The sequence below is a fragment of the Tyto alba genome, unplaced genomic scaffold, assembly GCF_018691265.1.
Source record: "Tyto alba isolate M040663 unplaced genomic scaffold, T.alba_DEE_v4.0 Super-Scaffold_42, whole genome shotgun sequence".
NCBI classification, from domain to species: domain Eukaryota; kingdom Metazoa; phylum Chordata; class Aves; order Strigiformes; family Tytonidae; genus Tyto; species Tyto alba.
Window position 1 is genome coordinate 23,394,315 of NW_024881318.1, and position 72,089 is coordinate 23,466,403.

Sequence of the window (72,089 nt, forward strand, 5' to 3'; positions counted from 1 at the left end):
TTATTTCTCAGTTGCTTGCAAATCCCAAGAACTTTAGAGCACAAGAATTAAGTTAACTCCCTTCTAAACCTTATGTTGCCTAGGATATTACTTTTATCAGATACAGGATAATGCATATCTCATTACAACACAATTATCTGAACTCTGGCTCAGAACAAGAAACCACTAGTTTTCTTACAGCCTCAAAAAATAAATGTATTTTCCTCTGAATGAAAAATTAAATATGTACATATTGCTCACCCTCAGCTGCATCCCCAGGCACAAGTCTACCATATGTCTTCTATATTTTTATTACTACTATTTTTGTATTTTGGGAAATGCCCAAAACAAGCACTTCCATCCCTGCCTTGGTAAGGTCTTGAAGTAATGAAAGCTGACTCAACTGACTTCTGTGTACAGGGCAAATTAACAGGACCACACCATAGAAACTTTTGATCTACCATAAATTTAAGCGTACCCACTGTACTATATTAATAACTGTTATTTGATACGAAGGTAAATACAAGCTTTCTGACTCTGGGAACCCCTCCAGAAATCAGTTTCTGTGAGAGCTGAGTATACTGAACCAAATGAATACTCAGTTTCTTAACACTGCACTACTACTGCTCTGCTGTCCTTTTCAGAACAAACAGGGTTCAAGGGAAATATATCTACAAAAAATTGTCCATGGAACAAGGAACATTGTTCTGTGGTACATGTAGATCACACAGAAGCACCTGAATTTATTGCTTGTCCCGGATGATTTCATAAGCTAGTCTTACAAACATGCCTTTCCTTGAAGCAGGTGGCTCAGGCACATCCTCCCCCCTCCAGGTGTGGGGTTTGCAAGCACCACAGGTGAACTGAAAGCTGGGCAGAAGTGGGTGACATCTGCAGTAGCTTGTGTTGAATATCGCCCTTGAGGTGCAAGTTCAACAAAGCAATCGTACACCTCTGGGGGAAATACAGGTGTTCTGCTGTGATGAGTCACTAAGGGTCACAAATGCCATGACAGCATGTCATTGTCCATACACGCCCATCATTGCAATGTTGTACCTCATAATAATCATAATGAAATAGTTTTTCACTAGTAAGTGTCAGGAATGCAGCAGCATTATGTGCATCCACGCATAGAGAGATAAAGAGACTGGACTGCGTCTGGCAGGGGCAGGAAGAGAGTCTGGAGAGCCCACATTTCTGGTAACCCTTGCTTTCATGCTGGTCACTCAACTATGTCACTTCTTTCACCTGGGAGTTAGCCACTGCTGGAATAAGACTGCAGAGTTCATGTATGCATTTACAGTTATCACCTACATGCTTCCTTTCTCATTCAGACTTCCAGAATATGCCTGGAAATGAACAGATGTCAGTACTTTACTTCCAAGGTGTTTGTCTATGACTTTACAACTCCTGGTTAATAGCTTCCTACCTTAGCTTATTATGTGGAATGATGATTATAGCAACTTTTTACTGAAACCCCAGCTACTGCCTCCCACGCATAACTAAGTGCACCTTGAAGTTGAGGCTGCAACATGCCTAAGACAACCTGCACCATAGTTCTCATTTTGAGGAGTCAGTGGCAGGTTTCTAGGTCCTCACCACATCACCCTTCCTCTGTTGATACATGGGAGCTCGGCCCAGGTGGTTGGGATAAGATACTTTAGATGATTCAGCACTGGACTGCAGGATAGAAAATGTAAAGCCTCCCTGGCCCCATTAAGCAGCTGCTGAGGGAAATGCAAAATGGGGGCAAGTGGAGGGGCTCCGATGTCAGCCTGGCATAAAAAACATTTCCCTGATGTGCCCTTTTGATGTACAGGAATCTGGCTCCAAGCACCCGCTGCATGCCTGCCTTTTCAGACTGTGCTTCCTCTGCTTTGCTGATGCTTTCCCCAGCCTCCTCTTCCCCTCTGTCTTGCATTTCTTTTACCAAGGCAGATGCAACTGGCTCTTCTCCATGTGAGGACAAACTGCACATCTGAGGAAACAGTTGTTCCCTACAGATTTACTCGCAGAGCTAGGAAAACAGTCCTTTGCAGAAGGGATTTTTCAATGCTCTGTGTGCCTATGCCAAAATGCCTCAGCAGATTCTGTCGTCTTCACTTCTCTGCTGAACTAATTACATTGCTAGAGTCTGTTACTGTTGTTTTCAGGGAAGCCATGGAATAAACTAGATAATTGAAGCCATAGAAGTGGCAAATGTACTGTGTCCTATTCACCTGCTCTTCCTGCCCTAGGAAGGATGTGGGTTGATCTTGGGAGGAAAAACATCAGATCAGTTCTGTTTCTTTCTTTTTCCAAAATCAGCTGCTAAGTGAAATAACAAAGTGTGCACAGGAATACTAACAGAGCTTTGTTTTTCCTCCTCGTTAAAAGCCAGCAGCTGCTTAGTGTTTCACAGAGCAAGATAAGCAATGTGACATTTGTGGCCATTCACATGCATTGGTTTGTTTTAATTTATTGAGTTCTCAGCTGAATTTCTTAGTGCCCTGGGACGGGAAAAAAGCCCAAAGAATATCAAAATGATGAAATTGCTAGGAAGAAAAAAAAAAAATCAAGTAAACAAATTGTGAATTAATAGTTCTTCTATAAAGTGGCTTTGCTGACAAGAGAATTAGAGCAAGATGATCTTGGCAAGCAGGATGTTGTGTTAGCTGCGCAAACCTTTTCAGTGCTCATATGAAATCTCTTAATGGTTGGGTGGGATCTTTTTTCCACATTTCATGGAAAGACTGATTTACAGGTTGAAAAGAAGATTTTTTTTTTTTTAAATTGCACAGCATTTAAACAAAAAACTTTCAGTATTCCAAATCAGGTTTTCTGTTTACTTAGCAACTATCTCCAGCTTTTCTTTATTTTCCAGAGATTTTTTATTTTACCAGATTCACTTCATTCCTTCCTTCTTCAGAACAGATCTATCCTCCCCTTGGGCTCTTTTTTATTATAGATTGTTTGGAAAGACAAATAACTAAAGATGGGGAGGGGGAAGTGAGATGAGTTGATATGTCTTCAGTTATGGTTTGAGTTTTCTATCTTCATAAATTTCTTGCGACCCCTTATACTGTAGTTAACATCTCTTGAACAGAGCCTTGCTCATCATAGATCCACCTCCACAAGTGAGGAAAAGACATATTTCTGTGGATCTCCAACAAAAACCACTTCCAGGATCAAATGGTCAGTGCCCTGAATTGTCGCATAGCAAATGCAGAGTGTCTAAATCATTGCTGCATATATACAGATTTAATGGAAAAGGGAAGCTGAGGGAAACCAAGAGAGATCTCATCCTCCTTCCCTATTTCCCTTTGCCCTATTTCTGTCTTTCGTTCTGGCCATATAAACCAATACAAAAGCGCATCCTCTCTGCTCCCATGCCAGCCTATTCATGTTGTGGCTGTCTTAATTCAGCCCTCACGAAACAAACATGTATGTAGTTTGAGTCCAAGATATATCACACAGAACAGACTTAGCTTCCTTTTATCTTTGGATCATTAAGACCAACATCCCTGTGTTGCATAACCTATTTTTGCCACAGTCTGAGTCATTGGAATTAGAGTAGGCTGGAGACCAAGACCAAAAAGAAAAAAACTGCTGTAATGTTCACAAACTAAAGAAAAGATTAAATTAGTGTAAATTCTGAACAGTACACTGGCAAGGGATTAGACAATCACTGACTTTCATGGAAATGCTTCTGCAGTCCTTATTTCACAAATGTCCCACAGAAAATGAAATTGATTCATAGTGGCCAAAGAGCCATGTGGGAAAGTGGCTCCCAGTTCATTTATGCTTAACACAGAAAGCTGTTTACAGGCATGTAAACTGAAGAAGTTGCCAGTAATGTTTCCCTCTCAGCTATGAAAGAATTGCAGAACCCCAGAACTTACTGGACCTCTCTTGCTGGATCCTAGTTAAGGAACTAGCCTAGCCTCTTTCTAAGATCTCTTTATAAATTCAGTGTTATAAGAGCAGTGATGCACAGTAGACAATATATTTTGAGAGGATTATCATTCTACAAGCAAGACTGTGTAATTGTTTGTAGTCAGCTTTTGGACTCATGTTTTTCAATATAATCTGAAACATGTCAGAATAGGTCAGTACTTCCTATCATTTCATATTATGCCAAGGACGAACCTATTGTATGAAAAAAAGCACTTTGTGAACTATTTTTTACAGGTATATCACATCCACAGGCCTCCACAAGGCCAAGGGAGGGGAGCAGAGGAGTCTATTTGTTTTGACCAAGTCTAAATGGCTTTTTTTCAGAAAGTAATCTATCTCTCCAACAACTTCTGCTGTGACTATAAAGGATGTTTTAGGCATTGTATGTTTGTATAATGATAGTGAATAGAAATCCCCCAGTGTGGGACTTGGGTGTGCATATCACTCATCTCTACTCCAAAGTACTTTCAACTGTTTACAAACAAGATGCAGAAGTGATTTGATCCACTGCTAGGAAAAGACTGATTAAATAAGAAAAAAATATCCCACACGCACATACATAAATTGTTTGAGGAGATGACTTCTGTCCCATTATATTAAAAATGCATTTTGATATAATTCTGGAGATTGTGATTTACCAACAAATATGAGATAGTCCCTTTTCTTGGTAAAAATGTTACCAGAAAATTAATTTACTTTCTGCTTCCTGCTTTCTTGAGAGAAAAGATCACCTCTCCTATAACACATTTCAGACCATGCATAATATTTCTATCCAAATATTCCTATTGATAACCTTCCACATATTTGAGATTGACCATCATTTCCTTCTAAATGATGGTCCTCCATGCAGAACTTCTTGTGTGTTCTGGTGTATTCTGATATCAACATATGGGATAAGCAAGTATGATCTGAAAGCAACACGCAAATATGACTTCTCCACATTTACTTATCAAGGTGTTTGCTCATGTGGCATGTATTTCCATGGTCTGAGATTGTGAGCTTCCCAAATCTGGGACTGTTTCATGTTACCCACTTGACTATGCACGTTACAGCCTTGAGTCCTGCTGGAAGCTCTTAAATCCAGAGAAACAGAGAAGGAGAGTGAAGGTGTAGCTGCCACTGCTGACTGAGTTTTGATGACAATAGAAAGTGTCATACTCCAAATCAGTAGCTTGAACTCAGATGAGAACAACTTTTGAGCAAAAAAATAAAGTGCTGGTGTGCCTCTACATAAGGTCAGGCCTACAGACCAAACAGCAACAAGTTCTCTACCAGGAGGACTTTCTTCACCTGTTCTGGGTGAGGACATACATCCCAGCACTGGAGAAGGTAGATCCTTTGGAAATACAGAGTGTAAAAGCATGGAGTTGATTATATGTTGGGACACAGTTGATTTATCTGGCATTTTGAATTCAGATGTGGCCAAGTCTGAATGCTTTTGACCTCTTTACTCGATGGGAAGAGATACCATGTATCCTAATCTGGTGAAGTTGTGTCCTCACCTGGCAGGGAATCTGTCTACCTCACCAAAATCTTATCTGCTCAGAAGACAGGACAAGATAATTTTCATATGAAGTCTAGAGGATAACTTGGTTTTTCTATTCATTCAGAGTCTTCTGAATGTTCCTTGGCCCTTTCTATCCACTTTACTCTCCATGTACTATTACTGTTAAAGTGTATCTTTTGCTTCACAAGATTTTCTAACATGAGTGGTAAAACTTAGTTTCTGCAACTGAATTTAAGTCCATAAAGGAATGATTAGAATTTGTATATATACAAAACCAAAGCTTGAGTCTATAATGATTCATCTATTCTCACACAAACCTTCAAATTAGAAGTGGAAACATGAAGTACAGGGAGCAATTAGTTGATGACTAATAGAAACTAATATTTTCCTGCTATGAGACAAGAAGAGAGTTTTAATGTTGTCTTAGTTTCAGATAAACTTCACACACCTACAATGTGTCAGATAAAGCTTGCCATGGAATAAATTACTCATTGAATGTTAAGAGGTCTATTGGAGATCCTGAAATGTGTGTTCCTACTAAAGGTGTTTGAGGTGAGCAAAGAACTAACCATTAATAAATCCAGTTCCAAAGAAAGTCTTCAAATGCTAAAGTTAAAGCAACAGAAATTTGTAATTATGAACTTGCAGATAACCAGAAACGGCAATGTGGAAAAGACTGATTTTCCTTTATTTATCTCAAAAGAATGTTTAAAACAAGATCCTAACATCCATTATTTAAATGTCAGTGCCATTTACTAATTTAATTAAAACTTGTATGGAAAGTGATGTCATTGTGAGTATCTGTGCATTATTCTGTGATTGATGTTGGGGCCTGGAATGAGCAGAGGTTTGGGGAATGTAATCTCTTTCCTATCATCTAAAAGTTTAAAAGTTGCAGGGGTAGTTGAGACCTTGAGGGGGAAAGCAAGCCCTAGTGCTTTTAGCAAAGCATGGTGATTACATTTGAACTGCTATATATTCTTCTCCAAAAGGCATGTTAACGTCAGACTTCAAATAGGTGGAGGGAGCTCATGCAGCATACAAAGCTTGGGGTTGCACCATTATTTCCTATAACTTTTCATATGAACAAGATTTACTTCTTAGCATGGTCAGATCAGTGAAGCCACAACATCAGTGTGCAGTACCTGCCTAAGTAGTAAGATAATATTAAGGAGGTACTACCAGTAAGATATATGTTACAGATGTTACAGGATCTCAGGTGCATTGGCAACACCACCTTTTGAATGTTCCTTGCAAAATGTGCAGCAGTGGAAAGACCTCATGGAAACTGCACAAAAATTATCTTCTTGAGAATAAGTGAAGAAACAGGAAGGACTAAAAGGTTTTCCAAGTAATGAGTACTGTAAAAATACATAGGAAATACAGGCCCAGTGACAGAGCAAACTGGTCACCTCACTGATCTCACTTGTTATGTTTCTATTATTTTCACATAGTAACTAAGGTAAAGAAAATCATAACACATTGTATTAGAAGGGAAAATGCTGGTTTAAGGCCAGTGTGAGCCTTCAATCCATGAGGTCTCCATTTTGTGACAAAACAGAATGAAGAAACTTTGAAATCTTTGATGAAATTGGGTTCTTTTCTAGACAGCCTTACTGCCTGTAATCCCTGTGCCAGGAACAGGCAAAATGCTATGAATGCAAGAACAGATTGCATCCAGGTGATCTGAGAGCAAGGAGCACATAATGAATAGCTTGTCTGAGCCAAGCGAAAAACAAAAAGAGAGTTTTAATGAAAAGTCACCTGCAAGTGTTCCTTTCCTCTTCCCTTTGATGTCTGGATGATGTGTTGCCATATTAGAGGTGCAGGCCAAGACAGGCTCTTTTTCACAATCTTCAGCAGAAGGCATCCAGGCCTCACTTCAGCTGTCCCTTTTCTGTAGTAAAAAGCATAACAGCTAAATTAGCCTGGAGCTTCTGGGACTGTACCATGTTGCAGACGATTTTCATGGGATGGACAGTTAGGAGAAACTCTGTGAACAGAGCCAGGAAAAAAGTAGAGCCACTGTCTGAGCGTGTAGGGTTGGAGTTAGGAAAGACAAAACCCACCTGGATTTGAAAGTGGTAAGGGAGGAGACTGGTAACATGAAAGGCTTCTGCAGGTACTTCAGCTGTAAAAGAAAGTCTAGGAAAAATATAAGCCCACTGCTGACTAGGGTAGGAGACCTGGGGAGACTGAACACAGAAAAGGCTGAGGTGCTCAAGACCTTCAACTAGGCTTTTATTAGTAAAACCTGCTTTCAGCAATCCCAGGTCCCTGAGACCAGTGGGAATGTCCAGAGCAAGGAAGATATACCCTTGGTGGAGGACTGTCAGGTTAGGCAACCCTTACACAAACTGAACATATATACAAGTCCATGGTGCCTGATGGGATGCACTCACCACAGCTGAGGGAGCTGGAATCTTGCTTATCTCAGCAAGGTCATGATGACTGGGAGAGGTTTCTATGGGCTGAAAGAAAGCAAATGTCAGTCTGTCTTCAGGAAGGACGGGAAAGAAGATATGGAGAAATACAAGCCAGTCAGCCTCACCTTGATCCCTATGAAAGTAATGGAGCAAATAATCCTGGAAACCGTTTCTAGACATATGAAGGACAATGAGATGATTGTGAGTAGTCAGCATGGACTTATGAAGGGGAAATCTTGCCTGTCTGTTGAGGTTTGACCTCAGAGGGCATCTGAGCACCACACAGCTGCTCACTCCCTTCTTTCCCTGCAGCAATAAGAAGGGGAAGATAAGTCAAGCTTGGGATTTGAGATAGGACCAGGAGGGGCAAGTCATCCATTATGGTCACAGACAAAAGGCAGACTTGTTAGGGGAAGAAAAAACAGAGATTTCCTACAGACACTAACAACAACACTTAACAGAATAAGACAATGAGAAGCATTGCCACATCTTGAGAACACCTTCCCCCCACCCCTCCCATCTTCCCGGGCTCAGCTCTGCTCCCGATATCTCTACCTCCTCCCCCAGTGGCGCAGGGGCAGGGAATGGGGGGTGCAGTCAGTGCTGCCGCTTCTTCCACTTTTGGTGGGGGGAGCTTCTGGAACTTCTTCCCCTTGCTCTATCGTGGTCCCTCTCTCACAGGAGACAGTCCTCCACAAGCTTGCTCCGACCTGAGTCCCCTCCATGGGTTGCAGCCCTTCCCAAGCTGCTCCGGTGTGGGACACCCCCGCATGCTGCAATCCTCCCAGTGCTGAACTACAACAGCAGGGGCTGCTTCTTCCCATAAGACCTTGGCCTCGTTTCAGGAACAGTCACCTTAGTCATTTACACGAGGCCCCTCACAGTTCATGAATCAGTGTCTGTTTCACCGTAGACCTCCATGGGTGGCGGGGTGGGGGCCTCCCTGCCGTCTCACCACAGGATACAGAGGGGTCTCTGCTCCGGCACACCTCCCCCCTCCTTTCTTCCTCCGTTCCTCCACTGACCTTGGTGTTCATGCAGCTGCAGCAACTCCTCCTCACAAGTCCCACTGCTCGTCACCACGTCCCTTCTTAAATACGTTATCGCAGAGGTGCAGCTGATTGTCTCGGCCTTGGTGCAGAGATGCAGAGATGGGTCCAACTTGGATCTAGGGGAACTTCAAGAAGCTTCTCAGAGGGGCCTCCACTGTAGCCCCCTCCCCGGCTACCAAAAAACCCCACCACTCACTCAAACCCAGGATGATGGCCAATCTGACAACCTTCTACAATGTGGTATCTAGCTTGGTGGATGGGTGGAGAACAGTGGATGTTTTTTACCTTGACTTTACACTTCCTTTGACACTAGTGGGGGGCCTCAGAGGTCAATACTTGGTCCATGAACATCTTCATTAATGACCTGGCTGATTGGATAGAGTGCATCCTCAGCAAGTTTGCAGATGGTACAAAACTGGGAGGAGCGGTTGATACACCACATGGTTGTGCTGTCATTCATAGGGCCTCAACAAACTGGAGAAATGAACAGAGGGCAACTTCATGAAATTCAACAAAAGAAATGCCAAGTTCTACACCTGGAGAGAAAAATCTCTGTTCACCAATACAAACTGGGGACCAACTTTCTGGAAAGTAGTTGGCAGAAAAGGACCTGGGAATCCTGGTGAATAACAAGCTGAACATGAGCCAGCAATGAGCCTTTGTGGCAAAGACAGCCAACAACATCCTTGGCTGCATTAGAAATAATGTTGCCAGAAGGTCAAGGGAGGTGATACTTACTGAGCACTGGTGAGACATATCTGAAGTGCTGTGTCCTGTCCAGTCCAGTAAATAGACACATGAACATACTGGAGTGTGTACAGTAAAACACCATGAAGGTGGATGGAATTGTAACATCTGACATACAAGAAGAGAATGAGAGAGCTGGGACTGGTCAGCTGGGTAAAGAAAAACCCGAGGGAAACTTATGAATGTGTATAAATATTTAAAAGGAGGGGGTAAAAACCACAGAGTCAGGCTCTTATAGCTAGTATCCAGTGAAAGGACAAGACGCAATGTACACAAACTGAAATACAAGACATTTCAGTTATATATAAGAAAAAAACTCTTTTTACTCTAAGGGTGATCAAGCATTGAAATAGGTTGCCCAAAGAGTCTGTGGAGTCTTTATCCTTGAAGGTATTAAAACCTGACTGGACACAGTACTGCATTGACTTGTTTGAGCAGAGCGGGTTAGACTAGATAATCTCCAGAGGCACGTTCAGCCATTCTATGGCTCTGTAAAATGCACTGAAAGCTGTACAAGTGACCCTTGACTGTTGATAGATTCTGCTTCCCATTCAAATTACTTAACACCTTTGCATCTTTCACTGTTAAAGAGATGAAAAGATTCTTTCTTGAACTGGATGCAAGTTGCCTTGGTCCCAGAGAGTGTGTGTGTGTGGGTCCATCAGGAACATTAAGGGAGTTATCAATATTCAGTGTCGATGACTGAGAGCAAGTTTTATTCATTGAACCTTTCTGCTGTCTGTTACACTTCTTCAAATTCAGTTCCCTAGACATTTTCAAAGAACGCAATATTTTATTTCGTCTAAAATAGAATAGGTTTTTTAATATTTCAGGTCCTATAATCCAGTGACCTACATAACAGAAGTGCTTTGATTCTATTATTAGGGCAGTATGCACATGAGAGAGCGAAGTAGGGGATTATCTTAATTTTAAAAGGTGTGTCAATGTGGTGCTTTGGAACAGTGGAGCACTCTCAGAGCAGATGGTTAGAACTTTGCACTATAACCCTTTGTTTAGAAGCATAAACCAGTTACAGCTTTGGAAGCATTAGACCTTATGATTTCTTTAAACGCTATCATTTCAAAGGCAGAATGAAGTCTAGATGCATTACCTATGGTCTGTCTGTATTGCCTAAATGTCCTTTTTTTCTCGAAAAAGAAGACTTGCTGCAGGTGGTGAAAGTTATACCAAGGTAATACCAATATAAGAAAATACAGCAGATTTTGCATGTCATTTACTAGTTTCCCAGCTGCCTAGGCTCCACCAAAGGACTTCTACTAAGTCAGCAGATAAATATCAGAATAATTCCAGAGCTTTAAAGAACTGAGAAGACACACCTGGCAACAAAACTCTCTAAATTTAAAAGAGGGTTAAAATTACAAGCTGTTATTTTAAAATCTGCCTACTCCCACTTCAGTAATGCAGTTTTAGTGCCAAAAGAGAAGAATTAAAATGTTAGATGTCTAAAAAATACATGATTTAATAATCATATGTAGAAGGAATAATGCACACATATTCCTTTACCTCACCCAGACTAAGATTCCCAATTTGGGGTTTGCTTTAACAAATAATCAACACATATTTAATGTTGCAATCTATTTCTTCCTCTTTTTCTTAGTTTTGCCTAACTGTATTCAGGGTACAGAATTTTTCCCTCAACAAATCCAGTAATTTCCAATATTTCATCAGGTTGGAGCTGAATGGCTTCCACTGAGGCTAGATGCAGTTTTCTGTTGCTATATTATTTTAGAGAAACAGCAGAACAAGACCAGCTGAAAACAACAATCGGCATGAAAGACAGAAGTTTAAGTTTTTATATTGTTCATTTTCCATGTAGTGAAGTTTCAGAGGTCAGTGGTCTGTGCAGAGGTTTTCAGGATGGTCTAGTAATTAACAGAAACACACCCTTACATAAACCCTTGGTTTTTTGTGAGAGATTAAAGGTGTTCCCTCATAATGTAATCTCTGGAGAAAAATACCTAGAATCCCTCTTCACTTCTCATTTAACAGATCACCAAGACATGACCAGAGAGGTTTCAGAGGTAAAAAAGTTTTGCAAAATATTCTGTTAAAAGCAGGAGAAGAAATGAGGTGAATCACACTCATTGGGAGATGTTTGCAGGAAAGTAAATAATTTAATTCAAAACCAAACTTTCTCTGGTTTGTCAGGACTGACTTGACATTATGGAACCAGCTAGGACACAGCATATTTCCCTGAAGTTTATTTTTGGAGGATCAGGATGCTCTCCCAGGTGAGATTGCCACTCATGAGGCCACCAGACAGTAGGAAAGGATTGATGAGGTGTTTGGTTGGCAATCTCTTAGAAATTAAAATGAAGGTCCCGAGTACATGAGTGTCCCACCCCTCAGACAGCTGGGTGAGGAACTGATAGAAAACTGCCAGGAGGGAGAACTCAGAGAAACTGGATGTAGCCAGAGCTTTACTTTTAAAGACAGAGAAAAAAAAAAAAAAAAAAAAAAAAAAAAAAAGAGTTGGAGGCTGTTTCAGATGTCACAGTTTTTAGACCCATCAGGATCTATGTCACATATTCAAATCCTTACAAAAATGAAAACATAAAATAGGGTAAATCAACACCTTTTCTTCTCACTGTTGTGCTACCAACTTGGTGACATACTTAGTTTCCTCCTCCCAAATTTGTCCCAAAGCTATATGGATTCCAGATTTAGTTCATATCATTCTTGCCTACAAATATTCCCACAACAGCAGATCAGCACATCTGACTCTTAAAAATAATCCACTTGGAAAGGTATTTTTCCCCTCATGCTTCTGAGGTCACCACTACTACACCATTATAATTACAGCATCACAGGGGTGGCTCGGTTTTCTGCTCTGCGTTTTTCTCCTGCTACTGCAGAGCAGGAGGATGTGGCCACCTCTGTGGTTTTGGGATTTTGTGTTTCTTCAATTTATGGCCACCCTGAGGCTACTCAGCATGGCAGAGTCATTCAGACCTTCCAGAGCAGTGGAAGATGCAATGTGTTTTCTAAATTAAGGGTTTGAAATAGCTGGATATGGGTAAAAGCACACTTTAAAGTGCCCCATAGAAGACAGAGGTGCTAGATTGAAGCTTTTATGAAGGAATTAACTCCCTCTTGCCCATAAGAACCTGTCCCACAAGACACTGAATGTTCAGGGACAAATAATTTTGGGTACTTCCTGAGCAGGGGTCCCCAGCTTCCCTGACATTGCACAGGATAGATGCAGCCTGTCATCCTACCTCATCCCCCGGTGGGCAGCACAGCCTGTCGCACCCTGAGCCCTCCAGCCCTGGCAGCATTCTCCACCACTGAAGTCAATAAAATTGCAGGCTTTCATCACCTCCAAGGGAATGGTCACCTACAGGAGTCAATTGAGAATGTGGCACATTTCACACACATCCTTTGTGCTGCTCAGAGCCTGTGTCGACCGTACCTCTGCAAACAGAGACAGCTGCAATTTGCAAATGGTACAAAGAGTCTTATGAGTAGCTGCATTTTAAACATATCTAGCCCGAGTTTACTGGCATCTGTGAACTAAGAAAGATATGGCATGTAAGCACACCCTGGACATTAGACTAGAAAGACTTTAACTTGAATTTTTAAAAAATCTAGCTCTTTCTAAACACTATTAATAATAATAATAAATAATAAAAATCCCTGACCTACTGTATTTACTTGCAGAGACAAAAAAAATTTGCTGCAAAAACATTTTGCAACTACTGAAAACTCCATACTAAATTGTTTGGCAATACATGAGACCATCAGTGCACTCAAAGAAATGGGCTCTGCAAATACTGCTCATTAACCAACACCTAACAGTTGGGAACCAGTTGGAAAGGGTTTATTGTGAATGTAAATGAGGAGGAGGGAATATGTGGGAATGAGATTATGTGGCATATTTGTTTTGTTTTGACTTCTTTCCAGACATATTTCAGTTTACATAAATATTTGAAGATTGGATCAGACAGGATTTACAGCACAATAGTATTAGGAATGCATTTGCAAAAACTGTGATATGTTCTAAATTAGCCTCCAAGGAGGGGGAGGGCAAATGGAACTTTCTCGACATATACATTTGAGCATCACTCAGAGGTTAATTTTTTACAGACCAGAGCGATTGACTTCCCTGTCAGTTTATCCTCTTTTTCTTGGTCTACCCTCCCTCTCTGTGGTTCGATTAGAAAGCATTTTTTTTTTTTAGATGACTGGCACTATCTAAAGTTCCTTGCAGAAAGGAAGATGGTTGCCAAATAACAGAGCTAGGCAGTGCTCATGGGATGTCACATTACAAGTGATCTCATGATGACCTCCCGATTTGGCCACAGAGGGTTAAAGCTGCCTTTTGGTGCTTGGACATACTTGTCTCACCCAGTAAGTGTGCGGGGAAGGGCAGGAGGACTCACCCTGAGCTCAGGATGCTTCCTGCAGGAGCAGGCTGGAGGGTCTCCCAGGCAGTGCCTGGTGAAGGCATAGGCCAGGGAGCCCACCTGGCACTGCCGAGGCTTTTGCTGCACTTACAAGTACCTAATCTTCCAAGTGGGCAAGGAGGCTTTTGAGGAAGGGCACTTGGAGGTAGCAGGAGGTAGAGCAAGATACTTGGAGCAGAGCTCTGAAAGGGTGAGACCTGTGATGAGAGAGTCTTGCAAAAGCAAAATATCCATTTTTATCTTATTTTCTGTTATGTAACTCTGGACCAGCTCTGCAGAAATCAGTAGATATTTTCTGGATTTAAACAGGAGTAAAGGAGATAATAATCTGACCCCAGCACTTAAAAAGCTTTTACTGAGAGTTGCTCAGGTCAGATTTCCTCCAGCTCTATACTGCCAAGATAAAACAGATTTTCAGATACATCCTGTTGAATACGAAACGCATTTTTATTTAAAGCATCTTTTAAATTAGGGCATGTTCATTAAATAATAGAAAGGCAAAATGTAAGAGCCCATTGCTGAGTAAAGCAGGAAAGGGCTTCACAGTGAGATTTGATTGTTTACATTCAATGAAAGGAAAAGTCTGATTTGGAGTGCTCAGATTTAATCTTGGTGCAGATTAGAATGGTGCTATTGTGTTCTGCTGGACTGTTTGGAAAGGTGAAACGAGGCTTTCCTAGGACTGTACCACTGCAGTATATACACGAGATTTACATGCAACCACATCAGACAGTCACACAAAATTGCTAAGTCGAGGTTCTCTGGTATAAGCCACGTTAACATTGTCTTTCAGGCTTTGAGTTTCTACCTGATGTTGTAAATCACCTCTGAACTCTTGGTGGGTTTGTCTGGTCATTTCTTGATGTTTCCTGTTTCTCCCGCCTGGCTGCAAATGTCAGTTGTGCTGTACCACAGATGTGGTTTCGGTTTTGGGGGCAATCTGCAACAGATGATTGCTAGCACTCTTGCCATCTCTCCTCTGCAGTGTAATTAAGCAGTGCTCACAACCTTTAGCAGAAATAGACTTCTTAGTGAGGGCATTGGTGCCTCACCCTTAAGGACGACCATAAACACATGCTGACCTAATGCAACAGATTTCAACTCAAAAAGAAGGACTCGGGCTTTGATTCCTAACAAAACAGAAATGTGCTCAGTTCCTGCTTTTCCATTACAATTTTGTGCATATATATGACATGAGGCAAGGTATTGGAACATGAGAGGGAGAGAGCTGTATCATTCAGCAACCCAATAAACCTAGCAGACACTTGGGGAAGAGGCAGTTATCACCTTTGTGCTGGATAGCAGATTTGTGTTGCTGATGAACTGTCTACATTGTGAAGTTTGTTAGGGGGAGGACACATTAACCTAGGGCAGTACGTTATGGTTCTTTGCACTGATGGAACCTATGTCTGGCTTTCTGAGATCAAAGAAATGAGCTAGAGGTTTCTAAGTTGTGCCCCTGGCTCAGACAACTCTTTGCTACCACTCAGAGCAAGAGTTTTAGGACTCTTATAACTTAGTTTCTCTCTTTGCACCATGAGGGCCTTGGCTCCTAGTACCTTGGAATGATCAAAGTACTACTAAAATGCTTTGAAAATGAAAGCAAATATATTGGCAAAGCAGGTAGCAAATAAAACGATGTAGCAGCACGTCTGTGCTTCATGGGAGATTAGAGGTGAAAGACTGTAAGGCAGTCAGAGGCTGTGGCAAAGGGGACAACACCTGAGAGGACAGAGACAAACAACACCTTAAGAAGTGATCTCTTTGCACACTTGTGACCAGTGCTCCAATGACCAGCAACTGTGCTTCAGCAGATTATGGAAAGACAACTGTATACACCCAAGGCTTGGATTTTCATAGACAAGGCATGTAATTTATCTGTGGCTGCATCCTCCTGGCTGGCTCTGATGCCAGACAGGTGAACCGTGTATGTTCCCACCAGACAAAGTTCAGTTTCTTTTGCAGCAGTAAGGAAAGATCAGAGCAAAACTCTTCTTTGATAATCTTTTAGTTTTTAAGGATTTTTGTTGCCTAGAATCCTTTTCCCTTTTCCCATTTTCCTTTTTTTTTTCTCCTTTTTTCCTTTTTTTTTTTCCTTTTTTCCCTTTTTTTCCCTTTTTTCCCTTTTTTCCCTTTTTTTGCCTTTTTTGCCTTTTTTGCCTTTTTTGCCTTTTTTCCCTTTTTTCCCTTTTCCCTTCCCTTCCCTTCCCTTCCCTTCCCTTCCCTTCCCTTCCCTTCCCTTCCCTTCCCTTCCCTTCAAGTGCAATTCAAAATGAGCAGATTTCATGCTGGTAAAAATACATTTATGCATTCAGCAGTTGAGAAAGCAGTGAGTGGCAGGGTTACAGTGAATGCCCAACCCAAAATAGACCTGAGAGGTAACATCTGAAAAAAACACCTACCTGAACTAATATTTACTGTATGGGGGAAGTCTACACCTGCAAGTAAAGGGGATCTAGTCTGAGCATCTGAAGCTTGTAGTTCAAGTCAGTGTTCATCTAGTACTCTGGCAGCATTTTTTATTTCTTTCATTTTATCTCAGCTGTGATCTTCCCAGGACAGTGCCATGGGTCAGGTCTGCACAGTGCCCATGGCTTCCCTTGCACTTTGTGACCTGTCAGGAGAGCTCACATCAAGTGAGACCTCACAAGGACAACAGAAGCACCAAGTGCCCAGTCTTGATTGCATCCAGCAGAGAGACAGATGCAGGGCCAAGAGGAATTCTCCCGAGTGCCTGCCAGCAGCTTGGGACAACAATAAAATCACTGAAGCGGGGAGGGAGGAGTCTCACAGCTGCTGGGCTGACTCAGTCCATAATGAGCATTCCCTGCACTTTTTATAAGCTTGTCTGATCTTCAGCCCAGCTTCGAGAAGTTCCTCACACACGTTTTATGCCAACTATCAGTTTTCGTCCTGTTTTTGTTCTCTTTTCATGTGTGCTGTGAATATATAAACACATCTCTCAGGCAGTTTCACCAAGTGAAACCTGAGAGAAAATACATATTAAGCTTAATTATTTGTCAAAAGGCTTTTACCCAGACTGCCTTTGACACCCACTACGTGTTGAGTAGGAAGGAGGCTACTTGTCTGCAGCTGAAATTGGCAGCTGATGCTGCATGTGGCCTAAGATGCAGCAGCAGAAGCGTGACCTCCATTAGTCAAGGGAATCTATAAGGGAGGCAGAATCTCTTTTAGTTAGTCCTAGATGGACAAATTTTGAATTCCCTTTGCTAACGAGGACTGATTCCTACAATACCTCCATGGCATCTACGAATCCTCTGTCTGCCTCTGACATTCCCAGCTGTGTTGATGTGGGAAGTTCCTGGGGAAAGTCCCTCCCTGTGCTTGAGCTTTGAACAGTCCCAGGTTGTGGACAACGGGCATGTAAAAATAAAAGCATGGCCAATTTTCACTTTCGTGTAGATTTAAATATTTTTTATACTTTCTCCCTTAGGATCACCCCTCATGTGAGATTTAATGAAGAAAAACTTTCAACATATATTTAATTTCAATCACAGACTTCAGGTTCCTTGACTTCTGTAAGACATAAGCACACACAGAGTTCTATCTGTTGCAGGCAAATATCCAAAGCAGAAAAAACTAGGTGGATTGTGGGTATGATCAGTTATGTCAAATCCTACTGTCTTTTACCGAAATAGAGCCTTAATATTTGGCATTTTTTACCTTGCCTTCTTCTTTTTTTTTTTTTTGTTCTAGAGGGCACAATATAGATCCATTTTACTCACATGCTTTGTTATATCCAAGTATTTGTTCCTGCTAGCCACATTCCTCCCTTCCCATTGAGAGATAACACCCACTTCCATACTCTTCCTACATCTGGAAACCCCCACAGATGTTTGCTCTGCGAAACCACCCTCTGTTCCAGCAGCACAATGCCTGTAGCTACATTGAGAATCGTAAATTAAAATAACCTAGGAGGGCCAACACATGCGAAAAGCACTGCAGAAGCAGGGAAATAATCCTCCACAGAGATGTGAATGCTTTCATTATGATGAAACAGATTTTGAGGCAAATTTATCTAAACACTGTTGTGCTTGTGAGTACTCAAAGAACAATATTTTTCAGTCACAATGACTTAAAAAAAAACAAAACAAACAGCAAACAAAAATGTTCCAGGTTGCTCAAGGATTCACCTAAAGCCTTGGAAAAGTCAGCCAGAGCCATTTTTTCTCAGCATATCCAAAATTCAGGGTCTACCTAAAGGTGTAAAAATACAGATATAGACATCTAACAGTAGGCAATAAAAACTGTACAGCAGTTATTGGGCCAGTGTAGTCATGGTGAATTATTTTTTTTACATAGGTTGAACCAGAAGCCCCTGTCAATCCCTCACCCTTCCTTTTGAACTTTAGAGACTCCATCTCCTTCCCTCCTAGCGCTGCCTTGGGTCAAGACTGGAGTGGCTCTTTCTTCATGAATTGTATTTGGTGTGACCAAGACAGCAGCAGTCTCAGGAGAGCAGGACAACCCCCCATCTTCTCACTTTTTGGAGCTGAACTCTCACAAAGATTCCTCTGAGATTTTGGTGCTGTCAAAACTGAACCTTACCGCTGAAACTATGCTGAGCCCAGAGTCCCAAGCCAGATGTAGGTTTCTAACATCACCTACAGACAAAGGTCAACTGATAATTAAAAATGGCTCAAACAGCTCACTCGCAATATGTGTTACAGTAATGCTGTAAATATGAGCTCTGGTCATTGGACTGCTTAATCAAACACCCTAGAATGGGGCATATCACTTTGAAGATAAGCACAAGATAGCACACGGTTTCTAAAGAGTTCAGGCATAGCTGCATGTAATGAAAAGTGGACATGGAAATCAAAGTTATGTTATCAGCTTTCTTAAAAATTCTGTATTTTTATACTCTGTTGTTCAGTTTTTTACCTAATTTGTAAAATGGAGATAATGTTTATCTCTATGTTATAATTATAATTTTATTAATTAATTCCTTTGAGTTTCTTGGCAAGAATATAGAATAGCATAGAAAAGAGCTTTGTACATCTAAACTCTAATGGGCTGTGCAAGCAAGTGGCAAAACCAAGAGGAACTTGCATTGTTTAGAACCTCTGCTTTCCAGTTGAAGATGGTGAGCACAGGGATATTTGTGCACAACTCCAATGAATATGCAGCTTACAAAATTAACTATAGGAATGCAAAGATCACTTCTTTTGATGAGTCATGTCTGAGTATTTTTACCTGGGGTATGACTGCTGTCACAAAAACCAGTCATAACAAACCTTCAATACTTCCAAGTACTACCTCAATAAGAGTCACTCAAAGCAGGCACACAGAGAAATCAGATATATTTATTCTGAGTATCATTTCATCTGTTTCTCAGTGTTTTATAAAATGAAACATTTATGTTAAAAGAAGAGCAATAAAGCATAATTGTGTGTTACTCCTACAACTTACATTACAGTAAGATCAGTTTACTTTAAAATAAAGTGTGTGAATCTGTACAAAAATATAAAGTCTAATTAACTTTCTTATGCTACAGCCATACCTAGGGTCCCAGAAGTTAAATTCAGAGGTATTGTAATCATTTGTAACATCATGGCACTCAATTGGGCTGTTATACTCTAACAAAAAATATAAAAATACACCATAATTTCACTCATGACAGATCTGCTTTGGAACCAGCCTCTGCTCTGGAGAGCAATTTAAAATTAAGTGGGAGAAGAGAAGGAGTATTTTATCTTCCATTTTACAATTTGGACTTGGCTCCTAATCCAGAGTTTATTGACTCAATGACAACCATTCCAAATGACTTCTTGAAGGTCATCCAAGGAACTTTTCACAGCATTCATCAAAAGCCTATCCTTGCTGCAAGGAAAAGAACTTGAAAGGAAAGGAGGAGAAAGACACACTTGATGTGCTACGTCTTCTGCAAACTCCAGAACATTTCATGCTCGTGAAAGCTGGGAGTAAGTTTTATATTGCAGAGTTTGTAAAAAGCTGTCAGCGTTCAAGTCAAGGCTTGTATGTAAAAACCTTCTTTTCTCTTAATGGTGTAGCCTCTCCCATTATCAGATGAACAAACAGATTATGATGTTTGAGGCAGGATCCACACAAAAGGTTTTTAGATTTAACGGCTTCTCTTCTGGTCATGTCAGATCACGTCTTTCAAGTACATACACTGCAGTACAACTTCTCAGGCAGACACATGCAGAAGATGTAATTGAGCCTTTCTCACGTGGAAGGACCCTGGGCCAAGAAAATGCAGAAAAGTTTGTTGTTTATAGTCTTCTTTTCCTTTCCCTCCAAGAAGAGATCATTTGTTTTCAGGATAACTGAGCCTGCCTTTTAGATCACCAAAATTGTGTTTTAGAAGATTAACAAATCACACAATCTGATTCAACCTGAATAAAATGTTCAAGGAAAGAATTACTCTGAAGTGAGAAAAATGAAAAAAACATAAGCCTTTATCACTGAACAGCTGAGACTTGATGGTCCTCTTATGAAAAATCATTAATCTCAACAGATGTTAGAGATTTCTTTATTGCTTACATACAGTTATTAAATAGTCAAGTGCTAGGTTAGAAAATACTTAAAAATAAACTATTATTAAGACAGTTGGCAATTTTCCATTGCACTCCGAGTGCATGGCCTTCCTTTATTGCGTGATCAGCTTTGCAAGCCCAGTTAATATACAGTGATTTGTTCAAGGAATAGCTATATCTCTTGTTAAGATAATACTGACCAAAATATAGATAAATTTCACAACAACTAGGAGGAATCAGATTAAAACTAGTACTGAGAAATTAGACTTCAGAATGATAAGAAGATTAGTCCAAAAAAAAACTTCGTATCAAGACTTCGGGAATTAAAATCTTTAACCCTTGTCTGGCAGAACTCTTATTTTTCCCATACCTACATCTCCCACACCTGCATCTCGGTTTTAAACATTAAGAGAGTTACTGTAAAAAACAAGTACTGCAGTAAAAACACGTGTAATAAATTAGCAACTCAATAAAAAACAGGTCATCAATACTAGCTAGTATTCATCCAAAAATACTGAAGGACTGTAGGAATAAAGTAATTTGGCTGGTAATCAAAATAAGGTAATTTTCATTATAGTTCATAGATTCAAAGCTTTTAAAACCAGAGACCTCTGTAATGAGCTAGACTCATCCTTAAAAAGCACTAGTTAAAGATTTTTGTGAAATGTTTGCTATGTCACATTTGTTTCATTTAAATGAGACATAGTGCATCTATTCAGAATGCAGTAGTCCGCATTCAAATGTATTTTATATAACATACCAGCAATTAGACAAAAACTACAAATACAAGAATGACATTAAAGAAATTGTTACTATTTTGGTCCTTCTCTCACAATAAAGGAAAAACAGACAAAGTGCCATAATATAGAAAAATGACACTGGAAATAATGAAAAACTTAGTTCAAGTGAAGGGATATAGCTGTAAAACAAAGTACTTGTTTACATAATAGAAGTTGCTTTCACACAATATCCCAAAATTCAAAAGTTTAAATGATTCAAAAGCATTAAAGGCACTCCTCTGGATAGTGAGAATACCCTCAATTCCATGATAGAACATAAAACTTACTGAGTAAATACATTAGCAGTGCAAGCATTTATATTTTGAGTCAAAAAGGATTGAGGAAACACTTGGAATGGAATGATGGGGGGCTGGAGCAGCTCCCCTGTGAGGCCAGGCTGAGAGAGCTGGGGCTGTTCAGCCTGGAGAAGAGAAGGCTCTGGGGAGACCTCATAGCGGCCTCACAGTGCTTAAAGGGGGTACAGGAAAGGTGGGGAGGGACTCTATCAGGGGGTGTAGGGATAGGACGAGAGGTAATGGTTTTAAACTGAAAGAGGATAGATGTAGATTACATATAAGGAAAAAATTCTTCCCTGTGCGGGTGGTGAGGCCCTGGCACAGGGTGCCCAGAGCAGCTGTGGCTGCCCCCTCCCTGGAAGGGGTCAAGGCCAGGCTGGACGGGGCTGGGAGCAACTTGGGCTGGTGGAAGGTGTCCCTGCCCATGGCAGGGGGGGTGGAACTAGATGATCTTTTAAGGTCCCTTCCAAACCAAACCATTCTATGATTCTATACCTGTGGCAGATTGTTAGATAATTTTCTTCTGTTTGGTTTCTTGTACCTTCTGATTTTTCTGCTATCAATCTCTACTAGGTCTGGATCAAAGGCATAGCTGCAGTCCAAAGCAATAATTGTTTTGTTCCTCCCTGAGAAATAGGTCTTGTATAGATTTCAAATTTTAGGATCTAATAGTGAAAGATGATATAGAAAGGTATAAATACAAAATATTTATGAAGCATATGAATAGCTTTGTGAATTTAACCTCTGCAGACAGGAGGCAACAATGATACTTTTGGGGTGTTTGTGTCCTGAGATGAAACCTCACTGAGATTCACATATTCTCAAATGACTTAATTTATTTATCCCCTAACTGGTCATGCTGCCTTTTGTGTCTTGATATAGAGTCATAGAACAATCAGCTATTTACTTTTCAATAAAAGTAGTGGTTTAGTTTGGATCTAGACACTGATTTGTAAATTAGTATTTCTTCATGGCACAAACCCAGAATTGACTATAACAGTCATTTTCAACTGGAAGACTGTCAGTAGTAAGAGGTGTGCTGACTGCCTGAAGGTGTGTGAGAAAAGGGATAGGAAAGGCAAATTCAACTAATTGACCTAAGTGACAGTGATCATCTATGTGACATTTGTAATGGGGTTCAGGCCTGCATCAAAACAAACTTGGAATTCCCCACCTTGAGGAAGGTGATAACCACTGCTCTAGAAACACCAGGGTAGCCAAACTAAACCAAAATAAAACTAATCTCACTGTAGCAGAAAGTCAGGAAGTAAACATGTAGAGGTGGAAATGTGTTTTAATGCAAGTTATGCTTTCTCAGAAACCACTCACTTGAGGTAATTTCACTTTTAATAGTCAGTACCCACTTACTCAGAGTTATTGTGTTGATGTTTATGGACCTTACTCAGCCTCAGAGATTCTGATGGTCTTAATTACACTGGAGAAAAGTGAACTAATAAGAGCTAAACCGTTGTCTTTTACTGTGACAAAGCTGAATGAAAAAGGCTGGTCATTCACAAGTTACTTTAGGGTAGCTCTGTTTTCATCCCCTCTTTGTGCTAGCGAGATGGGGAAGAAAGGATGGATATGAGATTGGCTGCTCATTTGCATCCTACCAAGCCCGTTGACAAGCCCTAGGCTGACCCAAGGCCAGAAGGCCAGTGTCCTGCAGAATCAAGCCATCCCTGTCCTGCTGTCCCTAGTCTGAGTGCAATCCAGACCACTGTCATACCAGTGGAGTTTCACATGTTGTCAAGGCAAGACAGACTGAAATGCTCATGTATCTGGGCTACACCAAACTTCAAAGATAAGAAAGAGCAATTTTTCATCATTAATCAAGAAGATCCACAGGACTACACAAGGCTCACTGTCTGCAGCCAGCATTGTGGTTTAAAACATAACATATTCTCTGTACAATTTCTGTGCCTTAAGGAGGCCATGGAGAAGGTCTCTAGCCACCCACCACTCAAACTTCTGTGGCATGCACTAAACTAGTTAACTTCAGAAATCCCAGCACACTGCACGGCTTTAGCTCAGAGACTCCACACCCAAAAGACTCCCAGGCTCCATAGTCATCATAAATACTTGTAATGAGGATCTTTCACTGTATCTTTTGTTTACACAAACTTACTACATCAGTGTCAGGGCCTGCTCCTGCTTCCATTTAAATCAATGGGAGTTTTCTCTGTAATGAAAGTAGCCCCTAGCACTGCGTTACACTTGATGATGATGGATCACTATTCCTTCCTTGCAAGTACAATAGTTTAGCAACCATGTCAACAAATATGCATGCACTTAGCTGTAAGCACCTGAATAATCTTATTGGTTCCAGTGAAATTACATAAATTCTTGAAGTTAAATGCTCTTTTTGTTTGTTTTAATCTAGCCAGCCGCTGGGATCTTCCTCTGTCAAGTAAACACATCTTCCATTAGAATACATGCAAACTTGGTATAATCTAGATACTATCATCAAGCGTATGACTGATCTGTCTTAATACTGCAAGTCCTGTAACTAATTAGGCAAAAAATAAAAATGCAAATGTATTCAATCAATTTGCAGTACACCTAGGCTTATGTTTTCAGTCTTTTACAGTATAAAAAAAATAAAGCTAGTGGTGTTTAGATGGAATATTATTCTGGATGGAAGTGCAATGTATTGGGTCATCTACCAAATATAGGAAACATATGTTATTCAACATGGTGACTCACACAGTGAGTAATGTAGTCTGAAGTGTATATTCTCCCCTGTGAACAGACATAACTCTCAATAGTGCTAATAACCCCATAAATCCCAAAGAGCCTCATCTAGCTGAAAGTGTCTGCAGCCTTGTGAACTGCACAGACTACACAGGACCACAGATGTCAGCTCCTCATCAGCAGCCCAGCCCTCCCCACCGCTACTTGCCCTAGGAGAGCAGTGATTCAGTGGCAAGCAGTTGCAGGGCTGCCCAAGAGCAGAGCCCATGCTGGAGCTTCCCGCGTATGACTGTACAGGAGGTTTGATGTCACTGGTTGCTGTATTCTGACTACAAAGCCATAGTGAAGATGATCTGTCTGCTTAAGAAGTCTTGTCTGCTTGCTGTAGAGGGCTTCCAGCTCCTTGCCATATTTGAGGAAGGAGGAATGTGTTTTTCATTGTCATTGTGGATGATGCTGGATAACAAGAAGTGACATTCTGGGACTATACTGGCCTCTTCACACTTTACTTTATTGTTGACTGAAACTTCTCTCTGATGAAAGCAGAATGATTTGTATGTACTAGGGAGCACCAAACTTCAGAAAATTACTGATGGACCTACCTGGAACTAGGCTGGGTGACTGGGAGAGGGACAGTGTGTGGTACAGGTCATAAGGTAGGCAATGACTTCTAGAAAGGGGAATATTTTCCCTTTTGAAATACAAAATAACTACAGGTCCAATTCTGGATTGGTAGAAGACTACAAGCCAGTGCACAACCTCAGCTGATAGTTAGGAATCGAAGAAAACCTTCAATATTGAGTTTTGTACTCTCCCTGAGCTATAATATACACTGATGTAATTTTCTTGTGGTCTAGAATGCTCAGAAATTACAGCATTCCTGTAAAAACATGAAGTGGAGTTGGTGTGATCTGATTTTAGCCACATTTCCCAGCAAAAGGAGGCATATGTGTTCATACCACTCCCATATACACACTTCTCTGCAGCTGCCTCTCAGTCCCATCCCAGTAACCTTTCAACCAATCTTGGCAAAACAGTGAACGTATCCAAAAATCCCTTCAAGTTCTGTGAAATTAAGTCTTTGGGTAGAGAGGAGAAAGGTTTATTAGTGCCTCAACTGTGAACTTTCATGAGATTTCTGGAAAGCTACGTAAGAGACACATGCTCACTTCATCCATACTGCTAAAAGAGGTCTATGAAGGGAGATAACCTCTGGATACCTACTCATCCACACAGCTGATTTCTCTGTTCACACTTTAGCTTTGCTTTATATGGCCCTGAGCAGCTTTCTCCAATACAACACCCAGCCTTGATTTGGGAAATAGTTTGGCTAGCGGCTGTTCCCAGGAGGTAGCATGAATGAGCTCTCTTCATTAGACCTGGATCCTCCCAGCCTGTGAGTCCTTCAACACTATCCCAAAAAAATTGAATAATCATTGTCTATATGCTCTACCTTAGGGCATGCAACACATATGCTCAGTTTTATACTATAAAAATCCATTTGCTGCAACAAAGTCTGACCTTTATTTTCAACACTTAAAAAAACAAAAACAAAAACAAAAAACAAACCCACAACACACTAAGAATAACAATTGTTTCTTAGGGACCTCATGCTAAGCTGGCATGACAATGCTGCTCCAGAAGCAGGCAGTGGTGTAGAGACAGTCACTTTGCTTTACTTGTTCTCAGGACCAGGAATTAATTACCATCTCCGTTTATTCAGCCGTATAGACCTGTACACCAAAACTCAGCTCCTATTAGCTCTGTCGCTCATGAAAGTGACTGGTTTGTTTTCGTTTTTCAGAAGACCTTCATGTTGTCCCAAGGAAGTCACTTTACCTGTGGAAAAACCTCTTGCCAACCTTGGACTCTTAGCTTTGTTAGCAGAAGCTGGCCATTTTTGAGGTTTACTGTCTGTTGAAAGAGCTAAAATCTTCATCTTGAAAGCTGAAATTAAGCCAATGCTGAAGAAGCCCCTCTGAACCTAGGAAGATGTGCCAGGACCTGGTGGGTGCCTTTCAGCTGAATCCCTCATTCAGACTTAGTACCAAGTATTCCCAGGAGTCCCTGCCTCACACACAGTACAAATTATTTGATCAAATAAATACAATGTTGGACAATAATTGGACAGGTAATTGAAACTCTTCCCTGCCCGTGGCCTCCCCAACATCTAGAGCCTGTTGAGAGGCTTCTGGAGCCTGAGACACGCTGCTGCTCAGAAGCATCCACTGAACTGGTGAGGCAGCTGCAGTGCTCTGGTGGGGAAAACTGGCCAGTTCTGAGGACAGCTTTCATTCTGTGTGTTTTGGGGAGCAAACATGCCTGGGAAGGTGGGCTCTGGTGTTTGCTTTAACTTCCCAATGAGTTAAAAGAGCCATTCTGGCAATAACCAGAATGCTGATTATAAACCCAAAATTTTCTGTAATTGGGCCTCATTAATAAATTCCTCAAGTGTTCCCAAAGGCAGGAGAGGTAAAACAAGAGCCACAGGGATCAGAGAAACAGGGAACTGTGAGGATTCCCAACCGTGTTGTTAATTCCACTTAATCAGCTCAGAGAAGCTCTGTATTCAAAAGAAAATAACCATGACTCACAAAATACCCCTGCCAGCAGGGAATGGGATTCTCTCCATTTATAGTAATATGTTCCCCAATTTTTGCCCTTTCTTTCATTCTAGTTTAAAGCAGGGAAAACGACCCTCCCTCAGGGCACCCTGAGCACCCTCCATGTTCCTGGGCCTCGGCGCAGGCTGGAACAGCTGTGCTCACAAGGAAAGTCCAGCGTGGGTCCCTCGGGGCTTCTAGGAGACCTGTTCTGAAATCTGAATGTGCCAGAGGGTTTTTCCATCAGACACAGACTGAAAAAAGTTTGAGGCAGTCTCAGAGACATAACAGGGCTGATTCAAGGTTTATTGCTGTTTAGAGAGGATACAGATACTAGCAAACTTACAGAGACAGAGCGAGTCCTGTTCCCTGCTCTAAACTGCTTGTGATGAAAGATAGACAAGACAAACAAAGACAAGACAAATTATGGGCATAATAATTCAGTCATGAGAAAAGCAGGGATCATGGAGGGTGAGAAGGCAGGAGGGTTTTGCAAGGAGAAGAGGTCTTTCTGAAGTGGCATGAAGGAACGTCTGGTGGAGCAGATTCCCCAGTGCTATATGGAGAGCCTTAAGCACTGGACTTCAAAACAAGAAAAGCAGAATGAGGGTCAAGAAAGGGATTAGAAAGCTTTTGAGAAAAAAATTAGGGAAGAAAAGATTTGGTGGGAGAAGGTTTGCACAGGACTGGGAAGATGCTTGAAAATTTGAGACTATAAGAGTCTGAAAGCCGCTGAAAAACAAGGGAGGTTGTGAAGCCATCAGAAGCACTGCTCAGGCTGCTCATAATCTTGTATCTGCCTTCTCAAAATGGATGATGGAGTGTGAAGGTACAGGGTACTGATGTGTGAAGAGGTGCTTGAATATGTCTGTGTATAGCCCAATACCTGGGCATGTTTAGCTAACCAAGGATCACATGCAAAGGTGGCTGCATATGTGCAAGGGAAGCTCATCGGTCCCCTTAGCATTTCTGTGTGTGATTCATCTAGTAAACACATTGCAAGGAGTCATTAAGGCAGCCTGCAAGGGGGAAAATCCTCCCTCAAAACACACACCATCTCTTCTGCAGCCAGCATGACTAAGGAACATGTGTGCTGCCATTGGCAACAGGTTTTTTCTTTAGACACAGCACTTGAGGTTTTCCAGCATAAAAATCTTCCTTGAAACATGCAGTTTTGATATCCTGATAAGCAACAGGAAAGGAAATAGATATTACAAATGAAAACAGCTCGAGTCCCCAGTCCTTCTTTTCTTTCTCTTTCCCACTTGCAGATTTGCTCCCTTAGTTGATATTTGGAAATTCTCTAGTCTCAGCATCTATTTACTTTATTTTATTTTTGTAAGTGTCCTTGAATGTAATGGAAGAATAAACATTTCAGTTTTCACAGCCTTGTGGCCTTTCATGGGAGCTTAGCTGCATCCACTGTGTTTACAAAACAGAGCTGCGTCATTGCATTTGTTAATTTGATGATTCTTGGACTATCTGTATTTTTGGCTGCCAAGCTCCCATTTAAATGTAGAGTTTGTTATGTTTTCATAGGCCCCAAGACAAATTTCTTGATCAAAGTTTTAGAGTGAAACAGGACCAGCCAGTTTTATAGCTCATAGAATTACGAAGTTGTCAACGGTTGTAGACCACTGGTGAGAACTCTGTCACAGCAAGGAGCCAGCCCTACATGCTCCCTCCTGAACCCACACCAACCTCCGGGAGGTTGCACTCTGTCAGGGGAAATGCCAGCAGGCTGAAGCCTTTACCCTTGTGCAGGTGTGTTTGGGCTTGGACTGGGAGAAGAGCCATGACTGTAGTTGGGGTGGAAGTCCCTGTTCCTAATCCGCAACATGAGAGGCAGAATCTTGGAAGAGGGGTGATGACAATACAGGCCTAAATCTCCAAAAATCTGGGAGTGGTGAATTAAGGTAACACGAATTTAAATTCTGGGTAAGCAGGAAATATGAAGGTAGAATATACAGCACCTCCAAATGGTGGGGAACTAGGGGATGGCTGCACTGGCATTGGGAGGAAGACATGCTGGCCTGAGGGTAGAGTAGGTGGACCATGAATATGGCTGGGAAAACTTGTCTGGAGACAGAGAAGAGTGTTTGTCTCAGTGCAGAGCTCAGCTCAGCTCAGGAAAACAAAGGAGTATTTCCATCCAGCTGCCATTTATAGACTCATAAACAAAAGCAAGCAAGCAAGCAGTTTTGTATGTACTGTGGCTTATAGAGAGTTAATGGCTTACAGAGAAGTCACGATGACAATTATGGTAGTGAATATAGGTTGCAAAATGTGGTGACTGATAAGAGGGAGAGAGCTGTGTCTTACCATTGTATGAAAGATACTGTAACCATCAAAAATGCAACTGTCAACTTATTTACAGCTTTTTCTGCTCTGCCAGCACCTGTGCCCTGTAAATATTATTTGTTTCAGTCCTATGAAGTAGAAAACAGAACTGGAAGATGTCCACAGAATTTCAGCAGGTCCTTTACCTACAACTAGGCACAAAAACATACCACCTGCACAACCTGGGAGTGATGACAGCTGCCTAAATTCATATTAAAGAGAAAATTGCTTCTCTTTTTAATCGCTAAAAAATTTACTGGCAAAGATTACATTAGTACAGTGCCAAGATTGCACACTTCAGACTACTGAGCTCAGCAAAACTTAAAATGTCTGAAAAACAGGACATATGCTAAGCATCTTAGCTCTGTCCCCTTTGAGCAATGCCCCAACATGCCCATTGCACATATCCTGCCTTTGCACTGTTACCAAGCTCCTGGGCTATGACCATGAGAGGCAAAGACAGGAGAGCTGTGCCTTGATGGGACATACCCACCTTTGTCCTGTCCTCAAGCACTGAACCTGCTTCCCTGAAACAACATCAGAACTATTGCATTTTATAACCCATTTCTCCTTATGAAAAACAAAACAAAACAAAACAAAACCAAAAGGCTGTCCAGGACCATACTCTCAGTTAAATACCTTTAACTCACAGATTTCTGTCATATCCCACCTTGTTCCTGATTCTCTACACGGTAAGAAGACCTTTGTACATCACAAAGTGGTAAAATGATTTTCCCTTCAATCACCCCAATGGTAGAGGCCTGGAAGAAGATTTGGTTCCATCATTCAGATCTTCTCAGCTACTCCACAACCATGGCTGCTGCTCAGGGCACCCCCAGCGCAACACCAACACTTACTCTTTGAGCCCTTTGCTTCCTCCCTGCTCTGCTTCTAAAGAAAGCTTTTAGAAGACTGAGAACAGAGGAAAGAAAGAGGAACTAGCTTTAGTCTATGTGTGCCAGAAGCAAAAAAGGGATGGAGAAAGATTACTGTGGAACTCCCACACCTTGGCTCATGTGAATAGCCCCCCAGAAGTGGTGTGAAATCAATATCTGAGTTAAGGCATATCCACACGAAATGGGGTTTCAGCAGATTTTGAGGGCTAAATATTTAGACTCAAACTGATGGTCAGGTAGTACATGATCTAGAAGGAGTGTCTGAAGATATGGTGAGGAAGAAAAAATGCCTGATGATATCTCCTGTGTGCAAATGGAGTCCCTGAGTATAGGAAACCTTGCACAAGGGATCTAAGACCAGAGCTGCATTAGTTGCATCAAATGGGAGGGAAAAAAGGGGAACACAGTGAAACCAGAGGAAAGTATGCAGTTGAGCTTGAGAAAGGGTGATTAAAGGAGTCCTGCTTTCCACAAGCTCTGACAGGTCTGTGAGCTACTCTTGCCATGCGAGACTTGGCATTCCCTCACACTCTTCCCTGGGCAGCACAGCTGGGGGCTGTTTGCCATCTGGGCCTCTTCCTTAAGACACAGAGGAGACAATTTAAGTAAGGGCCAAGAGGGGAAGGCAGGAAGAAATGTGATTGCCTTCATTCTAAGCAAACCTGACAACACGGACTGAGCCTGCCTTGAGCAGAGGACACAGCCTGCCAACCCTTCTGGCATATCCTCACTGGGAGCGTACGATCCTCCGCATGTGCACAGCCATTGTCAGTGAACGGAGAGACAGTGGTGCTATTGAGCAGCCCCGAGAGCACCATTAGCCGCCTGGCTCTTCCGTCCTCTCCTGTGAATGCATTATTGATGGTGATCACAGAGCCGAGGAGCTTGCAGCCTGCCTCGTGCCTGCAGGAACCAGCAGCCGCTTTCCTGGGACATTACTGCTGGCACTGGCCATCCTCACAGTGTAGCAGGAGGGAGAGGGGCAGAGGGGAGGGACTTTTGGACCAGGTTTGCCATTGCATTGTGCTTACAACTGAATTTTCCCTCAGGATTGCAAACCACAACCCCAGACTTCACAGATGCTTCAACACCCAGGCTTCAGTCTCCATCTTGGCCACACCAGAGTGGGTGAAACTGGCACCTGCAGCATGAAATGTCATCCCACATGGCAGAAAGTCTATCCGTCTACCTTGTCCACCATGCCTGGGAAGAAAGCAGGGCTGGCAGTGAACCTCATGTGGGGTGCTACCATCCTGCCCAGCTTCCAGGCATGCATAGACAGCATGGCCCTGGGAGGCACTATGGGACAGAGCAGAGAAAATGCGAATAGTGGTCATGGAAGGACCTGGAGAGCAGAGGCCTTGCTTCAGTGGACCCACACTTGAGCCTTTAAGATGGAGGAGAAAACCTGGCTTTTCTAGGGCCTGGGAGAGGACAGTGTGAACTTTGCTGCAGTCCAGGAAGCCACTGAAAATTGCTTCACCTGAAGTGGGGCTTTACTCTCTCTGCAAAGAGTGGAGATGTGTTTTAATCTATTTTACACAGCAAGTCTGAGTTTTCCCATTTAATGACCACCTTCCTTTGGTTTATAATGTAATGTTCTGATAAAGCTAACCCAAGAGACTGGAAATCTGTGGTAGTTTTTGGCATGCTCAGCTGTGTGACACCCATACCTTAAGGCTCTGGCCAATGCAGTGTACCATCACACCTTGCCATCCTCCACCTTTAGAACAAAGTGTTCCTGAGAACTTTGGTCTCAGAAGTAACCAGCAGCAGAAGAACCACCAGGGCATAACTCAGCTGTTGACTTCTTCCAGCATGAAGATGTGTGTCCTTACTTCACATTGTAATGGTCTGGCACGGTAGTGCACCCTTATACTTTGGAGAAAAAGCCATTCTTCCTGATTCATAGTGAAAAAAATATAGAATAAGGAAATTTCATGTTTTTTATTATATTACCACAATACAAAAGTGCAGGATTAGACATAGCCAGAAAACTCTTTCCTTCATTTATTTCTTTGCTGCTAGAAAGAAAACAAAACAAAACAAAACAAAACAAAACAAAACAAAACAAAACAAAACAAAACAAAACAAAACAAAACAAAACAAAACAAAACAAAACAAAACAAAACAAAACAAAACAAAACAAAACAACAACCCATTAGTAGTTAACTAGGAGCTGCAAAGTAACAGAAACTACCACCTAGAAATTTGTTCTTCTCATTCAAGCTGAGATTACCAGTACATTATCTAGGAAAATACAAAATCCATAGTAAGTTTAGTAAAGACTCAGTCCAGATGCAGAACTCAAAGAATCAAAGATGTCTCCCCAAAGCACGGGATTAGCACCATATTTACTTGGCAAATTCAGCGCTTGTTTTAATCAGCAAGCTCTTGGTATATGTCTGCCTGTTAAAAATGTTCAGGGTTGCTGTGCCTTAAAATGAGAGGTGACAGTGAAATGTGATAGAAAAACAGTGGAAATGTTGTCCAGGTCAGAAGAAGGACAGTTTCTAAATCACGTTCCTGCCTTATCTGCAGGGATTATGTCTCTTCTCAAGTGTTAAAAGTATTTTCTGCCTCCTGGTTTTACATGAAGGCGAACGTGTTCGTTGGATCTGTGGAGATGCAGTTCTCAGGCTCCGTTCTTTCCCACCAGAGGCAGGTATGTGCTACACCCATCCCGTAATTAGTGCCTGCTCTGGGCCTCTTGTGGAGGAGGATTGCAGTTTGCCAGCATATTTGAAACAGCTCTCCATGTCATTGGGAGTGCTCCTATGAAAGCATTCTGGCTTATTAAAACATCCAAAATCAAATATGTGCCTGCCAGATAAAGGATCATCCCAGCTAGAGATGAAAAATGCCTTAGATTAGAGAGTCCATCCCCATGCTAAGGTAGAATATAGCTCTCAACAGACTCACCTATCTCTGTAATGCTTCTTGATTTCTCTGCAGGATGCATGCCAAAAGCTTTTATCATCAATCCAGAGGAGGATCTACACAAGAGAAATTCCAAAACAGCATCAGAGAACAGTATGCTTTTTGCCTTCCCTCTCTCGCTATTTCCTCACATTAAACAATTCATTGACTTTAATTGTGCTTGCCTCAGGCAAAGAATCCTGGCAAATTTGAAGACCATTTTTATTATTAGTTAGGTGAGTTTACTTGCCAAGCATACTTTCCCAAGTTCTCTGAACATCCTACTCATCAGTTGCTAACAAAGGCCCCATTCACATGAGGGCTACCAAATGGGTTTGCAGCATGGTTTACAACTGGCCCAGGGTGAGAGCTTTCAGACCCCCTCCTCTGACTGCTGCTATGACATCCAAGGTCATCTACCACTAAGGAGGGCACTTAAGCCTCAGTACAACTCACCTAAAGGAAGGCTGAAGTGGAATTGCGAAGCCTTGTAACAAAATTGCAATCCAAAAAGTCCCTGTTCTGCTGCTTCTGTTGTTCAGCAGAGCCCTCCCAAGGTATATTGAACTCTGCTTCTTCAGGTGTCCAGATGTGATGCAGATTGAGCAGTCCCTTCTGTGTGCAGCCAGTAGCTGTTCCTTCTCTAATTTAATAGCTCCAAAAGTAGAAGATACAGGTTCACCTCCATCTTCAGCCCAAGGAGGTTCTCTTTCCCGTTTTCCTAGGGAAATGTCATCTCTTTCACATTTTCCCAGGGAGTGCTCCAATCACCAGAGTGAGGAGGGCAGGAAGACATTGTCCTACCTTCTGGCTGAAGCTGGATCCAAGAGCCGAAAACAAGATTAAGTCCAAGAATTTTCTAGAAGAGAGAGGGTGAGTCTGTAGTGGCTAGGTTTAAATAAGGCTTGTCAGGGTGAAGGAGAAATTCAGCCTAGGTCTGTGTGCTGCTACCTCAGCTATGGAGGTGGGCCCTCACCAAGAAAAGTCCTGAATTTATCCTCTAAGGCTCTGAGATTATGCTGGGGCCCTGGCAGCGCTGCAAGGACAGAGTGCCAGCCAGGCAGCCGCAAGGCTCTACTGGAAATTCCCCCGAGGGCAGGGAGCAGGCATGCGGGGGAGTGTCACAGGGGCACACTGACTCCTCTGCTCTTCCCCAGCAAGGGACAAACATGTCCAGAGAAGCTGTTTGAAGTTGAGTGCAGGTTAACTTGTTAGTAACCCGTGCCAGAGCTAAATCTTTGTCTTACTTCCTTGGGATCCAAGGAGGAATTGGAGCTGAAGCGCTTGGATCTGTGTCTGCTGCTGGCCCAGTCCTGTACTGGCAAGTGATAAGAGACTGCCGCTGAAGCAGCCTAGCAGAGGTGATGTGGCTGCCAAGCAATGTCTTAGGAGGGCCTACAAGTGGAGGCAGAGAAGAGCTGGAGGGAAGAAGGTATCTGAACCCTTACGAGGTGGTGAAGTCTCTCTTCCGCTTGCACGGGTGTGGCAGCAAAGCTGCCTGGAAAATTGTCATCAGACTGCTGTTTGTGCCATGTCCCCTCTGCTACCTGGGGATAAAAGATCTGCTTTGCACTTCAGAAGTGCTGAAGGGCATGTGGGACCGTTTCCAGGGCCCAAAGTACCACACTCGTGAATAGTCTGAGCTAAAAAACCTGCCTGGAAATGAGGGTCATCGGGAATGCAGAGCCTGGCGCAAGGGCAGTAAACCTCCACTGACTCTCTGCTAAGTCACAGGGATGTCTACAACACACCACTCAGAAATCCTGCATGTTCCATATTGCCTTGTACTGCCATGAACAGGAGGGTCCCAGCCATAAGCCTTCATAAAAAGAGTGCATATTTTTAATTAAATGCTGACAGAAGAAATTTTTCTGAGATTTATTATGAAAATCAGATGGAATTTTTGGTGTTTCTGTTCTGTAAAAGTCCAGTTTGACTGTTCAGAGAGTGTGGACTGTGCAGTCTGCCGCTTCTGCATGCTCCTCCCCATAACACAGACTGCTCCTTAAAACCCACAATATATCCTTTTATCTGAACATAATGCATGGGGCAACATGAGATGGAGCTGCTGGTGGAAGAGGTCATGAAGTTCCGCTGCACTAGCATTTTGAAAGGGAATCCTATTTTAAAAAAAAACCCTGTGACAGTGCTGCAGAGAAAGATCCTGCGCTCTGTCAGTGTTTTGGCATGGAGTTAGGAGGGAGTATGGGACTGGACACAAGCAGAGAGTGGGATTTTCTTGGCATTGGCCACAATGAGTGTGGTTGTCCAAAGAAAGATTGTGGGGGAGGCTGAAGGGATAGAAGAAGACAGACAAATTAAAGGGAAGTGTGTTCCTACATAATGAGACATTGTAATGTATGTTAAAAAAAAAAAAAAAAAAAAAAAAGAAAGTCCAGGGCTGTGAAAGGATTTCCCCAGCAAGGGGGTTGAGCAGAACATAGTTTTGGCTTACCATTATGGGCTATTGTGTCTTTGTAGGCATGAAGGTCTTACACTAGACCAGCCTTTGTGTCAAATCTAGCTGCAATGCCTGAGTTCCCCAAGCTGGCTCTCATCTGTGAATCAGCTTTGGTTTCTTTCTACCCATGCAGCTGCTATTTTTTATTTAGTCTAATTTTAGCATATCTACCAGCAGCTGCAAATGTAAATGGTCCCATTTGGTATCCAGCACGTCTGAATGGAGAAGTGGCCCATGTGAACTATGTTGGGTTCCCCTTCTCTGGATAACTTAAACAATACACTAGTAAGAAAGAGCTTCTGCAAAGTATGATATTATGATAAATTACATTGCACAATTTTATGTGCTTTTTTTGTTTTGGTTTGGTTTGGTTGTTTTTTTGTTTTTTTTTTTTTTTTTATTTTATTTTTGCTGCTGGTGGTGGTTTTTGTTTTGTTTTGGTTTTTTTCCTGATAAATTCTAGATACAAATTGTAAAGGTCATACACAAATATTTCCTTGCAGAATTTGAAAACAAAGGACTTTGTCCATGAGCTGCAACACTAGACCTGGAAGCTGAAACTTACTGGAAGCACAAAGATGGGACAGAAAAGCACACTTCCTCCAATGAGCAGTATTTTCACATAACAGTATGTTTGTTTCTGAGTAAAGGAAATGAACCATCTAGGAAGAAAAAAAGGATGATTCCCCCTGCAAAAAAAATCAGGTAGAGATAGTAATAAACTGATGAAAAATATTAAATTTATAACAGCAAGTACTGGTCTTCCACGTTCAAGACAGTTTTCAGGAAAACCGCTGAACTATCTGGAGAAATTGATTAACTAGGATCACTAGGGATTTGATATATTTTGATATATTTTGAGACATATGTTTTTTTTTTTTTCCTGCTTGCTCTCCTACACACCTGCTCATGGCTGCCCCCAGCACCTGACTTCTCCCACAGCCCCAGCACTCATCTTGCACTCAAGAATCGGCTCAAGTTTGGCTCCAGCCTGTGTCAGTATGTGGTCTGTGGCCTGCCAAGGTTTCACACACATCAGTTGAGTGCTACACCAAAACCAAGACAAGAAAATTGAGACAAGAAGCTTATGTCTACTCTTCAATCACTGTGCTTCCATTGAAAAGAGGAAAGTACTTTTATTCCCCTTGCTGATACAACAGCTCTTTGCTGATCTGTGCACACTACAAAAGAAAGTCAGAGGTGGGTAGTCTTTTTGCTCAGTCAAACTCAGATGTTTTAGTTGCTGAACAAGGTCTCTGACTTGGGTTATTATTTCTTATTATTTCAACGAAATGAGCAATGTAGGCTCATAATCTCAAGATCGTGCAGCAAAAGGTTTAATATTTGCTTATTCAGGGACATACTTTGAAGTCCTGTCTTCTCCCAAATATCTTTCCATTTTCTAGCCAGGGACTAAGCAGTGTGGGATGGTTATACAGACCCTCAGATCAGCCCTATCCTGCCCTGGTTGAGTTCTACCCATCCTATTGTGGTCCCATGTCTCAAAAGAGAGATCAAACTGGTTTCTATTTATTTTTATGTATATGCCATGAGACAGACAAGCTGGGTGGGAATTTGAGAATAATAATACTTAAAATGTCAATACAAAAAAATTATTTCACACCTTTTCTCCTTAGTGAATTTAGAAGTTTCATGTTCAGTATTTCAAACCAGCAATCCAGATGTGACCTCACAGACCACTGGCAGTCTTTGCTCATTAATCTTGCTGAATGAAAAGTGAAGATCTGTTACAGTCATTGAGTAAGGCCTAACATTGGTTATAGAATCATAAGCACAGAATCAGAGAACAGTTCAGGTTGGAAAGGACCTTAAAGATCATCTAGCTCCAACCCCCCTGCCATGGGCAGGGACACCTTCCCCCAGCCCAGGTTGCTCCCAGCCCCATCCAGCCTGGCCTGGAACCCTTCCAGGGAGGGGGCAGCCACAGCTGCTCTGGGCAACCTGTGCTAGTGCCTCACCGCTCTCACAGGAAACAATTTCTTCCTAATATCTAATCTAAATCTACCTTCTTTCAGTTTAAAACCATTACCCCTTGTCCTATCACTACACCCCCTGATAGAGTCCCTCTCCACCTTTCCTGTACCCCCTTTAAGCACTGGAAGGCCGCTATAAGGTCTCCTCGGAGTCTTCTCTTCTCCAGGCTGAACAACCCCAACTCTCTCATCATTGTGAGGATGAACACCACACCTGGAAAAGACTGTGTCAGTTGAGGGAAACAATTTAAAAAATATTTGTTAAGTGAGTAGATGAGGAATTCAGTACCCTTGCCTGCTCACTGGGTTGAACAACAAGTTTGGCCATCACTTTGGGTACTCTTACTGCCTGCCTCCTTGTTTTCAATCATGGACATGCTACACACTTCAACTACTTCTCCAAATTCTACCTGGTGCCTGGAGTAACCCATGTAAGCTTTGGTGATCCTCACACCCTTAGGCAGCAGGCTGACTTTTGCATGTAATAGTTCTTCTTTTTGGTTCAAGTTTCAACATCATTACAGGGTTGTCAATACCAGAAACACTGTACTGAAAACCAAGTACAGCTCTGAAAATCAGCACGACAGAATCAGGCCTTTGGGTGTAAATTCTTCAGGTCTATCACCTTGTCTTGCACATCACACTATTTGTACAATGGAAATAGTAACTGGGCAAGGAATCCTGTGACTAGAATAATCTGCACCCTGGCTGAGAAGAGGCAATGCACGTCATTGGCAGTGGTGCACTGCCCACTTTGTTGTCATCACCATAGAACTCTGACATAAATAGATGTTGATATAAAATCTCCCCATCATGGGGGCCACAAGCTAGCCACAGCTTCTAACCTCTGTGCTACCAGGGTGTCCAAAGGCAGCTGAGGAGCAGCAGCACCTGCACACACTGCAGGGAACAGACACCTTCCCAGCTTTGCTCTACTGACAGGGGTGCTGCAGCGGGGACAGAGGAGATGGCGGGGCATCCCTCTGCTGCCTCCTGCCTCCAACCCTTGCTCGAGCTGCAGCATCTCCATGGAAGAGTTTCCTATTAAAGATGTGGGTTTAATTCAGAAGCACAGGGGCCTTGTGCTACTACTCAGAGCACAAATAAAATACAAAGCACTGGGACTTCATGTCTGAATTGCCTGCCAGTCATTCTTGGTCAGCAGTCAAGAGTTCACATCCCTTGCTTTCGATGAGTCTCTAGTTTTACTATCAGATCTCTTTTGCCATTTCAAATACCTGTTCCTTGTGCTTGTTCTTGTTTTCCACCCAATCTTTCATTTTAAGTACACCCAGCTAAAATGTATGTTCATGCTGGTTGGAATTATTAGTGGTCCCTGGTCTTCAAATACTGAAAAAATTACGTTATTGCAGGCCTGACTACTGCTGTATGTTTACACACATGATTTTTTTTTAAATGAGTTGTTACAGATATTTGTCATTAGAGATATGCAATATCCACATGTATTTAGATTTGTTCTGTAAATATTTACATGGCTATAAACAATGATTGCAATCTGGAGTGGCAGGATCATATCATTCATTATTCATGACCATTTCACATTTTAAAAATCTTTGAAGATAACTGTTTGTTTGTTTATAGCAAAATCAAACAGTTATACTGAAAATACATACCAAAAAGCACCATATTTGTAATAAATGATTCTCTCTTTATAAAAGTTTAATTCAAGCAGAAACACAGAACACACTGGATACTGCATGGTTTATAGGACTAATAGTAAATGGTTGATAGTAACAGCTTGTTATTCAGCAGTATGTGAACATTGCTTCCATATGCTATCAGGCAACTACCTAAAAGTTATTTTACCTGTCAAAATCAGATCACTAACAAATAGGGAAAAGCACTCAAAGTGACATTGTGAAATACTCACAAAAATTAAATTTTATGCTAACATGATAACTGAAACAAAGTCAAATCAATCTACTTCTCCAATATGCTGTGCTATTTATATAATTGGCCATTTTTCTTTCCTGATGGAAAATTTAATACAATTTCAGTAAAAGACAGTGGAGAAGAAACACTAAATTTCCACAGAGATGGGTATACTATTCTGTATCCCTCTATCAGCTTGCTTGAGAAGAGGGACAGGGAAATAAGTGTGAAAAAAAATCAAGATCGATAGTTTGTTGGGTTTTCTATCCCTTTTATTGGAGATATAATTCTATTAGCTAAATTGCTAGCGAGTCTTGCTCAGCCTTTGCTGAGGGCCCATTGTTGAGGCCTCTGCCCCTCCGGCGGTCAGCACCGCTCTGTCTGAGAGCAGTGTGGGTTTGGGGAGAGGAGAACCATCGAGTGTGAAATCACTTCTGGTGGCAAAGCCACCTCTTGCTTAGGCTAAAAATTCCCCTCTGTAGTCTTCTCAAGTTTGGAGAGCAGCCGCCTCCACCACTTCCAGCTGTCTCTGTGCTGCAGGGCTCATCCTGCCTGGGTGCTGATCTCCCAACCCAGACTGATGCATCACCCAAGCCCAGGCTTCAGGCAAGTCAGGCTGACCTGGCTGGCAGGCTAGTGGCCTTGCAGCTCTCGTTGCTGGGAGTTGATCTGAAGAGTGATGGGCCACGACAAAACGCACTTGTCTTGTTTGATTCCTCATCCGCTCCTTCATCTTTGCCAATGGAGCTCCCACATGGGTGGGATCTGAGGGCAATGCCCTCCCCTGCCAGCACAGGAGGTTTGTCCAGGGGCAGCTCAGTGTTCCATCTCTTCTTCAGGATTCATCCTTCCCTTTCCTGCCTCCACAGAAAAATGGCAAAGTATGCTCATGGGTGTGGGCCTGGCTGGAGCCCCATGGATCACCCTGCACCTGCACCACATGATCCAGACATACCCACAGCATCATACTGGGGTCACCCAAAATTGCATTCACTACATTCAACTCTGCCCTCCCTGCCTCGGTTTCCCCCCACCCCCCCCCTATTTATAATGGTGTCACTACATCCCACAATGCACTGTTATGATTAATGAGTGAACATCTCTGATATGCTTTGCAAAGGAAAGGTGCTGCATGCTCTCAGCACCGAGTATATTCATTTATTAGAACAAAGCTGCCATAAGAACACAGAATTTGCTCCATGTACACTAGACATTTTTGGCATAGATTTTATTGAGGTTAATATAATATTCATAACACTGCTAAAGGACTACTTGTTGGACAAAAGGATTTTGCTACTGGCATTTATCTATAGAAAATTTTTTCTCTTTTATGCCCACATACTAGCATATAATTATAGTAATAAAGTCTAGTCCCTCTCTTGAAGTGACTGCTGCCAGTATTATGAAATCATGGCAATGGTTGTAAAAATAAAAGAGGTCATAACCCCTCCACACACACACACCCCCACTCTGTAGCTGATATCAAATAGCTTTGGTGGGAAAATGCAGACCTTTAAACTTTCTCTACCAAACTCAATGCATTCTGTATTTAACTTACCCTCTAAAACAGTTTGTGTTATAGGAATTTGAAAACTGCATATAACCATGGAAAAAGTCTGTACTTAATTAGCTACCAAGTCCAGCTCAATTTAAGCAAAATAACAACCATTTCTTTGTGCTAACTATTTTTAATTATATGCATTACATGCATCAGCCTGTCCTTATGCCAAGGCCATTTGAGCATCAACTCCTGCTTCACTGTTCTAGTTTTGGCAAAGAGAAGTATCAGGAAATGTCTGCATGGAGATGCTTTTTCATGTCGACCAGGGCAAGAACATTTCTTTTGCAGGAGCAAAGCCAATTATCTTAGAATTGCAGTGGCATCAAGCACAATATATTACAACCTCCCAGGTGCCTCCTAAGAAAGCAGCACAGGGAGCCGGAGGAAAGGCAAGAGCAGGTAGGAAAGGCTGCTGTCTGTATTCTTTGCAGACATGTTTTTAGGGACTTCTGCAGCAAATAACCCTTTATCCCTATTATAAATATAAGTAGCAGAAAAAAAGGTGTTAGGAGACTCATGTTAGTCCTGCAAGAAGGAAAATCTGAGCAGGAATAACCAAGGCCCTGGATGTCAGCAAAAAACATAGAAGGCAGAACCCCTGTGTAGCACCCAGGATGGAGCGAGGCTGGCTCTGGCTGCCAAGCATCTCTGAACAGAAAGCTGCACACAGGGATTTTTGGTGCCTTCCTTTTGGGATGCTTCCACTGATACCCTGGTTTCACAAAGTGTTTGAGCTGCCCTGCTGAAGGGGCTTGAACTTCCTCAGGTGTTCAGAGAAAATCTCCAAAAACCATGCCCTGTGTGTGAGTCTCACTTGGGTACCTGATGTCACTCATTACTCTCAAAAAATCGCAGCTTCAAATTTGGCTCTGGCTAAAAGAAGACGGAATTGAAGGTGTAGTCGGAAAGTAAGAAGGGGAAATCGAGATCAATCAAACAAGCACAAGACTGCTTCATTTGACAGCCTTTTCTTGTTCCCTAAACTCTTCGCAATCTGAAGAGTGTCAGAGGCATACAGTGGAGACAGTTGAAAAGTACAATTCCCAGCACGGCCCTGAGTGATCTGCCTTGTTTTGTTTTCTTAGCTGAGGCCTTTGGAGCCAGTGGGAAAAGAAAAACAACAACAAAACTCTCAGTTGTTCACTCTTCTTTACTGGAAGTGAAAAATAAAGAAGAATAAGCAATGTAGAGGGGGAGGAAGGTAGCAAGAGTTATTTACAGGTTGACAAAGGAAGAAAAGGTGCTCAGAAAGAATGATATAGGACAGTGGGTTTTGGAGAATGCTAAGAATGATTAAAAACTCACTCGAATGAAAAACTAGAGACTTCTTAGATTTTCCCTCCTGCTCCCGTGTCTTACTTAGAAAGAGGAAAATTCAGAAAATTAGCATAAGTTAGATATAAAGAGTTTAAACTTAAAGAACAAAACAGTGAATCCAAAAATATGGTAACTGATCCTGTCTTGTTTATCCTAGTGTAAAACTTGAATTATCCCATTGGGACAACTCAGGGTTTGCCTCAATGCAACTGAAAGCAGAATGTGGCCCTTGCACAATATGTCCAGATGTTCCTTTTTTCTATGGTGAAAATGTGAGATTCAAAGAGATCTCTCAGACTGATGAAATTCACAACCTCCACCCTCTCCCAATGTAGTTCTACTTAATTCAGCTGAGTAACACCAGAGACAACTAAACTTCTGGCTCATGGAATATTTTTTTTTCGGTGTTTTAAATTGCAAACCTACTATACATTTTTGTTGGTGCTTGCAAGTTAGCAAAACAAAGGCATTGGGGTGCTTTTACAAAGAAGGCCGATCTAAGGGAAACCTTTATGATGCCTAGGACAGGAACATTGTTCTTTACCTTATCTGCAGAGGCTACCAACAACCTGTAGAAGGAAATACTCCCCTTGTCCTTCTTGGGCAACATGCCAGCGGCAAATAATCAGCGGGCAGAGAGGTAATTACACATTTGCTGCTGAATTGCCTGGTGCATGTGTATATCCTTTACTACAGCTGCCTCTCACACTGTCTCTGGCAGAATGATCTCATTTTGAATGGATTTCCTGCACTTTCTAAAGAAGCCCAGAGATGTAGAAGGGATCCATTATTTTACACTCCCATGCCAAATTCTGGGAGTGTATAAGCAGGTGCTCAGACATGCTGGAGATCCAGAAAATCAAGGTAGTTACAAAAGAAGATAGATGGTGGATTTGACTCACTGCACTTACATGGATGTGCTCATGCTTATCGCAGGAGGCAAATACTGCCTCGGTGAAACCATGCACAGGATCTAGGGAGAGCAAATGGGAGTGCAGGGTTGGAGGTAGTAAATGTGTAGCACCCTGTCATTTTCCTTCCCCAGAAAACCCCCCACATTGTGAATATGAGGGGGTCATGTGTAGGAAACAAAAGTGTCCTGTCCTGCCTGGCAGTGCAGGCAGGTCCCTTCTCTATCTTGCAGTTAAATGCCAGGGCCTTCCAGGCTCTGCCTGGGGCCAGGTGGACCTGCTCACAACTCAGAACTTGTCCCCTGTGGTGGGACTGGCTGGGAAGATTGCATGGCTGGGGTGGCTATATGATATTTGCAATCAGCCTTTTCCTCCTTCCTCCAGCAGTATCCCATTGTCATTCCCCAGCAGGTAAGTCAGATCTGACCCACAAGTTGCAATCTTGATTCGTTGCGGTCTTCAAAAGAAGATGAGCTATGGGTGCCTTGTCCCCCACGAGTCCAGCTGCAGAAAGAGAGGAGTTAGTCATCACAGCCAGGGAGCCACCTTCCCTTTGTCTCTATCTTCACTCAAATTACACAACTGCTGGCATCATGCTGGTAGAGTCCCCTTTGTTCTCTTACCTCTTTCAGCCATGCAAGCTTCTCCATACTTGATCATCTGCTATTGCAGCTGTAGGACCTGATCCTGTCATATCTGGGGTCCTTTATGGTTTTCAAAATGCCTTTACATTCAACAGGCAGCCCCAGGACTGGTCATACTACCCCCAAGTTTGGGTGAGTGAAGACAAAACACACAGATGAGCAGTGACCATAAGGATCAGCCACACTCCCACGGAAGTCCACAGCAGACCCATTTCACTGGGTGACAGTGCAGGCTGCTTCCAGGCCTCACAACAGATGATATCTTCCACAAACATTGAACCTCAGCAAGCAAGAGCATTTTTTGAATCAATAATAAATGTGAAAAAATAAAGCATGGTGGTATATCAATGAAATAATTTACCTTTTTCATGCTGCTGAAACAAGAATCCTTGCAGGCTCTCTGGTGGTTCTTTTCCTGGAGAAGCACAGTGTTCCCTCCTGCAGCTGAGAGAGTGTCCCTTTTGTTGCCATCGTGGACCTGGGCTGCAGCATGATTGCTTTGCCATCTGCAAGCTGGGCTGTCCGGAAGAGTGGGGTAAGTAGTGGGGCTCCCTGAAAGATTTCCCCCTTCCCACATCAAACCCTGCCAGGAGACCAAGGCATCACTGGGCTGGTGGGACCAGGGGGACAGGGAGAGCCTGGAGAGGGGCTTGTTGGCTTAGGTTAGTGTCACAGCTCCCCTCTTGTGTGTTCCTTGCTCATGAGGAACCTCCCCTCAGCCGATGAGCTTGAGCCGAGTAAGCTGGACATCAAACGGGGTGCCCTGCTGGAAGCATCATTTCTGGTTTTGGGGTCTCTGCCTTAACATCACACCCCACCCTCCTAGGGCAGTGGCCCTACAGCAGCCCAGCATGGCCTGGCAAACCCAATGCCATCTGGGACTGCTGATCTGAGACTCACCCTCTGGGGTAAATTCACCTAAATCAACACCTATCTGAGCATGCTTCAGCTCTTGTCTGTTTTTCTTCTGCAGAACCAAAGACCCTTAGGACAAACACCCTTTCTGGTTGTGTGCTTGCAAGGTGACCCCCACAATGGGATTGAGTCTCAAGTGTTTCCCTAACACTCTTGAGCAGACTGACCAAGGGAGCTCCCCAGCAAGCATGCAGGCAGCTGAAATAAATCCTCCATGAATTGCTACTCCCCTTTTTAGCTGCCTAATCAGGGCATAGTAGCAGCAAAGTCAGAATTGTTTAATACCTTTTGCCCAGCATGAAAGACACAGAGAAATGCCCAGATACCCAAGAAGAAAGAAGTTGCCCTTGGGCACAGACTTTAGATACACAACAGTGAGACACAGGAGGGGGGATGACACATGACATTGCCTCTGGCCAAAATCTATTTCTCAGGGAAGCGTTCAGCAAAACAACAACCATCACCACTACAGACCTCTCTGGGTGGTCACAGGAGATGATTACACTGATTAGCCTAAAGTTAAAATCAGGAAAAAAATGTTTGGATCGATTCTTGCTAGCAACTGAAAAGAGAGAATCTTACTGCCCTATATGGTAAAAGTGCAACTCACATTCAGTGGGAAAATGTGGATTTTATTTTCTTCAGTTACAGTGCTTAATCCTGTCAGCTCATTTTAATAATGCTTTTTATAAACCCACTATGATCCAGATGTGGTATGTTATTGTGTTCTTTCTGGGGATGATGGGCATTTAGTCCGCATTTACAACACGTTAATGATACTCACATAAGAAGAAGGGATGCAAAAGCTATGGTCCAATAATTATTCCTAATATTTTCCAACATCTTTTTCAAAATGCCTAAACTTGCTTTATCTCTACAGGATAAGGCTTGTCTGCATACCAGGTTTGAAAAAAGATAAAAGATCCTGGCTTGACCTGAGGTTGACCTTTCTGTACACAAGCTCCGCTATTGTAGAGGAACTGAAAGCAGCAGTGCTTAGCAAAACCAAACCAAATAAGCCACGAGAAGCAGGCGGTGGGGCTGGAGCAGTGGCCCTGCAGAGAGGTGCTACACAGAGCCCCAGCCCCTGCTTCTGTGCACCACCCACACCCAGGTGCTGGAGAGACAAATCTCGGCACAGATGTCAGAGAGCATTTGTCAGCAGTGAACCCCAGTGGGCCATGTTCCTCCCTGACCTTGGAAAGCCTTATGCCTAAAAGCAGTTCCAAACAACTGTGGTGTTTGCTCATATTTACTGTTTTGAATAAAAGTACCTTTTTTTTTTTTTTTGAGTCAAATTTGCTGTAAGCCTCCTTGGTTTCATCATCCTGAGCAAGGCACGTTCAGAGCAGGTTGCAACTACTCAGAGATTGCTGAGGAATTTGGACTTGCAGTTACTTGCAGGAATTTAGATTATTACTCATCCTTTAAATCTGAGACATTTTATACCCATGCAACTCCTAATTATAGAAGCTGCATCAAATTTGTGATTCCCTGTAGATGGTTTTTAATGGGTCCTGTGATGTGATACGAGGTTTTTTCACACAGACATGGGAATATACTTTTGGCTTCCTGGCCTAGTTCCCACATTTGAACTATTGGTGCTTTGACTTTGTTGCAGGAAGCTGCTGACCACACTCCTGCTCTGCAGATCTCTGCTGTGCTCTGCACTTCTCTGCTGCTTCGCAGAACAAATCAGGAAGTGATATTTCCCTTAAGAGAAAATTTCCTCCAACTGGAAAACAAATCACTTTTTAAAAAACTGCTTTGTCAAAAACTGGTCAGGATTTTGCTGGAAAAATCTGAAAAGCAAGGCTGTATAAAAACGTAGAGATGAGGGAGTCACAGTTTAGGTGGGTACTCTGCAGTAAGGGTAGCTTCAGGGCTAACTTTGAGATGAGATACATCTCCCTCAGTTCTGTGAGCCAGCTGGTAAGGCTGGATGATGCTCTCTAGGGTGTATGTGTCTGACAGCATTTGAAAGCTATGACCCCCCTCCCCACCCGAGCTACCACCCCATGGGGCTGGGTTGCCCAAAGGGGCTGAGACACCCCCTGCACGTCAGCGAGAGGTCCAAGAGGGCTTTTTACTCCAGGGGACCCTGTGGCCACCCTTTCCCAGGGCTGTGCAAGTAGCTGGGCAGCCTCACTGATTTTAATGCAACAGTTCACATGAGTGATGTTCAGGCCAGAACAGGATCAGGCCAGAAAAGTCCCATTCCTATTGCTGGCTATTTAACGATCCCTGTGTCAAAACCAGTTTTCCTTATAATATTCAGTGCTTCCTTTCCCAGTGCTGGGATACCTAGAGATTACAGAGGAAGAGGCTGAGAGGAACAACCTGGCCTTCTCAGGGCTCACAAGAGCTGCAGCTCAGATTGTGCTCTGGAAGAAAGGGGTGGTCTAAGTGTATCAGAAATAGTGCAGCCACCCGAGCCACCAAAATATTAACATGTTTCAACCATTTATGTGCTTCCTGAATTAACTATATTTTACTCTTATCAGCCATCTGGTTTTCAGACTTGACATTGTCAATTTCAGTTCTGCTACTAAAATGCACCTTGCATTCAAGAAAATATTTCCTGTTCTGGTTCCTTCCCAGTAGCTTACAGAAGCTGTGAGAGATCAGACAGCGATGGAAACTGTGATCACGTCCTCCTGCAAGCTGCTCAGCAGCAGAAAAACAGATGCAGATGGCTACTGTTGCTGAGGGGTGGCACACACAGCGAAACCACCCCTTGCCTGGTCCCTCTGCTGAGAGGTAGCCTGCAGAAAAGCCTGCCCTACATGGAGGAGGGAGTGAGACCTGTCTCTGTGAGGCTGAGATAAAACCATCTCACCCTCAGGGTCGCTCCCCTGCACCCCCTCCATGAGCAGACCCACCCTCCTGCACCCAGCAGCGGGGCCGGCAGGACCACGACTGCCAGGACAGGTGTGCCCAGTCATGGATGGACCTGGGATGTCCTCCGGCACCTTGGCCCCAGCACGTGCCCTGGCTGTGCCCTGACCTAGCAGCACCCTCCGTGGGGTCACCCAGCCCCAGGGCACGGCATCCTGCCCCAGCCCCATGCCCTCCTCTGCTTTCGGGCACCCCCTGAGCAAACCCAGCTCCTCCCAAGGCAGGGGCTGCAGCGCTGAGGAAGCGATGGGGTGTCCTGCAGGAAGAAGACATCTGGATAAAAGCAGACAGATGCCTACTGAAAGCACAGGGACATTTCCCTTCACCTAAGTAAATCAAGCTGATTTAAGCAGAGGCAGGCAGTTTCACACTTTAAATTGGCCTGTGATTAGACTGTCTTGTTGTGATCAGGCTCTATGTAAACCATGGGTGATTTCACACTTAAATCATATTTAGTTCTTGCAAATATTTAGATCATGTGTAAAATTTAACAAATGAGTAGAGAAAACAACAGTGTTGCTCATAAGGCACTAATTACAAACCAGGGAAGGGGAAGTCTAAGAAGTCAGTGCACTTGGTTACAGAGCCACCAGTGGGTATGCTGTGAATCGAACACCGTCAGTAAGGTACATCAGATGGGACTGAAGCCACTGCTACTATACCAGTGGGAGCAAAGTGAGTAACACCAACACTTCAGGTACTTTATTAAGGCTGAGTGAATAATGTAGAAATAACCATCAGTGATTTAACCAGCGATTCCCTACAACACTGAGGGATTTAGATTATTAAATTAGATGCTCTTTAACTACTTTATAGAGCTGGATCTATAACATGAAAAATTATTACTCAAACAACTTGAGTGACAAATTATGGATATTATTTGACCACAGTTAAGCAATACTCAAATGTGTCACTTGTTTCTTAGAGGTATGTATGCCCAGTCCTGAAGCTCTTCTGCAGTGGGCATGTTCATGGTTGTCAAACACACATGCCTGCCTTGCACACCCAGTACACGTACATGTCATCCCTGCATGGCACACTGTCTCCTACTGCCATAAACACACTGAAAGTTGTCAAATCAGTTTAAATGGTGTTGATACTTTTGCTTCTCTTTCCTTTCATATTATATTGATCCATGTTTATGCTAATCTTCCTATTTGCTGGTTGACACCAGTAAAAGGTGTGAACACAGCTGTGTGGCCTTTCCAGAGTCTGTTTATCCTGAGTAAGGCTTTCAGGTTTAGTTGCTGCTGTCTGGTCCAATGCTTCTGGGAAGGCAGGGTCCCAGATTCAGACAAGTACTACCAGGTTGTGCAATAGTGTGCTGGATTACCATCTTCTCTTACAGACATTTTTCCCAAAGCATTGGGCATCTAATTGCAACTAGAATACTGAAGAAATTATTCTTTGAAACCTCTTCAATTACTTTGTCTGGATGGCAGTATATGGTTATTTTTTAATTTTGTCAAGCATAGGCTGCTTGCAATTGATACAGAAAGAAGGGAAGGTAAAGAAGATAAAAAGAAGGAAAACTGGCATAGTACGGTCACCGGAGCACAAAGATTTTGGATATGTGAAGAATATCCAGCATGATGAAGTGTTCTTCTCTTCATATGACTTTCAGATGTTTTCTCAAAACGAAAACTGATAGTCACAACAAACTAACAATAATTAATCCAGGTAGCCGAGCTATTTCCTCCTTACTCATTTGTAAAGTACAACATATCTGTTTGCACAGCACTCTGTAAAAAACACAGATATCAAGAATACATTGAAAAAACATCACTTTCATGGCATTCACCTAATTTGATGTTGAACTGACAAGGTTCTTTATAAAACAGCAAACTGAACAACACAGGAATCTACAAATTGTAACAAACTCTTGCAAAAGAACTGATGCTTTATCTTAATGTACATCTTCAATTATAAAGGTTGTGAGAAAGCTGCATATAATAAGCTGCAACCCTGGAGGACCTGGTTCTGCACATCTAACTGAGAGGAGCTGACAAAAACGTCTTTATATGAAGCTTATAAAGCACTGAAAATTGAAAAACAGACTCGTATGTTCTTTGTGTCTATGAGCAATTTCCAAGAAAGGTTTCAAGTTTTACAGTTAGCTTTTGTACTGAAAAGAAATCTGGCAACCTTTACAGTGAGTGACAGTTCTATGAAAATGTAATACTGTGAGAAAACATATTATATTACATATTGCATCATAAGGTGGTTTAATTAATTAGACAATATTAATTTCTGTTGACATGAAGTATTCTTACTTTACCAAATCAAATCATAGACAGTTTCACAATCAGAACAACATGTTTTTCACCAGAGGAAAAAATATGTAGTTAGGTTTTAAGATTGTGGCCCCAATTCTCAGGTTGTATTAACCTGCATTCTGTGAGAGACTTGTGGAATGGATTTTACCTTGGACCTCCACCAGCCAGGACTTCCACTGCATTCAAGGAATTATAATTTTTTCATGTTACAAGAAAAAACAAGCTGTGTCAGATCTGTGAATTGAGTAGTCCAAGCTGTGTCAGATCTGTGAATTGAGTAGTCCATCAGCATAATTTGTTGGATAAATAATGTGGTCTGGCAGCTAGGAAAAGGCCTGGGAGACATGTCTCCTGGGTTATGTGTTGATTTTTGCCATCAGCATACTTTACAAACACTCAGCAATCCCATAAACTTCCCATACCTCTGTCTCCTGCTTTATAAGGCCAATAATAACTTCAGCTTTCTAAAGACTTTGGAGAACGATGGGTAAAAGGTATTATCTTCATACTATGGATTAACATTGTTACTACTAAAAAAAATATAGTTTCAATATATGCAGGAAGGAAACTTTCTAAATAAAAGGTTTAGTAGATAAAGTTTTCTGGATCACATAGCAGAGGAGGTTTTGCACAGTAACAGTTCAATCAACATAAAATCATATAAAAGTAAAGCTGAAAAGGACTCCAGTTACATTCCCATGCTATAAAGCCATATCAAGCATAACCACAGCATCCCAGACAGTGTTTATACAGGGACATGGACATAGACATAAGGAAGACATGAATGCCACAATGGTCCTAAGAAATCTATATAGATGTTAACTACCTCTGAGGTTTGAAAAGTTTTCCTCCTATCTAACTGTGCTGACCTTTAGTTAACTTAATCACATTTTGTCTCATTCTTACTGAATTTGGCAAGCAATTTATTCATGTCTTTCATTCCAGGTATAGATAGTATTTCCATTTTCAGTCCTCTTTTTTTAAGTCAGGGTAAATCCAGCTCCTCATAAGCTGTATTTTCTCTCGTTGTTATCTCTGAGCTTCTTTGGACTTTCTCTTACTTGTTTACAACTTTAAGTGCTGAGTCCAAGTGTAGAAAATTCACTCCAGTTGAGAAGCCTCACCCAAACAAATACAACAGTTACCTCCAATGACTTTCACACGATGGTCCTGATAATATTCAATAGCATAATGTTTGCCATTATTGTAAGAGCCTTGCAATGTTGACTCCACTAAAACCCTGATGCCCTATAGCAGGACCACTGCCTACCCACTTTGCGTTTTACACTGACCTCTGTTTCAAAATTATAGTATATCATATCTGTCTTTATTAAATGTCACTTGCTCATTTTTAGCCCTTTTCCCAGTCTGGAAAGTCTTTTGTTTTTTCTTATGCTGTCCTCCAAAAACCTGGCAATTTCTTACAGTCATTTTTGTAGGTGGACCTTTTATTTCATCATCAAAATTATAACTGAAAATACTGTATACAAAGAGAATTCAAGTACAGACCACTATAGGCATCAACAGAGCATCACATTCTTGATGACACCTTTCTGAATACAACTTTTGGCTAATTATGACTCAAATGTAATGCACACCATATGTCCTTAATTTGCTCATCATGAGGAAGAAAGTTATATTGGTATGAGACAGACAACAGAGAATGATAGTTCTTTAAATGGAAGACTATTACCATGTTGAAAATAAGGACTATTTTCATTTTATCATCATCATATTTTAACCTTAAAGAAAGGCAGAAATAAACAGGGTTGAAGCAATCTATTACTGTTTGCATACTTCATTTCAAAGCTCTTGTACTGTAGTAGCCAGTACTTCCACAGCCACTGAATTTTTTAAGTTCATTTTCATGAATGTGTGTGTGTTCCAATGAATTTTAAATATAACATGACACTGGACTCAGGCTGGCCCTGGTTCAGGGCTAGCTTTGTCTTTAACTTTTTTCAATCTTTTCTGGGGCATTTAGGTGACCAGGCCTCTGTCTCCATCCCCTTATAGCAAAATCTTGTAACTCATCCCTCACTCTCAGGGCAGCAGCCTCTCCCCTGCTAACGCATTTGCCTCATGGGCTCAACCTGGCACAGGTGCCTTGCAAGCTGTCCCTTTGGGAGCTGTGACTACACTGATCCCAAACCAGGCTTTTCATAATAGCATCATTAATTTCTAGAGAGGTTACTGAAGCAAACAGCCCACGCTCCTGGAAGGAGTAAGGCTCCTCTAGTTCTGTATCTTGCAGGGTGCTGGGGCTAGGGTGTTGCTGGGTGCCCCATTCCCCCAGGAAACAGATGCCAGGGATGGGCTGGGAGCAAAATGCCTTCCACATCTGTGCCCCACTTCAGTAGGACTCAGGATTAACTGGCCCTGCATGAGTGCAAACAGTGTGATAACCCTGGCACCTTCAGCAGCAGCAGGTGAAGCTTCACATTGTCAAAATTGGAGCACAAGTCAAGCTTCCCTGTCCAGTCCCATTTCCAAAAGCTGTGGATGCCTTATTACTCCCACTGGGTGCACTTTGCATTACAGAGCCACGGTCATACAGCATGACAGTGTTGGCACTGGACATGTACTCTATCAAATAACCTGGTCCATTCTCACAAATGCAGGAATTATATGTCTGTACAAACAGAGGAACTTCCACCGGTGACAGTGGCATGGGCAGAGAAAGTCAATCTGTCAGTACAGTCCCTTCCACCTCGTAGTGCTAATGTGACTTGTGCCTGCATCCAGCTGCCCTACAAGTCAGCTAAAACCACCTGCTTGCCTCTCATCTTTTGACACTAAATGTGTAAAACATCTAAATGGCAGAGTCTGACTTCAGTTTTGCACTGATTTAGCAGGTGGTGCAGGCACTGGAGAATCAGGGTTTCCTCCAAAAATGTACCATCTGACAACAGTGTTGATGTTACAATCTTAATGCGGTAGGTACAGAGCAGATTATAACATGTAAAACATAATCATCGCATTTCCATACTGAGCTGCTAGTCCTAGGCATGTGGATATTCATCTCCACCAGTCCTTCCTTGGTAACAAAGGAGAAAGACACACCTAGAGAAAACAACAGAGCAAGCTGTTATTGGATTCCACATTAAAGCTAAATGCCGCGCTGCCTCTGCTGAAGACCTTCTGAACATTGCAGCTGAGTCAATACTGTCTTTTCAAATTGGCTTATTCTTTTGCAAGCAGTTGCCCAAGCCAATGCTTGGAGGAATCAATCCCATCCCATGGAACCTGATTTCTGCAGGCTGCTTGCTCTTAGCCACAAGGTAAACTGCAGCTGGCTCTGTATCTGCATAAAAAGTAAGCACCCTGCAGCAGGCATGCTAGACACTCCCCTTGGAAAGAAAACTTGGGGACAGAGGAGTCGCTGCTTTTCACAGTTGATGTGTGGAACTGCTGATATCCTCTTGGGCTGGAGCCTGAGTCTCCCCACACCGCAGGGGTCTCCTATGCTCACACGGTACGTTAATGAAAATTCTGTCCTCAAAGACCCTGCCTCCTCTGAGGGCACTTCACCTCGGATGCTGCTGCAGATCAAAGATCTTGCAAGGAACAGGGAAAGAGCAAAAAAGTGTTTTCAAGTGGTTTTCTAGCTGTGGATGTACAAAATTTGCCTTTAGTACAAGTACATCTCACATGCAAGCCAGTCAGTTGAGCAGGGAAGCATCAGCTGGTAGGTGCAAATATTTTGTCTTACATGAAACTCACCATTAGGCTGCTCCAAAAACTTCTCTTGAATGTGTTTTCTCCTCTAGCCCTATTGTTGCAAAGTGCACCTTATGCATTTCTCTAGCTTTCAGTCAACCTCCACATGGCAGTTAAGATTGTAGTGCACAATTAATTTCACTCACTAAGAGGCACCTACTAGAGCTGACAGCTCAATATGGCCTGGACATAGTTTATGATAAGGACAACAAGCATTTGATTTTGCTACTTATGCTTCTTGCAATCCTGCTCTCCTTTTTAGATGTTTTAGTTATTATAGAGTTTAATCAAGGTAGAGGAAAATAAAAACTTTGCCATCAATCACAGCTAGTGTATCACAACCAGCTTAAGCCATTTTTTTTTTTGCCATTGGTGGAAAAGCTTGACTCCTTGAAAAGGTTGAGACATCTCTGACAGACAGAGAGCAGATGATGTCCCAGGCTTCTTCCAGCCTCACGGTTCTATGATTCTGTGAATAATAAAGTAACTTCCTACAGGCAATTGTGCTGCATGCACTTATAGATGTGATTAATTCATGAGATCATCTATTAATAATAAAGCAGAACATTGCTACAGAGAGAATATTGTATTTATTACCAACATCTCTTCATAAATAATATATAACTCTATTATTTCTATAATATTATGCCACTAAAGAAGATCTCATTTAACTAGCTATGATCATCATCTTTCACCTACTGTATAACTGTGGTTTGTTTAGAGAGAATTACTTATCTCCCCTTGCCTCCTCCTTAAAACAAAACCAATCTCTTTTCTCTTGACTGTTATAACACTTGCTTTTCCAAGGGGACAACATTTATATTGCACCTGACACATTATCCAATATCCCAATGAAAGGCTGAACTTGGGCAATACATCATCACAGATAATCATCATGCTCCTGAATGCTTGTACATGTCCAAACTGAAATGCATAGTTAAGTTGCTTTGTATTAACACACTGTGTTGTTTCCTCTCTCCCATAAGGGAATTAGCAATGTTTAAGGAGGCAGTCAAGATCCATTTCCCTTTTTGGCTGCTCACACTTGAAAAGGTGGTAGGATACAAACATGACATAAGGTAAAAATAGGAAATTTCAGAAGGCTAAATTCTCTTCTGCTTTAACCCTGCACAGACTTTTTCAATTTGAGGTCAGGGAGGCAGAGGTATCATAGAATGGTTTGGGTTGGAAGGGACCTTAAAGCCCATCTAGTTCCAACTCCTCTGCCACGGGCAGGGACACCTTCCACCAGACCAGGTTGCTCACAGCCCCGTCCAACCTGGCCTTGAGCCCTTCCAGGGAGGGGGCAGCCACAGCTGCTCTGGGCACCCTGTGCCAGTGCCTCACCGCTCTCACAGGAAAGAATTTCTTCTTTAGATCTAATCTAAATCTGCCCTCTTTCAGTCTAAAACCATTACCCCTTGTCCTATCACTATACAGTCTTGTAAAAGTCCCTTCCTTTCTTCCCTGTTGCCCCCTTTAAACACTGGAAGGTCACTCTAAGGTCTCCCCGGAGCCTTCTCTTCTCCAGGCTGAACAGCCCCAACTCTCTCAGCCTGTCCTCACAGGAGAGGTGCTCCAACCCCCTGATATCTTCATGGCTTCCTCTGGACCTGCTCCAACAGCTCCAGGTCCTCATGCTGGGGGCCCCAGAACTGAACACAATACTCCAGGTGGGGTCTCACAAGAGTGGAGCAGACGGGGAGAATCCCCTCCCTTGACCTGCTGGCCTCACTTCTCTTGATGCAGCCCAGGACAGAGTTGGCTTTCTGGGCTCTGAGCACACATTCCTGGTTCATAGTCAGCTTTCCATCCACTAATACCACCAAGTCCTTCTCCGCAGGGCTGCTCTCAATCCACTCATTGCCCAGCCTCTATTTGTGCTTGGGATTGCCTTGACCCATGTTCAGGACCTTGCACTTGGCCTTGTTGAACTTCATGAGGTTTGCACGTACCCACCTCTCCAGCCTGTCCATGTCCCTCTGGATGGCATCCCTGCCCTCCAGCGTGTCACTGCACCACACAGCTTGGTGTTGTCAGCAAACTTGCTGAGAGTGTGCTCAGTCCCACAGCCCATGTCACCAACAAAGATGGTAAACTGTGCTGATCCTGACACCAATCCCTGAGGAATGCCACTCATCACTGCTCTCCACTTGGACATCGAGCCATTGACCACAACTCTTTGAATGCCACCATCCATCCATCAGATGCATGTCTCACCAACTTAGAGACAAGGATGTCACGTGGGACAGTGTCAGATGCTTTGCACAAGTCAGTAGCTCTTCCCATATCCACCAATGCTGTAAGCCCACCGTAGAAGGCCACCAAATTTGTCAGGCACAGCTTGCTCTTAGTGAAGCCCTGTTGTCCTTAGTGAAATCATGTAGGTGTATGAGATATGTTCAGAGAATAATTTGTCCCATGCACTACAGTGGAATCTCATTCAGATTTAGATATCTAGAAATGCAAGATCACTACGTTGCCATGCAAAAAACAGTGCAACTCCTACCCTACGACACTTATCTGACATGACACATGTCTAGAGTAGGAACCTGATAATTTGCTTCCCTGAAAGAGAAGTATTTTATTAAACCACTGATATGCTCTGACAAGGTGTCAGACTATATCAGGACATTTTCCATAAACTGATTTTGCATATATGTGAGATGTCCATGACAGCCTCACAACTGAACTAGATAAATATCCAAATTATTTAAATATTTAATTTATGGGTTGTTCACAAATATCAGTTTCAGTTCTCTTGGCTTTCCCCAGATAATCCAGTGTGTCTCCTTCTCTTCCCCATGACTAATTGTCTACAGCTCAAATATATAGAGAAGATCTGTATTCTGCACACTTACCCATAAGGGCATTATCAACGAAGAAAGGTCTCCTGTTTGATTTTCACCAATGTTGCTCAACACGAAAATGGAGTACACTTTAAAATCATTACTATGCTCTTATTTGAAAAGTTCTTATAGAAAACCTAAATATAAAATTGTATTATCTCTCATCTAGGAGCTGATCTTGATCCTGCTTCAGGCAGTGGAAAAACTTCTGTTAGTGTAAGTGGGGCTGAATTGACATTTTTGGGAGAAATGTGGGCTTTTTCTCCATCTCTGATTTCTGTCTGTATGATGGGGCTCCTCTTTTCCCCTGACTTTTGCTTAAGATAATGAAAGGTTCCTCTGAGTTTCACTCAATGAAATTTTAAACATCCTTCGTAACTAAGACATGACTATTGGTTTTAAATTGAAGAAAAGTAGGGGAAAAAAATATCTGAACAAAATTGTCTGTGGCATATAATAGTGTGTTTAAAACAACCACACATCATGAAGTTAGAAGTAGATGTTGACAATGCTCAAACCAATCAGAGATTTTACAATGGGCTCCAGGAATCATGATAACTGGATAGGTCAAGAATCAACTGCGGTGAAAATGTCTGCATATAGGTAAAACAACATGTCATGATAACAGTTCACAAGATTTCTGAGATTTATTTAACTCTGCCCTTTGAAAATCAATAAACCCAATCCAGTCATGGGCAGCAACTGGACAGAGTGGTGTAAACCATAATAGCAGCAATTCCTTTACCTGCAGGTAGGGATGTCTGGTGAGCTCTGTCCTGTAAATGTGGCCACACTGGTGCAGAGAGGGGATGGATCAGGCCCAGAGGCTCCATGCTGCTGCAAAACTTGCCATGGACATTTTGGGAAATCCCGCTTACTGCCCATTTCTGCAGCATGCAGACCCACTCTCAATTCTGTCACACCTTGCAAAGGACAAAACAGGTACCAGTTTAATGCCACCATGGGACACAAGCTGTCAACGTGCCAGGCCAGCACTGTGCAGGAAACACTGCAAGCAGAATTTCAAACTAGATCTAAATGTGAACTGATCAATCCGTTAAACAAAGATATCCAAACCAGACCCAAAATGGAGCTGAGGCGCTTCAGTGCTGCATGCTCCGGTTTCAGGTGTCTATCGGCAAGAAAACAATTTTTCAAAAAACCTGTCCAACCTGCTGAGGCACTTGAAATACCAAAGGCACTTACAGTTTCTGGCAAAAACATCCTTAGGCAACAGTAGCTGTGCTATCTTGCATGCCCAAAAGCAGCACTCTCTTGGCTGGTGTGACTATCTAGGTACTTATCTCCTTGCCTATGGCTCTTTAAGTTTCAGAAATTAAGTGCCCCTGTGCCTAAATCCCCTGAAGAGCATGATTTTTTATGCATTCCAGAACACACCTAGGACAAACCAAGAGGCTGCATCTATTCTAGTGAAGAATATGGTTTCTCTAGCCCTCAGGGCAGCTAGCATGGCACAGAGTGCATTCATATGGCTTCACCCCACTCACCTCCAATGACCACATTCAAGCTGTTCCCTGGGAAAGTGGCCAGTATGGGCTAACCCTGAGTTGCTTCTTCTCCTTGCCTGCTCCAGCCTGGGCTCTCAAGGGCCAAAACTCTGTCAGGACTCTGTTAATGACTCAGCATTATGGACAGTTGCAAGCAGCTGCTCAGGTCTGTGTCTGGCCCTGTTTAGTTCATTAGTACAGACCCCCCGTCCTGACTGACTCAGACATCAGAACGCTCCTGGCTTTGTTCCAGACCGTGAGTTAGGGCATTTGACTGGGAACACCCTATAGGGGTGTGGAGAAGTATAATTTAATTTCAGATCCTGTTTCCCTGATCTCAAATACAAACAGAAAAAAACCCAGATTTCAGATAGAAATGGGAGATTCACATTTTAATTTTTGCAGTGCAGATGGAGGTGCATGGAAGACAGCACTTACAACAGGTTAACTGTCTCTGCAGTTGCCTGCTCGGCTTCCTGTTGCCTCCTACCAAAGCTACCACTGCTGATCAGTAGTAATTTCATCTGTTAAATTTGTTTTGCTTTTGTTTTTTTTTTTTTCCATTCACAGGCAGATTAGAACTACATGATGAATTGGGCCATGCTCATTCCCCATAGGACAGAGCAAGAGTCCTTCTTCTCAAAGATATTTCAATCTACCAACTCTTGAAGCCTTCAGAAGGCACCTCTGTTTCTTAAGATCAGGAAAGAGAAGTATGAAATGGGATGCTGTCTAGAAAAGATTTGATTTCCTGATCTGCTCCAAGGATGGGGGGCCTGCTCTGGAAGTCTTTGCCCTTCACATCATGCCTGGGAAGCCTCACCAGCACTGTGAACCCTGCAGAGATTGGCCACTCCCTGAACTGCTTGAATGACAAACTGGTTGAGGGTCCAGCCTGAAGGATGGGGAGGGGCTCATAACAATGCCTTTTGTTGTTGCTATTTCATGATGTTCTGCATAGTGGTTAAGACAAACTTCCATGAGCTCCTTTAACAACCACCTGAATTAATGAATAACCTTAGTCGGGGCAGAGATATGGAAATCTACCCTTGTGAGCTCTTCTCTCAGCCATCTAAGTTGAGGAGAAACAACAGCAATATTTTGGCTGGGAAGGGTTAGAGAGGGGGAGCAAGGATAAGAAAACAAGAGGATAGGAGCAAGAAGGAGGGAAAGTAACTTTCTCGTGATTAGGATTGATTGGTGATGAGACGAGATGTGAGCTTGAAGATGGCTTCCTTTGTGGGAGCAGAGCATGCAAGACTGAGGAAAGAAAGAAGACAGAGCCAAGTAGGCTTGCACATTTGTGAAGAAAAAGCTTCTTTATGAAAATATTACTTTATTTAATGGCATGTTCTGCAGCTAGAGCAGGCCACCCTTTGTCTTTTGCCAATAAAGTCCCACTCCTGAGTTGCAGCAAAAGTAGAGAGGCAACCTATCCCTACCTACAGGATGCACTTGATTACCTGGCTGAAAGAGAGGGAGAGACAAAAAAATAAAGGATGTTCTCTGAAGGACATAATGAGAAAGGGAAGTCATCAGACAAATGACAGACACGAACCAAAGTTTATGTGTTTGTGTTTTGAGGTCCTGGCTAGGAAGCAAGATCAAAAGGCAGATGGAAAGGAAAGGTTTTTGAGGATGCTTGAAGTGAAAAAGAAAGCCCTGCCAAAGGTGAAAAGCAGAAGGGGCAGATATGATAAGAGGAGCCAGAAGCAGGAGAGGAAACAAACGTGAGTGATGCACTTGGGAAATTCATAGCACTCCTGCCAGGTGTTCAGCAGAGTGAGACCTTCAGCAAGAGGGGATGTGGTTGAAGATGAAGGGGGGAAGACAGTGAGGGGTCAGCACAACAAAAGACAAGAACGTCCAGTGCCGTCATACACAGAAGAAAGCTGCACTGAAGGGTGCAGAGGCAAACTGTGCTCGTGCATGCGTGCCTGTGCATTAGGCTCAAGCTCCAGCAGCCACCTTTCTGTGCCAGCACCATTTATTTCTTGTTTTGAGATGAAGTGAGTTGCGCAAGGTCGGTGTGGGCTGATCTCCATATAAGGGCCTGGGAAGGATCTGGGGCTGGCAGCTGAGGCAGTGGGGCTGCCCACGGCGCTGGGGCTGCTGCCAGTGGGCAAGCACAAGGGTGGCTGCTACTTCTCTCTGGGCTTAGCAGTTAAGCAAGGAAAGACTGCTGAGTCTGAGGTCAAAACTGAGAGGAGGGTAGGTTGCCAAAATGAGTGCCGAAGTTGTTAGGAAAAAAAATTGTCAGCAGTTCTTAAACAAATATCTTTCATAAAGATGATGCTGCTTGGACTGGGTTGCTGGGAGCATCTCTGTGTGTTGCTGCCATTAGCTCATGTATTTGTCTTTCAGAGATTCAGAGAGATGTGTGCTACATAAGCTTGGACTTGAAAGATGGTGAGTGCTCTCATCCCATGGTTGGCAGCTCCAGTAGGTACCATGTCCTCCACAGCATGAGGTCACTGCTGGGGACTGGCCTCAACAGGGCTTCAGCCATATGTTTCAAGAGGGATGAACGACACTCTCCCAAGAGCCATGTGCCTACGTGGCCAGTGAGAGATGGGGAGTCATTACGAGTATACAAGAGTCACCGTTTTGTTATACAGAGCCTTAAATCACAAAACAGGTTCCAAAAATTTTAGGTGAATTAGGCCATGGAGTGGTCTGGAATTTCTAGAATAGCCTGCCTCTATTTCCTTGAATATTGAGTGTCTTACGCCCCAAGAACTTACATACTCTCAAATGAATACATTTAGATATATAGATAGCAATATAGCCTCTGCTCTGAGATGGCTCTTGAAGCGCATACTCATCAGACACACAATTTGAGCTACTCTAAAAATGACTCCCCTTTGTCAGCTAGCTCTACACTTTATTGATGTGTCATGTTATATATTAAAATGGAATGTACTTAAGAGGGTTAATGAGAGCAATCTTTTTTTATTTCCATCCTTCGGAACATTTGGCTGTTTCAATCGGATTGTCCCTGTTTGCCAGTCATCGAGTCCTCTGTACCGTGTGCTGCCAAGCCTCATTTCCCCTTGCCCTGGAAACAGCCACAGGCTCTAATTCGGTCGCACAGCATCGGAGCTAGCGCAGGTCAGCTGAGGTACCGGCGGCTCCTCACAGCACAGCTCCCCGGGGTGCGTTTCTGGGAGGCAGTGCCGCCCCAGCATGCTGGGAGCCTTGCCGAGGCGGGAGATCTGAGAGTGTTGCCTAAGAGCTGTAGGTTCTACTGGTGAACTAAGGCGTTTCCTGGAGGTCCTTATTGTGCAACCCGAAGTGATTAAGGCTTCCATGCTCTCAAAAGGAAATGAATATTTTGCAGCCTACGTAAGAAAGCTTTTGGGAGCTTAGGAGGCTAGGAGGGAAAGAATACACAAGCATGTAATTGGGTGAAAGATGAAATGCTTCAAAAATTGCTTTAAATATTGGAGAGTGAGAAGGGTGATATTGTTCCATTTAACAGCCAATTAACTGAAAGTTGTAGTAGCAGGAAGAAACAATTTTCAAATTTTGATTGGATTCTCCAGTCACCTTAAATTAGGAAACAGAATGCAATTATGTAAAAAGAGTGTTTTGAAGATTCTGAATTGCCATGATTCATTCTGAATTATGTCAAGTGCTGCTTTTTCAGATCATGTAAGCTTTGTTTCTCCACTTTTTATTTGGTAAAGGCCCTTTTAAAGTAGGTGTAAGCACCAAGGAAAATGTCAAGAAATAAATATGTATCTTGAAACAAAATAAAACATTTTGGGTGAAAAGAAACAAAATCATTTGTGGAGATTATATTTTCACAAAGAAGTAAAAATTCCATTTCAGGATGATCCGCCTAACATCTACTCCTCTCCATTTATTGGTGTGATGATCAGGTCAAAAACTCATAATACACATAGTTCTGATGAATTACAGTGAGCTCCAACTCCTTCTCAAGAATAGCTTAGATAAAAGATTGATCTGTTGTGTGAAACCCTGTTAATACTGTGAAGCATGCTCAGTACCAAGGTATTTAGCGTACCTTATTATCCTTGGCAGCTCTGGTGCACATCGTTGTGCCAGTAACATTATTGAAAACAAAGAGAAGTCAATGTGGCCGATTATTTGATAACCAAAACTAATTGCTAAGATTTAAGTCCAATAGTGGAGTATGGGAAAGCTTCCTGTAACATTAATGCTTTTTAAAAATGTTTATCTCATTGTTCATTTTTTTAACAAACTATACTTAAAATATAGACTAATTTTTTAAGATTTTGAGAACATGTGAAATGCTTACAGTCTTTCAACAGGTCACCTCTCATGTATCACATTAAAAACACAAATTGAAAATCTTATTCTTTATCCTTTTATAGCCTTTGTAAAAGGTATATTGATATACTCCTAGTGGAGTATAGGAGCACAACACATGTAATTCAGACTGTAATTTCTGACTGTGCTGCAGAGGTAGTTTAGGCACAGTAACAGCTCCCTTCTTAAAATAGTCCATAATGCATTGTCTGGAAAGCCAAAGGAGGAGGAGTTCAAGCATTTGCTTCAACTTCTTCATAATAAGTACCATTGTACTGCTCAAAGTTTAATGAGCTTTAATAGTATCACTTCAAGGAAGGGTGTTTCCTCCCTCCACAGAAACGGCCTTGTGAATATGTACAGAAGTGTCCTATTCTTCCTTCAGTGAAGGAAGGCTTTGGTTAAGATTGGTTTCAGTGGTGAATTGCAGGAATGAAGGAAAAAAAAAAAAAAAGACCAACACAGTTTTATGCTGCCTGAACACACTGGAAAAATTTTGCTGAAGGATCTTATGTGGCAGTACTTCTGTAGCTGCACATGAAAATCTTACAAGAATTAGTTTTATTTATTAACTCTTATTTTGAAATACAGTAGATCTGAGACCAACAAATTCATTTAATAAATGATAGCAAGAGGGAGTACTTGATCTTGATAGGCTCATATTGCCTTTAATTTTGGTTGTATGGTAGATAGTGTAGTGCAATCATGGGGGAAATAAACATACTGCAGTAATGAGTACACTGAAACTGCATTTAAATTAATATCTAATTCATTAGAAATATTAGTCAGAGAGAACAGAGGCAACTTATCAAAAAGAAAAGAAATGTTAAAAGAGAAGTAGGAGTTTAAGGCATGTGAGACATGTCTGAAAGATTATAGAGCGTTAATTTAAAGGCTAGAAAATGGAAATGTATATAAATAGCTGCCTGTTGACATTTCTTATAATGGAAGTCATACCTAAGAAATGAAAGGACAACCAATTAAAAGTGTAGGAATGGGAAACTGTCTTTTTCTTTAGTGTTATCCTGTGAAACTCATGGCTGGAAGATACTATTGTAGTCAAGAGCTAGCAGGAATTTAGTATTTATTTATGTAGGAAAAAACATATGATGAGAAGCAAACTACTGAGCTTCATGGTACAAACCATTAGCTAAGAATACAAGGGGTGGCTAGTTTGTAGACATATGTTTCATTTGCAAGGTTTCTTGGTTCTTCCTTTGCAGTAGTTACCCCTAGCCTCTCTCAGAGACAGGATGCTGGACACAAAAGGATATCCGACTGACTCCGTGTCGGTTCCTATTGCCCTCCCCGTGGAAAGCGCCAGTGGATACAGAGTGATTTAGAGTGGGGAAAAAGAGCCAAGATAACTTAGAAAGTGTTGGCCTGCTGTACGTGTGAGTTATAAATATTCCCTTGTCATGGCTGGAGGTTTGCGAGGTCTCAGACTGACTGGAGACACCGTGTTGTTACATGTCAGCCTGTTGGAAAACAGCTGGGAAGTCACTGTAGAACAATTTACTATTCATGAGGCAAAACCATAAGACAAAGCCTGTCCTTCAAATCCTGGTGTCCCAGTAGGTTGCAGCATGGTTTAGGATGCTGGGGCATCAGCTGCACTGCTGGAGGATCTTGGTGGCATATCTCCAAGAGCCCGATGGCCATGTCTCATTTGCATGTGCAGGGTCGGATTTTAAGCAGAGTTCAGTGCACACAGTTAGAGTCCTGCCAGTAAACACAGCACTTTGTCAAACTTACAGAGAGAAATGGTGTGTGTTGCAGTTTGAAAAGCAGGGGGACAAGATCTACCAAATGAGAGACAGACAGAGCACCCATTCTCTGAAACCATGGCCAGCTTCATTTCTGACATGATGGATGGCAGTTTCAACCTCTTAGGTGATAATATTTCTTGGGCTTGTTTGTACCTGCGATAGGAAATGCCAGCTCACAAATATATCAGTATTTCCAAAGAGCCTTGTACAAACAGCAGTCTTCATATATAACCATCACCAATCAGGCAGCTGCACAAATTCACCTTGGCAAAGTCTGGGCCACAGCACCATTACTTCATCAATTCTACTTTAGCTTTTGTCTCAGCTTCTTCCAGGGTCTTTCCAAGGTGTGGATCCCTTTTTCCTTCCCAGAACAGGAATGCTCTGACTGAGACACGCACTGAGCTGTCCCATCCACTCCTCCTGCAACTGGACAAAAGGGATGGGGCATGCTCAGTCACATCTGCTGAACCAAGAAACCCTATGACTTCTAGTTGTTGTTTTGGAACCATTTGGGCTTTCCTTCTGCACAGAGTACCTGAGCCTTCCTATCTAGGGCTAGCATGTCAGTGAAGCAACATAAATGAGACATCAGGCATGCTGTTTCTACTGGCAGCTCATGTGCGAGGCTTAATGAAGATGGCAAAAGGAAAAGAAGGTTAATAGCAGGAATCTGACCTACAGAAATAGGAGGGTGAGTCCCTGATTGAGTATTCCCAGTTCTGCACGCTGACTGACTGAATCAGAGAGGTCCCTTAAGCAGACATCTGTGAGTGCAGGGTCAGTGTTATCACTGAGACAGCACAGAGGACCCTGGGCAGTTGCTTGCCCAGCCCCCTGCCCCCTATGCAAGGAGATGTGATGGATGCTAGTGAGGAAATCATCATATGGCCACAGGAGGATTAGAAACGCGTAATGGAAAGGGTTACACAGGGCCTTAAGGATATTGTCTACATTACCTTGGATTTATCTTGTCAAAGTTACTCCTAAATCAAAGAGGAGTTGCCAAACTAACTCCAGGGGATAGAAGGGTTAGCATGCATGTTGCTGCAAAGGAGGATCCAATGGTTCTCAGCAATAAACAATCACACTAGGACTATTTAGACAAAGACATCCTAGGGTGAGATATACTGGTGGAGGATATTGGAGGAGGGATGGTTTTCCTCTTAGATGCTCTGCTGGGGAAGACCAGATACTGAAGACCAATGCTCTTGCAGTGAGTGGATTAAGGAAAAAAGAATTGGCTGGCTGACACACTCAGCTGCTGGAGCAGGGGCCTGAAGTGTGACATTGCCCAGTGCTTGCCTTGAGGTCCCATACAGCGTACACTCTTCTGATCTTATTTCTTATGCACTGTGGAAAAATGGAGCATGTTGAAATTGAACATCCCTTGCCTACCTACACTCTTGGTCTTGCCCTTAGCACTGGTGAGCCCAGGAGGACTCATGTTCAGTGATACTCTTCACTGACATAACTCTCCAAACTCTTTAGGGACTAGCAGCCTGTGAGCTAATTGCAGCCTCTGGTATGTCTTCTCCTTGTTTACCTGTACAAATCAATGGGTCTGCAAAGAACTTGAATGGCTGAAAATTGTCATCATAGAAGAAAGATACAAAGCTATTTCATTCTCAATCCTGAGGTTACAAATTGAGTTGCTGTAGATACACAATCAATCAAGTTTGTAGGATCAGTGTTGCTCCTAATATTCAGGATGCCAACAGAGAAGTTCTCACATGCCTATCAAACTTTTGAGAGATGTAGTGAACTGGCTAAAACCCGATGCTTAATCTAACTACATGGTTATACCAAAAACTCACTTAGGTATCATGTTATCTTTTCTGTGCCTCCAAAGCTCAATATTGTTGTGGGATAGTTATTGGTTTGTTGCTCCAATTGGGACACTTTCTGAACTGCAGCAAGTGATGTTTTATTTCATCCAAATTCCAAACACAAAGCAACATGGTAATTTTCTATTGCTCATTATGAATCTTAAAACAAAATAATCACATAAAATTCTTGTAATTTCTCATTGTTATTGGTAGTTGATGTTATCTCTACTTGAAAACCAGACAACAGATTTTCTTGACTGGATTTAATTTGTGACCTAGCTACTCTAATTTTTAAGCTTGCTCAACTTCCTTCATGGTAGTCACTTACCATTACTGTCACATGCAGCCACTTCTTTCCTAAATGGTTTCACTTGCAAGATTTTATGGAGATTTTTTTCCTACATAATTTAGAACTCTTGAAAAATAAAAAAGATATAGGCTAAAAAAAGAACCTGGAAAGCTCAGAGAGCATTCCAGTGCACAGAAAGCACTGGGGGAAGCTCCAAAACACTACAGGAGTGTTGTGGCTAATGCAGACACTTAGTAAGGGCCTGAGCACAATGGGAGTGGAGGGGAGTCTGGGTCAGCTGGAAGACCATGAAAGCAGCCTTTGGAAGCAAAGCTGCAGTGCAGAAAGTTCTAGAAAACCAGTAAAATATTCTGAAATAACTCCTAGGAAAAGCAAAGCTTCCAAAGGAGGATGGAGAAGGACAGACAGGAGACAGAATCTCTTCTTCATTGACCAGGATGGAAGTAATACCTTGGATCTCTCCCTGCATAGCATTCTCTCTGGTCCTTAGTTGCTCTCAGCACTCTTCTCTGAGCCACCTTCACTGCTTCAGCATCACTTTGGGTGTATGGATACCCAAACACCTCAAGAAGAGATGCATATGTACCAAAGAGACAGAGGCACGGTCTGCCTGGTGATGACAGCTGACAGTTTGGCACCTCTTCCCATGACCTCCTCCAGCCCTTACGAGTGGCCTGTAGACAGGGTCTTCCCCTCCACACAGCCAGGAGGGAACCATGTGCTGGAAAAGGATGCAGCAACCTCACTCACCAGGGAGGTTGCGGATTTTGCTGTACCCTGGTGGTCTTTGGCTTTGACTACAGAACTCATGAGTCCCCTTGCCTAGTACCTAATTATCTATCACACTTTCCAGCTTTTTCCAGTGTTTTCTTTCCTCTCCTGTAAGCTCGGTTTGCATCATTTTACAGCTGACTTTCTGAAATGCACACTGCTTGCCCACTGCCAACCCCGCGGAGCCCTCCAGAGCACTGTGTATCAGTAGCCCATCCCTCTTCCACTTCTCAGTCTTTATGTCAATTGCAAATTCTGCTTGCAAGGGTATTACATTTTTTTTCAAGCCAATGATCAAATTATAAAATGACACAGGCTGCCCTGGAAGTAAATTTAACTGGTAAATGCTCACATAGAATTACATTTGTGACATATTAAGTAGAGTATTTAATTTATTTAATGAATTTGTGTGCTATTGATGCTTTAAAAAATGTCATATAGAACGAAATAAAATATCTTTCTATGTCAACATTTCTACTAAGAGCACTCAACATATAATATCAAAAAACCCAGCAGCCTACCCTGGGAAGATTCATTTGCCAGAACTCTGTGTATCTTGGCTGAAACTATATTGCCGTTGCTCTAATTTTTTGATAATTGAAACCTGTATCAGTATTATTTTTGCTAAGATCAAGATCAGGATGAGTCCTAGACGTATTTAGTTGTTTCCTCCTTTTAAGTATTAGCTCCAAAATAGCTGCCTTCCGGTTCTCTGGAATTTCTCTAGGGCACCAGAAGGTATTAAAAATAAGCAGTGTTAATCTACAAGCTTTTCTTTAAATGTTCAGATATAAGTTATCTTGATTTATTGATTTATTAATGACTTTCTAATAGCTTCAGTTTTGTACTATCCTTTAATATCTTTGCAAAGAAGTGTTTCATTGTTATGAATATTAAAAAAAAAAAAAAATGTACTGACCAGCTGTGACATTCCATCATTGTTATTGACTGTTCCTCTATTTCAATCCACAATTTTATGAGTTACTTTTGTTCCTGAATATCTGCTGCTACTTGCATTAGATTCTCTCTTGTGTTCTTTTCCTTCCTTTATTAGGCTTTTACATCATCTGTTTTCCTCTTTATATTCATTGTTGTAAAATTTCCCTGTTTCTTTTTATTTCATATTTTCTTCTTTCATTTTTTTTTATTTTTTTGGTCTTGCACTTTGCTTTCACAAAGCTGTTTTTTAATCAATGTAAATTTCTGTGCTGATTATATGTTCCTGTTTTTAAGCTACATATATTTCTAAATAAATCTCTGTTGTTAGTCACAGTTACCTATTTCTATTTTTATTCTGATTAGTTTGACTTAAAATTATTTTCAAGTTCGAGAAATCGTTCCTTGAAAGGGTCATATATATATATTTATGTATGTAAAACGTATCAAATACAAACATATTTGTTTACACAAAAGATTACAAAATCATGTGTTCTGATCACATTTTTCTAAACAAACATTAACTTGTAATTTTACAAGTAATTTTTCTTTATCTGATAATATGAGATACAGAATTCCCTAGGATGGATATAATATGTTTTGGGGCATTCTTAAAATTCCAAGGACACTGAAACACTGACAGCATGAGACCACCAAAAAGTCAACAAGAGTTCACCGAGCTCTATGACACGGGCTGTCATTTTCCTTGTTTAGTAGAATTTGATCAATTCTGGAAAACTTCCTGCCTGGAAAAGTTATTAGGCATATATTTAAAGTTTAGCACATGCTGAAGAACTTTGCAGAATGAGACTGAATCTAAGCACACTTAAAATGATTCCCTGGTACCTCTAGCACCTATCTGAAAAAGTCACAAAATTAGAAAGAGGAATTCCTGTGAGCAGGTACTATCCATTAAAGTTAAACATATGCTTAACATCACTGCTACACTGCAACAGGTGTGTTGAGATTATAATTTGTTATACACTACAGTATAATATCCACGGGTAATTAAGAAGCCAAATATATTTATCTCACAGGGTTCACACCTGTGACCTTGCAGATGAAGTGCTCTTCGTCTGCTCGCCACAGCCTTGATCTACCAAAGTACTTGGAGATCTTCAGAAATGAGAGCAAGAAAATGATCCCATTCAATTGTAGGGCTATTGTTATGTTTAATGGTCTTATTGATTTAGGGCTATAAATAGCAGAACAACACTATGAGTACTAACAATCCAAACTTCTGTCATTAAAACCTGCCATAACTCTTTTTGAAACAGTGCCTGTCAGAGCTCATCAGTGTCCTGGCTAGCACATCTACAACCGCTTAACAGGCTTGTACTGAAACTGTTACTTGCTGAAAGTTTGCTTTTGCTGAAATCATAAATAGAAGCAGATCTGATGCAGCATCAGATCGATCAGTGCTGCTTGGCTCTTGGAACGTGTTTCTAGAGAGAAAGAATGGCAGTGAGAGCACAAGTACAAGCCCTGCCACAGAATTGTGGATAGGCTGATGTTCAGAGCTTCACTTTACATAGAGAGGGAAAAAACTCCTGCTGTGACTTAACTATGATTTACTGCCCAGGGCAAAACTCATATTTCTAGCCCAATGAATATTTGATTACTTACACAGTGTGAATCAATGGCAGCAGAAGAAAGTGTCTTGTAAACAAATTCCCAGTATAAATCAGATGGAGCAAGAATTCAAACCTGTCCCTGGTCCCTGAAAGGGTGTCCTGATGAGTAAGTAAGTTACTGTACTGTTGTTTGTAGGGATAAGAGGTAGTTTTTGCCTTCCCTTTCTAGCTAGGGAAGGAAAATTACTAAAAGGAGTGTTAAGATCAACACATGCAGCCCCTTTGTTGCAACATTATAGGGCAGGACTGCAGGAAAAAAAAAAAGCTCATATCTTTATGTGTATCTGACCTCTTGAAGAATGTGAAAAAAAAAGAGCAGACTGGAGGAGAGCTGCTTGCAAAGCAGAAAAGCAGAATCAGATGTACCCCATACCAAAGCAATGAAACTGTGAGTTTGCAACCATGAGAAGTGAGAGCATGTGCATTACTACCTGTGCTTTGAGAGAAGGGTTTGAGGGGCTGAAACCCCAGAGCTCCTTCTCCAGAGTAATTGGATGTTTGCTCAAAGCAAGTGAGTGGAAAAAAGAGTGAGGAGTATATTTCCTTTTCTAGTCTGTTCCTTGGCTTGTTTTAAGTTGAAGAAAACAAATCAAAGCCTGTGAAAGGAGTGGTGACTTGCTTCTGTTCCTGCTGGACCTGTTTGGTGTCAGAAAGCAAAATGAAAGCACGGATCATCTAATCCATGAAGTGTGAAGTTTGAGAGAATGAGGAGCTGGGGCCAGCCTCCCATCTGGCTGCCATGCAGCACCCGTGTCTCTGTTACAGATAGATCTGCTGTCATAAGTCATACAGGCCCTGCATCTTTGGAGGATGCTCTACATTTTTAAATCACTCAAGACTTCAGTCCAATTTGAGGACTGTTTGGAGAAGACAATTAATTAGCTCCAAAAACATGTGAGGTGCAAACATATGGTGAGCCAAGTTGCTTATGCAGAAAATAGCAAAACCCTTGATTACATTTAAAAGCAAGCCTGTGTAAAACCATTTTGGGGTTTCTCTCTTTACAAAATGCAGACAGTAAAGACTAGTTAATACAAGAATTAACCAATATATGCTGTTGATTAAGGAAGGACAAAAGTAAAATACTGATTTGCACTGGCCTATTGAAAATACCTAGCAGTACTGCTGGATGCCCTGAGGTAGCACTGCCTTCCTCATAAGCCAGTTGGCCCCATTTGAGCGGGGTCGCTCTCCTGAACCATGCACCAGGGAGCATCTGATGGGCAAGGCACTACCGGCTTAGGAATGCCACGTTCCTGCCACTCTGTTTTCCCAGTTGTCAGCTCTGTTTATAAATTGTCCACTTATAGCAAACCCAGCACCTGCTATGGACACCTCAAGCTGCCAAGTTCTTGAATGTAACTGAAAAAGAGCCATTCCATGCTTTAGCCCATTATGCTCCACTCTTCGGTTAAAGCAGTTTCCCGGGATTTCTGAGAGCAAGTATATGTAGTTGTGAACAAGCCTCTAGAATTGCTTTTGTGTAGACCTAAGATGTACACTATTCCCTTTCAGAATAAAATAGCAGATCCAATGAACCCTGAATGCACCCCTCTCTGTAATCATAGTGGATTTACCCTTTACACAGCAGTTAAAGATTAATTCAGACCAGTAATTCAGAAAAATCAAAATAATAAACAAAAAATCCCGCTGAATCTTTTAGTGTTCAGTTCAACTGAGGTGCAGTTTTGATATTACTGGAATATGGTGATTATTCATGAATAAATCCCAGGTGGAAAATATCAGATACCTGGATTTGTTCAAACTTGTTCACCTCTTCCTTTAGCCAACCTCCCTCACCCTAAAGGTGCTCAAACAACAAGGAGCACTCAGTCGCACGCAACAGAAAATGCAAAAGAATTGTGTCTGCCCCATTTCTTGGCTGACCCAAGCATAGTCCAAAATACAGGCTGGCTGTAAACACAATCCAGCTCCTGCTGCAAAAGCAAAGCAACCCAAAGGAAAACTCTAGCTGCCAGTCTGCGAAGATGGATATCCCAGAGTTGCTAATAACCAGCTGAGGCGGGAGCCAGGGCTGCTGCATCTTCAGCCAAAGGAGGACTTCTGGGAGGCTGGACAACACAAAGTCTCCTGGTTTTTGGAATTCACTCGTCCTCTCTTGTGGCCAGAAATAGCTCCAGATTCTTGACCTTCAAGCATAGTGTAATCAGACCATTTATTAGTCTGGGCTTTTGGGGAGTCTTCAGATGTACAAGGGGTGACTGAGCTCAGAAATTAATGATTGGGGGGGGTGGTTGCTTTTCACTGTGCTTAGTGATTTGCTTCTGCATTTCTTTCATTTTATGGGCCATAACTGGAATAACTTGAGGCTTCCAGAGTATGACACGGGCTTTTCTCATGTAGCCAAGTCAGAATTCATACAGAGGTGACTGAAATGTGGCCTTGAATGCCTTGAATGTTATAGATTTCTGATTCTCTCTGAGCTGTTTTCTCATTTGTTCCAGCACCAATCTG

The 72,089-nt window shown here is 42.2% G+C and overlaps 1 long non-coding RNA gene across 1 annotated transcript; it reads right to left on the reverse strand.

Moving 5' to 3' along the window:
* Positions 1–19,444: 19,444 nt before the first annotated feature.
* LOC116965523 lies at positions 19,445–34,106 on the reverse strand. Its single transcript, XR_004409434.1, has 3 exons — positions 33,579–34,106; positions 33,126–33,199; positions 19,445–20,299 (listed from the first exon to the last, which is right to left on the reverse strand). It is a non-coding gene; the product is annotated as an uncharacterized LOC116965523 (long non-coding RNA).
* Positions 34,107–72,089: the final 37,983 nt, after the last annotated feature.